Below are 60948 nucleotides of genomic sequence, written 5' to 3'. Positions count from 1 at the left end.
GCCCCTGTTGGGCGTTAATGAGGTTGCTCTAAAATGCAATGTACAGGGGGATTGAAGGCTCACCGCTAGAGATGACTTGCTGAGGGGGAAGGGTCCTTATGATACACCACACGTGAAAAACCACACACCGATCATTGACACCCAAGTGCACTACTGTACAGGAAAGTGAAGGGAACCACCACCACCGGGTCATCAGCTAGTCACTTGTACCAGTGGCAATATCCTGTGTGTACAGATTGTCCTATGTGTGGGGGTGGCAGGGACCGAGCTCAATAATTAGGCTTCTTTATACAACAATGGGAGGCAATTGGTGGTACATTAGACTTATTCACACATTTGGGGGGTTTAATTGCAGACTAAAGTCTGAACTTTGGGCCTTCTAGTGATCCATAAGCAAGAAATTGGTTCGATACTCTGATGAAATGAACTGTTGAAAGTTGGGAGTGTGGCCTTATCTGTCTCAAATAGGCTTTGTGTGGTTTATATTACACATATATATCTATAGATATATATAGCATTTTGATTATGTTGTTTTAATATATCAAAACAACATAATCAAAATGCTGATTATATGTTAGTAAATTACTCTTCACTGTATACATATATTATTATCTGGGACATTCTGTAGTACTTTTAACATTCACTGTTGTGATAATAGTTTAAATATATTTATCATTTATCATCATTTATCAAGAATTATTTAAACTTTTTATTTGGCAGAGGGACCAACATCACCGAGAGCAACAGCCTTAGTAAATTAATTTTCCACAGATGGAAAAACATGATAAACCTGGTCTAGTTGAGCTTTGCTGCCTGTATGATGTATGCCCTATAATAGAGTGTTAACATTTGTCCTGTTTATGTAGTTTGAGCTGTTCAGCCCTGTGTACAACTTGTTCTGATGTAAAGTATGTCATTACTGATATTCACAGATCAGATATATTTCATTAAATCTAGCAACAGTAGACATCATACTAGAACAAAGGATACACCTTTTATCAGCTCATCTCATACCATAAAAGATAATTCATAATTAAAAGGAATTCTTTCATCTGACATACCTTTATAATCCACATTATTACAAAAGCATAGTTTGGATGTTCTCACATTTGCTTATTTGTATTGTGTGTTTTAACATACACAATTTACAGAAAAAGTCTTCTGAATATGATCACAATATATTTAAACAACGTGAAAAAGGTAGAAATTATGTGTCAGTGAGCTACATCTTTAATTATACTTCACTGTGTAAATATATTGTAATCTGGGACATTTTGTATTACTTTTAACATTCACTGTTGTGATCAATAATGTGGTTCAATCGTTTGATGTCTGCTGTTAAGGGTTGGGGCAGAGAGGACTGGTCTGTCTGAAAATCTTTTTTGCTGTTACAATGATACATTAATCTGACTCACACGTTTCAGGCTGTAATGAATAAGATCCACGTGATGTTTTACAGTGATTTACAAAAAATAAACGGTGGGAAACATACAACACCCACTGTGTGGTTAAGTTAGGCAGCCAGTTGCCTCCACCGACAGCACTGTGTTTGAGGGCACGTAATTAACCTCTGTTTAATGAAAAGCAATGAGCTGCAGTTCAATGTTTTTACATTAGATGTTTGAATAAACATGTCCTCTTGCTGTTAAAATCGTATTGGTGGAGTTATTGTGTATTTTAAAACATTTAGAAGTGAAATCCGAAGGAAAAGTCACGGAGTATTGCCTCGCCCGGGGACAGATAGGACCGTTTTAAACGCTTTCCAAACAAAATACAAAGATGTTTTCAGGTTCGTGAGGCTTCCTTATGCAGACAAACTTCTCCTTTATGAGTGTGATTTATTTACAGCTTAAAGTATTCTCTTCGGATGTATATTTTATCCATTTTTCGGTGAAGAGAAAACACAAGTGTCGCTCTGTTCCTGCCTCGGCTGCGAGCGGCCAGCTGGGTTGAGTCTCTACGGTTCTCATGGTGTGTTTAAGTTCCTGATTTTGTTGGGAGATCCTGATCAGTCTCATCGGACAAAGCTACGCTGAGATTTAACCATGGCAGAAGTCGCACCAGCAGCACCCGTCGCTCCGGCTAAAGCCCCGAAGAAGAAGGCAAGCAAGCCGAAAAAGAAGACCGGACCCAGCGCCCGCGAGCTCGTCCTGAAAGCTGTGGCAGATTCTAAGGACCGCAAAGGACTTTCTCTGGTTGCGTTGAAGAAGACTCTGGCCGGTAAGGGCTACGATGTGGAGCACAACAGCGCCCAGATCAGACGCACCATTAAAAGTTTAGTGGAGAACGGCTCTCTGGTCCAGACTAAAGGAACAGGGGCTTCTGGATCCTTCAAGGCAGCCAAGCCCGCTGAGAAGCCCAAGAAGGCACCGAAGAAAGCCCCGGTCAAAGCCAAGAAACCGGCAGCCAAGAAGCTAACGGCCGCCAAGAAGCCCAAAGCAGCTAAAACGACACCAAAGAAGGCAAAGAAACCCGCCGCTGCAAAGAAGTCAACCCCAAAGAAGGCAGCAAAGAGCCCGAAGAAGGCTGCAAAGAAGACCGTTACACCCAAGAAGGCTGCAAAGAAGGCAGTTACACCCAAGAAGGTTGTGAAGAAGGTAGTAAAAGCTAAAAGTCCAAAGGCGAAGAAGGTCTCCGCAAAGAAAGTCCCCGCCAAGAGGGCAGCCAAGAAGTAGACTTGTTCACTTCTACTTCCCTCAACAAAGGCTCTTTTAAGAGCCACCCAATTATGTCAAGAGCACATTTCCTTTCTAACTTTTTTTTTTGAGTATTTATTTATGTATATATACATCAATTGCTATAATGATGATAGTTTTAAGTCTCATTGGTGTCTGAACTTTAAGTGTAGAGTTTAAATGTTACTCAGTATATACTGACATTCCCCAACCAGCTTTCGGCTGTAATTAGCTTCTTCCAAGCGGCTGAACTAATGGTTGAAAAAGGTTGTAAATTACTTCCAACGTTTGCAAATTTTGTTTTCACTGCATGCATCTGCAGTTCGACATAAAGCTGGGAAAGTTCTTCATCTTTACTGTAAATACATGATAGATTTTTTTTTTTACAAATCTATAATTAATATTTTGATCAATAACAGGTTTTACTGTATGTAAATGTAAACTGGCTCCATTAACAATGAATCTGGTCCAATATATAAACCTGCTGCACACGGAGGCAGTTTGTCAAATGTTATAAAGCAGCAATAACTTTTACAAAGATGTGTATTCTACGGTCTTGTGGGTATATAACCCAAGAATAGATTTGTTTTTGTTCACATAATTTCAACTTTGAGTGCCTCTGTACATACAAGAAACTTAACGTTTAGTTTATATTTCAATCACTTTTTTTTTTCTTTGTCAATTTCCAAAGTAGCACAGCGGCACAGAAATAAATGAGAAATAACCTCCTATTCAATGGACACCAGGTAATGATGGTGCTATCACTTCATAAGGTGTAAATATGTATAAATAATTGTTATTAGTATTACAGTACTAATAAATGGCATTGTGAGGCGGAAGTCACCACGGTCTACCGAAACATGACGTCAGCTTTTCTGATTGGGCGGTCAAACTGCAGCTGTGTCTGGCCAATTAGAGCACACAGAGCGATTATAAGAAACAAGCGTTTCGATTGCATCGACGTTCTGCAATTTATTTGAAATCAGCATAACATACGAAACTGCAAATATGTCTGGACGTGGAAAGACCGGAGGCAAAGTCAGAGCTAAGGCCAAAACCCGCTCATCTCGTGCTGGACTGCAGTTCCCAGTCGGCCGTGTTCACAGGCTGTTGAGAAAGGGTAACTATGCCGAGCGTGTCGGTGCCGGAGCTCCCGTTTATCTGGCCGCAGTGCTCGAATATCTGACAGCTGAGATTCTCGAGTTGGCCGGAAATGCAGCCCGCGACAACAAGAAGACCAGAATCATCCCCCGTCACCTGCAGCTGGCTGTCCGCAACGACGAGGAGCTCAACAAGCTGCTCGGTGGAGTCACCATCGCTCAGGGCGGCGTGCTGCCCAACATCCAGGCGGTGCTTCTGCCCAAGAAGACCGAGAAGCCCGCTAAGGCCAAGTAAACATAAATCACTAGTCCACCGCCTAAACGGCCCTTTTAAGGGCCACCCACTTGCATCTAACGAGCACTCTCCTTATAATTATATCAAATGACTAAAAGAAACCTGGAACTGCTGTGAGACTATTGTAATTTTAGTGGTCATGATTCTTCTTGTTTAACTTTAAAAGTTAAGTGTTAATAGGCTCCAGTATACAACTGCAAACCGCTTTCACTGCTGCTACTTTATTGGTCACCTCATCTCCTGGAGAGATTCTTGCTCAGTCTGACATAAAACATTTAAAACGTGGTATTATGAACCGAAATAATCTTCTTTAAAAGGAATTCGTATGGTGATGAATAATAAATGAAGACACCACAATCATTGCTTAGTCATAAGTAAGGCTGTCTGAGGTGTAATGTCAACTTTAAACTACACCTCACATTGATTCACTCGTGGGACCTTTCTTGAGGTTGTGGCTATGATCATTTTTCCTGTCCAGTTTTACTATGGTGGCAGAACTAAATGTTTATCAGACGATACCTTTATGTACAGTTCAGGCCTACATTTAAATTAGAGTCCGTGTTGGTGCAACTCAAGGACATCTGAACATCAGGCCATTTGGATGACTATGTTTCTTGCTATAATTTGTAAAAATTGTGTCTATAACCGGAAATTCAGTGTTATGTGGCTTACAGGAGGAAGTAGACGAGTTGAGGGCTGACTGTTCTCATTCACGTCCGCAACATGCCTTTAAATCTCTGCGCTCACTGCTGCTCAGACACCAGTCTCAGCTGAACCAACCACTTAATCAGAAGTCATGTCTGGACGCGGCAAAGGAGGCAAAGGACTCGGTAAAGGGGGCGCCAAGCGTCACCGTAAAGTTCTCCGTGATAACATCCAGGGAATCACCAAGCCCGCTATCCGCCGCCTGGCTCGCCGCGGCGGAGTCAAGCGTATATCTGGTCTGATCTACGAGGAGACCCGCGGAGTGCTCAAGGTGTTCCTGGAGAACGTCATCCGTGACGCAGTCACCTACACAGAGCACGCCAAGAGAAAGACCGTGACCGCCATGGATGTGGTGTATGCGCTCAAGAGGCAAGGCCGTACTCTCTACGGCTTCGGAGGTTAAAGCTCATACCTTCACACAACAAAACAACGGCTCTTTTAAGAGCCACCCACACCTCTCTGAGTACGATTACTGTTGCATCCCTAACCCTTTAAAATGACTAAATTTATGACAACTTATAAAATAATGTTAATTTATAACAAAGTATATATAAATGCATTGTATTTTTTAGCTACTTGATTAATTTTGAATTTAGAAGACTTTGAATAAAGAACTTTTCTTTTCTATTGTAAATTTAAAACCTACTTATGTTTTTAATTTGTGACTTGTGTAACCTGGGTACTACTAAGTGATGGCAAAATGAGGCTTTTTGAAGCATTTTTTTAACCATTGTCGTGGTAGTGAACCAAGTGCTTCACTACCCGAAGCTTCATTCAATTCCCTTGGGTGACATCTACTGGCAGTCGCGATTGTTGCACCAAATGAAGCCCTGCGAATGTTATGCAGCTCTTGTGTATATAATAACACGTGTGTGTTGTACACATGTTTGTAGTACCTCATTAAAGATTGAGTAATTTACCCATGAAATATTTTAAAAACAATGTGAAAATCTTTAGTTTGTCATTCATATTTTCTTTGTGAGGGTGCTTGTGTTACTTCAGGTGTTTTTATTCAAGAAAAGTAGTTTTTGCACAGTGGAAGGACTCAACCGTTTTTTTTTTGTTTATTTTTTTTTTGGACAATTTTCCCAGCTTTACAAAATACTCTTTCACAGGGAACAGAGGAGGCTGGTGTGACAAGGAACTGTTTGGCTCGAAATATTCCCACACTTGGGAACGCTTCCTCGATGAGAGAATAATCCAAAACTCTGAATATCAAAAAACGAAAGCTGTTCGTAACGTATAATACGTGTAGAACGGAGACATGAATAACTGCTTGTAATTTGTGTATTCATATACGAAGAACTCGAGGGCCACGCACATACGAGCTAATTAGTGGATATGTTTTGTATACTGTCGATATTTTAAATCAGAGCGTTACGGCACTTAACTAACCGACACATGGTTCATTCAGCTCCGAATAGCTCTAAACACCCAATTTGACTGTTATCAGTCTATTCAATAAACGTTATCGCCACATATGAGTCCCATTTATATGGGCAAGTAGGGACCTAATAAACCGACTGTTGTTTCAGGAGGCTGTTATCAACCATTTCTATCAGTGAGCCAGTAGGGGGAGCACTAGCGGAGCCCCTTCATGACGAGGGCGCGCACCAAAAAAAAGGAAAAAGTACAGAAGAAAAGTAAACATCAACTTGTCAAGTAAGCAAGGTAATTGTTTTATTCGCTATTTTTTACATGTAATGTAGCTGAGCAGCAGTTAAACATATTGACTGAGTAAATGATATGTAATAGAGCTGTGCAAGTTTGCACTGCTTTTGCAAGCGGTGTCCTGACATTTGTCATTTCATGTCTTTACAGTACCACTGCCTTGCTCAATACTTGTTCATTGGTTTACTGTGTAGTGCTTGTAATGTTATAATTCAAATGTATATTTTACAAATATTGGACCTGTTGACCAGACCTTTAATATAATAAATAATTTATTTAGCTTGGCCCAGGTTATTGACTATGATCTTGTTTGGTTTGAACTACTTGTGGTATTTGTCACTTTATTTAATCTTTAATGTAAATATCCACCATATGAATAATCATGTATTTACTGTTGTATTATTAGCTATACTGTGGCTTCTATGAATGATTGTAGATAATCTGTATTGGTACTTAATTCCAAAGTAATTAATGAATTGTTCTAGCACCACCTATCAGATGAAATCCATGGATACACATGATAAATTAATAATTATGCAAGCTTGTATGTTCATAAGAAATACACATTTTTGTTTTTGAATTGAAATGTTCTGTCAATATATGTTTAGCCAGCTCTTCATTATCAGTAACAGTGCCATCTTTCCTGAGTGCTAAACATTGCACATAAACAATACAGTTGTGTCGACGGCATCACTCCACGTGATGCAGCTATTAAGAAAACTATGACCAGTAAAGCTTAAGTGAAGCTGTACCTACTCAAGCCAACATCGTTCCTGTAGACAGATTTTACTTAAATTTTACTTATTTCCTAAAACAAAGAACATGACAAACATGACATCAAATGTATTAATAAGCACAGAGTTTACCTTTAAAGGGGAGTCCAGTGTTGCAATGGACGAGCAGGAGCAACATGTTTCCCTACGCCAACGCAGGCATAATCAATTGAATATAAGTTAATTGAATATTGAATATGAATTATATTGGGGCTGCACGGTGGTGTGGTGGTTAGCACTGTCGCCTCACAGCAAGAAGGTTCCAGGTTCAACTCCCGGCTTTCTGTGTGGAGTTTGCATGTTCTCCCCATGTATGCGTGGGTAATCCGGCTTCCTCCCACTGCCCAAAATCATGCATTTTAGGTTAATTGGTGTCTCTAAAATGGTCCTTAGGAGTGAGCGTGTATGGTTGTTTGTCTCATTTGTCTCTGTGTGGCCCTGTGATGGACTGGCAGCCTGTCCAGGGTGTACCCTGCCTCTCGCCCATTGACCGCTGGGATAGGCTCCAGCCCCCCCACGACCTGACCGACGGATTCAGCGGTACAGAAAATGGATGGATGGATAGATATGAATTATATTTATCATGAATATATTACTAGAGATACACGTTTGGTCAATAAAGTTGAAAAGAAAAAGAAAAAAAGCACATGCCTGATAACAGGCCTTCTCCCCCCTCACTGAAATAATCTGATAGAAATGGTTGATTTGCCCCTACTAGCCCACATAAATGGGACTGATGTGTGCTGATAACGTCTATTGAATAGACCGATAACAGTCATTGAACGTCCCAGCGCCGTCTGAACGGGTTTTGGTGGGACGGAGCACAAAAAACGACAAGTTTAACATTTACGACGCAAAATATTGACGGTAAATATTAACCAAAAATGTGCATTGATTACTAATCTGACTATGTATTTTACCAAAGTTTGTCTTTTTTGGAGTGGCAGAGACAATGTATCACTGTTTCATGATATTACTGTCTGTTCCCAGGATTTAGTCCTGTTGTCCCAAACACCCCATCTGTAGAAGATGTCATTAAGTCGGTCTGTTCTCTCTGGTGTCAGATGGAAAATGAGCTGAATGGCAAAGCTGAGCTAAAGATAAATAAGTCATTTTAAAGAAGCTTTAAATGACTTGGAGGAAAATATGTATGACATAATTATTCTATATTTCATATTTTGCTTTTCATGTGAACTGAATACATGCATCTGTTTATTGCTTCAAGCCAGAAAACTACTTTAAAATATTAATTAATTGTTTAACATGTCCTCTCGCCACCCTGTGATGGCACTGAGCAGACACAACATGGAAGAGTACAACAAAGCCATTGAATTCCTCCAAGACATGGTACAACTCTTCTGTGGACTAAAGATTGGTCAAACGGGTAGCTGGAAACCTCTGCAAACAGGATTTGTCATGGCAACCTCTACAGTTTTATCAATCCAAAAAGACATGCTTGAACATGGACACATGTTTGTGTTGACAAGCAGATTTACTCAAGAATGTCAACTGCATAAGGCAAAGGAATCTTGTCCCAACACCAGTGGAGTTTCACCAGGTACTGAGATCAGTCTCAGTTGGTAAGTTTCTTACGACAGTCAAATCAGGAAGCTATCAGGAGGATGACAGCAGTCTTTTGGCAGAGTTCCTGGACATTAAGGCGACATTTCCCAGTCCTGGCCTGAGTGGGGACCAGCTGATTAGACACAAAGGTACTCCTGATCTCACAGACAGTGAAACCTGTACTCTCTACCATCTTACAGGATACATTGTAAATAAAGTAATCAAACATTACAACATCTGTGATGGATGCCAAAGTTCAATTAAGCAAAATGATGACAGTCTGGAAGAAGAGCATGGTACCTTACTGACGCTGAAGGAATTCAAACCAGGAGTGCTCTGTCAGCCATTACAAGAGGCCTTCAGTGTGGTCCAGAAAACTGAGGAGCTTTTCCGAAAAAAGTCCAGTGCATCTTTAATGGAACTCCCAAATGCCATAGATACTTTACAGAGAGAAGCAAGGCTATTGTAAAGCAGATTCATCAGGCTGACACTGAGAATCGCAGCAAAGCGTCTTTTGAATGAAAGAGAAAAAGTGCTGTCCAAAGCTGGGCATCTAGGAAGTAAAAGCCAGACAAAAATCAGCAATGCCAAACAGCATCTTGGCCCACAACAAGTAAGCCCCCAGCAAACACCTTGCTCGTTGCCATGGAGGAGCTTGGCCTCTCCTTTGCAAACATCCCTCCACCCATGGCAGCTTCAACACCAGTACATATGGATGGTATGTTTATTTTTGTTGGTCCCTTACAATTTCAATTTATTTCATATATATATTTTTTTCAATTTCACTGATTGTATATAACTTACATAATATAATCTGGCATCTTCAGGAAATTTTAGAAAACTGTGTTGCCATGCTTGCATTAGCTTTGTTAGGCGATAAATGAATTTCTGATCACTTTTATTTGAATCTTATTTTGACAGCCTACCCATCACCCAGCCAGCTCCAGCACTGCACCATTCCACTTACCAGCTTATGCAGCACGACATCACTGACTGGACTGGCAAGTTCCACAAACCTAGTCATTGCTCAGCTCACCACTAACAATCAATCCCCCTGAAAACATGAAGATGAACATGAATGCGATGTCAGCAGTGTAAACTGGAATAGTTTAATAATATATATATTTTTTAATGTTATCATTATTTATTCTTGCTGATATAAATGTTAATAATTCTTAATTTCCTGTTCTGTCTTTAAATAGAGATCTTAATCTCAAGTTGACTGCATGATGACACACTAAATGAAGGAATGAAATAAAACTAATGCAAACTAACAGTATGGAAAAGTTTTCCAATGGTTGTTCAAACATTTTGATTCAGCTCTTATTTTGGAGGACACAGAGAGCCGTTTGTGAACATAACATCTTGTTGATCATGTGTATATAACATGCTTCAGCAGTTAATTAACCATATTAGATCTACAAATACATGGGCGTGGTCTGCCAACATGGATACAGGTGTACAGGAAGGGACGGCAAATGTCTTGAGACCCTATTAAACCCATCTTGCTCACATTAGCTAGCTGCAGTTAAATTACAAAAACTGGCTACATGAAATAATTTCGCCGTTGACTGAATTAGTTAACAGTCAGCAAATGCCTCAAGGCCCAAATTTGTGTGATTTCATAAATTTACTGGAGTAAATACTTCAGAAACACCAAAGGCGTTCAAGGTGGAACTACTGGCGTTTGGAACCATCTGCAGCTCGAGGACTTCCGAATTCCTTTCATAAGTCTATGGACGTGTAGTCACAGTAAGACCTCCCAAAATCGTATAAATATTAAATAAACTTGATTTCTAAAGTGTATTAGTGGACTATGAAACCTGAGCTCTTCTAGAAAAGTGAGAGGCTCTTAAAAGAGCCGTTGTGTTGGTGTGGACTGAGTCTAAGCTCTCTCTCCACGGATGCGGCGGGCAAGCTGGATATCTTTAGGCATGATAGTGACCCTCTTAGCGTGGATGGCGCACAGGTTGGTGTCCTCGAAAAGGCCGACCAAATAAGCCTCACTTGCCTCCTGCAGAGCCATGACGGCGGAACTCTGGAAGCGCAGGTCGGTCTTGAAGTCCTGAGCGATCTCTCTGACCAGCCGCTGGAAGGGCAGCTTGCGGATGAGCAGCTCGGTGGATTTCTGGTAGCGGCGGATCTCCCTGAGAGCCACGGTACCGGGCCTGTAACGGTGAGGCTTCTTCACGCCGCCGGTGGCTGGGGCGCTCTTACGGGCAGCCTTGGTAGCGAGCTGCTTCCTGGGAGCTTTGCCTCCAGTGGATTTACGGGCAGTCTGCTTGGTTCTGGCCATAGTTTATCTTTGTTTTTCCAACCTTCTCACAGACAGTGAATAGAAGACGCTGTCGTGCAGACGGCTCTTATAGCCCCCTCCGGAGCGGCTTCAACGCTGATTGGTCCAATCTCTGCATGTGACATAACCGCCAAAACAGAATACTTTCGAAATTCAAACTGACCTATCAGGGCGGGCTGCCAGAAACGGCCGTTACTTATGTAAGTTTGTAGGCGCAGAGATATGCCAAATATGCCATACACAAGTTGGTAGTGAATAGTAGAATACAAACACAGAATCATGGGACTTTTTGCACTAAAGTTACACAAATATTACCCAAAAAGTACACTGCTAGGCAGACACAATTTACCATTAAACTGAAGATACAGTGGATAGCTGAAATGCATCTATCTAAAGCATTTCTTATACAGCAAACTAGCATGAAGAGAACAGTAGTTGTGTCTAACCATTGTGTTCTACTAATGAAATTAATGGACTTCAACTTGAAATCAGAAAAAAAAGTACACAACTGTAGTAACTGATAAGAAGCTTTTTCAACATGGAAGAGGGTTTATGGTAGCCAAATATAAAACATCTTTCAGAAACATCCCACAGTAGCCGCTTTCGGACAGACCGTTCTAATGGCCCTGTCACACTGTTGCGTATGGCACTAGCGTATGAAAGTTATCACTCATACGCTGGTATACGCTGACATACGCCAGGGGAACGTTAGGCATAGGTTGTATACGTTTCAAGCACGCTGGCATACGTTGGCATACGTTGGCATACGTTGGCATACGCTGAGGCAGAAATAAATTTTTGAACATGCTCAAAACTTTTGTGCGTATGGTTAATACGCTAAGCATACGATAGGCATACGCTGAATACGCTAAAGGTACGATATAGGTACGTTACTGATAGGTCGAGAACGCTGGACATAAATTGCCATATGTTGGCATGAAGGTGTACGTACAGCTAGCGTATTTATAGCCTCCGCCCGTCTGCCGCCTCCATCTCCGCCAGACGGGCGGAGATGGAGGCGGCAGGCAACCGACGATTCACGGGAGCGGTCAGGAGGAGGAGTTGGGGATCTTGATCGCTCAGAAGCATGTAACTCATCAGTCGCAGGTGCATCAGGCATTTCAGCAGGTTTGGGTGAGAATGATTCTTGTGTTTTTTTGCCTTTTCCTCGGCCCAGGGCCCGGGCAAACGACGATCGCTTCTTGGGAGGCATGATCGAGATGAATGTCTCGAGAGATGTTGATAGCGCGTCGTCTACTGCAATAATGGAGCAATGTGGAAAGGCTGCTGAGTTAATGGCGTTGCCCCTGGCAACCAATAGCGTCTTCTGCCAACATGGCCGACCGGAGTCACGTGACTCCTCATTCTCAATAGGCGCGTTGAAACGTACGCTGGGCATGCGCAGTTCATATGCTACTCTTACGCTAGTCATTCTTTATTTTCAAGGACTTTTCGTGCGTATGATTAATTTTCATGCGCAACTCATACGCTTCTCTCATACGCAACAGTGTGACAGGGCCTTAAGAAAGTATTTATCAGAACTACCCTCCTCGAATTTCGTTCTGATAACTATCCTTCCCCAGCGGAACTGTTTCAGTCTGCATTCGCACATGAGTCGGGACCTGATAGGGACTGATGCGCCGCGCGCAGCCGTCTGCTTCAGTGACGTGTTAGCCGTTAGCCGTTTAGCGCTACATTCAAACACAAAACAAAACGGTCAAAGTAAGGAGAGTAGAAAAAACACCACCAAGAAGCTAATATGGAGAGCGGGGAGGCCACTGTGTTTATGGTCTGCATGATGGTGATATTAATCATGGACAATCACATCAGGCGTCTAATATCGAGGCTGGAACAGCTCACAGAGAGAGTCAGGAGACGATACTTTTTTATTTCATGAAGGAAGAAAGGAGAGCAGAGCGCTGCAGACAAAGGAGACCAGTGTAAGTTTAACTTATTAAACACCCGCCAGTTGTGTCTGTGTCTATGAGGAAACATTTCAGCCGTGATAGAATTACATGGGGCGTAGCTACCGACCACCACACACCTCCGTTAGATTCGTTCTATAGAACCATGAAAAGACCCGACCTCGGAGAAGGAGCTAAATAGTTATAGGAACTAAGGGAGAAAGCCCCGAGTTCCTATATGTCCGAACACGGGAGAAAACGGCTCCGCGGATTAAAAGGTTATTAGAACTGCCAAAGGTTCCTACAGTCCGAAAGCGGCTATTATCTCAAAGCCATGTTTAAACAACAAAAATTCCTCATTCTGCGTGAAAAACCCCCCTCTGGCTCCAATGCTATTGTATCGACACTGCCCTGTGGGCTGTTGACATTTATTTCTCTGAATTCTACACCACCACAGAATGATTAGTACATTTATAATCTGTAGAATACACACACATATATATATATATATATATATATATATATATATATATATATATATATATATATATATGTATATTTCTATAATTAACTGCCAGAAATGCTTAGCAGGCAAAATCTGACTACAGCTGTACTTTCACCCAACATCCAAACCGAAAGCTACCAGTAAACAACACTTTAGACACATCAACCTTAAATACACTAAATTAAGTCAGCATTGATTATATATCAAGTCTTTGACTGCACTGAACTGAATATGAGTGAAAAATTGCTTTCAACTTTAAAACCTTTACTTTGGACAAATTTGATTCAAATCAGGTTGTTATCTTTTAGTATTATGGAAAGCTCCAACAAATTATAAAGTTTCTGTTGTTTTTATTTATCCAGCTGTCCATAGAAATTACTCTACACACTGATATCAGTTTTAAGTAACACGAAACACCACCACAGGACTGTTATTGTGACTGAAAGGAAACTATTTGATCAAATATAATCTGAATTAAAGCAAAGATGTGAATTTCCTGTATGGTGTATTTTATATATTCTGCCACATAACAGGCTACTATATATCAGGGCAGTGCATTGTATTTAAACTTTTTCTTTCTCTTTGTTACCACTTAATGTTTGTTTAATAATGAACAGTTTAAGAGTTCACATGAATTGTTATCTTCTAAAAATCATGTTACTGTTTTATGTTTTGTTTAGGATGAAACAATTAATTCCAAAACTGTACTGAAGTATGTCTTATCTTTACAGAGTCCAAAAGTTGGAACCAACTGGACTAAAATCTGTGCATTGAGGTACCACGCAATGTAGAGTATCCTTTTAATACATTTTACACGACTTTCTCATAGGTTTTATGGTCATGACACAATGTTTCTTAATAACTGTCACAGCACATCTTGATCAAATTTCACAGAAATGTTAAAACATGTGGATCTTCCTTTTCCCAAGAATTATAGAAAACACACAATTTGTATTTTCTACATCCTGCAAATATTCCAAGGAAGAAACTAGCAAAAACATGTCACTGCAACCTGAAACAGAATATCAAACTAGTCTTTTTATAACTGTGCATGAAAGTAACAAGTAACATTCCTTTTTTGAATAAAACAAATACTGAGTCTTTATTGTTCGTTCCAGGTAAATGTTGTAGGTGTAAGATAAATGTGAAGAGGATAAATGTTATTCAGTCCAGTTGTAAAGATACAAATAACTCCACAAATGAATAAAACAGATTATATTAAACATATATTATATTTATCCAATATAAAGTTGTCTTTGGACTAAAGTCTCAAGGTTTCTTTGTTTAAACTTAAAATGAAAATAACTTTGCAAGTAGAGCCAGCAGCCCAACAACTACCTGCATGCCCAAGGAAAAACACCAGTTTATCTTACAACAAAAGCAGCCATCTCATGTAAGTAAAGGTAGTATTCAGGGGCACTTTACACAGAAACGAAAATGGGTTAAAAACGCAAAACCTTTTTGCGGATGCACTATATCGTTTAGATGGTAACGGCGTTTGGGGGGCATGAAAACGCAAAAAAAGTGAAACCGCCCTCCAGAGTGGAATTCTTGAAAACGCTCATCTGTCGTGCCACCGTGTAAAGGATGAAAACGCAAAACTGCGTTTCTCGTCACATAGAAATGACGTGACAAGCATAATAAAGTACCAGAAAACCGTGGGAAACACATCAGTAGGCTATCAACATGTCCGTCCCTGCAGACTTTCAACTCGCCTTGGGCGTCCATTGTTCCGTCACGTCAACTTAACTCGCCGGATTGGATGCCTAGTGTCACCGTGTTGCTACTACAGTGGGCGAGTATACGAAGTTGTAGATAGAACCAGTGTTGGGTAAGTTACTTTAAAAATGTAATCCGTTACAGTTACAAGTTACCTTGTTTAAAATGTAATTGTAGTGTAACTTTTTGGATTACTTAAAAAAAGTAATGTAACTAATTACTTTTGGATTACTTTTACCTATTTATGGTATAGGATAATCTGTATATTATCTGTATGATTCCATCTGTATTTATCACATTTATTTATACCATGCTATTTTTCTTTTCATTGTACTGCCATAACTACATTATACATTCTCTGCACATACATGCATTTCCCTAGCCTGGGCGAAAGCCGACTGTTGACTCCGTCAAACAGTCTGGAAAAATCCAAGAGGAATCCGTTTCCATGTAGGGTGGGACCTTACTCAGCAACTTAAATTCATTGGAGTTCCCTTAACCAATCAGTCATATTTAGAAAGGACGTAGGTTATGCGCCGAGGTTCATGCTTACTCTCGCGAGGCTCTAGCTCGCGAATCACGCTTCCCACATCCGCTTTCATTATACCGGTACCATTTGAGAAATCAAACTTTTCTCAAAGCCAGTTGGAAGGAGAGCTACGACATCCTTGCCACTTACAAAATTGACGAGGCATTCCTCTTGCTCTTGTTTTAATTGTGTAATGCTCTCCAGAGTTGAGACAACTTCATGGATAGCTTCTGGCGTTCTTCCGTCGCCATGTTTATTTCCGCTGCGGTTGAACTACAATTATATGGACTACAATGGACTCCGCGCGTGAGTTCTGCGTCACCACTCGCAACTGTTTGCTGATTGGCAAAACACTGAGCGAACCGAGGTAGGGAGATTTGGCCAGACTATGTGCGGAGCCAAAATCTTAAAGTACGTAGGATGGCGTCGCCAGGTTAGCATTTCCCTAGGTAATTGATCTATTCTGCACATATCCATTAACCATCTTTCCTTACACTAGCTGTAAATAACTGCATTTTATCTCTAAATACTGCATGCTATACAATCTGCACGCGTTACACTTGATAAGATGCCAAACTGCATTTTATTAATACATGTGCAATGACAATGAAGTGCTCTACTTTAGTAATAAATAAGCAAAGTAAGACTTTTACATCACATTTTATTTTTCTTTGCACACCCTTGCTTGTGTGTGTGCGCCAGTACTTCCGGTGAAAACTTCCGGTGATTTGACAGCTAGCGCGTCAGGTTAGGGCCAGTGGCCGTAAACAAAGGTTAACTTATAGCCGAGAAGAAAGATAATAATATAACATAGCTAAAAAGACTAGCTTTCTTCAGTAGCCTAATGCTTACCGATTTAGCAAGCCTAGCAGCCTCGTTGCTAATGCTAGCCGCCGTAATGTTACCAACCATACCCGACGTCAAGGAGTTGGCTGAGCAGGGGCAAGATTATAGGGCTGGCAGAGTTAACTTCATAATGGGTGAGTGCAGGTTTCATTCTTTCACAGGATTGATTCACTTCATTGGTTTATCCGATTGCTGGCCGCCGAGCCATTATGTGTTTGTGTTTGTGTAGGTTACTGATCATGGTTGTTAGCAGTCGATAGTCAGGTTGTGTGATGTGTGTGTGAGTGTGTATTTTTTCTTTGGGTACATGCCATTGACTGTATGAGTGGTCTGTGCTCGTTTTTTTATTTTTATTTAATTAGATTGGAGATACTAATTAAAGGATAAGACCGGTTTTTTGACATTGGGCCCTTGATTTCACATTATAACATGATGTTCTACTCACCCCTGCTTGTTGTTGAACATTTGGAGCTGTTCCGAAGATATTCGCGAGGCGTCTGGCTGCTCTCTTGAGATATTCGGCCATGAAACGGTTTCCTATGGGCAAGCTTATACAGGCACAAACTATGCTGTTTATAATTTATTAATTACTCTACACTAGCACTGATAACGTGGAGGTGCGTCGCTTACTTAAAAAAATCCGGGTTACTAATTTTGAATTTTAACCGAATGAATAAATAGGCAGCAGGTCTGTGGGCTGTCTGTGGCAGTAGCACGACGATGAAGAGAGTAACACCCACTTTCTGACAAAAAAATCAAAATTACAATAACCCGGATTTTTTTAAGTAAGCGACGCACCTCCACGTTATCAGTGCTAGTGTAGAGTAATTAATAAATTATAAACAGCATAGTTTGTGCCTGTATAAGCTTGCCCATAGGAAACCGTTTCATGGCCGAATATCTCAAGAGAGCAGCCTGACGCCTCTCGAATATCTTCGGAACAGCTCCAAATGACCAACAACAAGCAGGGGTGAGTAGAACATCATGTTATAATGTGAAATCAAGGGCCCAATGTCAAAAAACCGGTCTTATCCTTTAAAGGCAGGGTAGGGGATCTTTTTCTGGAACATTTTTTTACATATTGCTTGAAATACTCTTCACACCCCCATTGCAACCAATTAATTAAAAGTTTTGACACAAATATGAAAAGTTTTAGTGGCCTCTAGAACGTACAATCTAGGAAAAACACTATCCAATCATTGTGAACGGACCGTTCACAATGATTGGATTCTGATGCCGTCTATCAAAGTGCAACCTGCTCCTCCCTCCCCCTCCCCCTCCTTCCCCCTCCTTCCCCCTGTGCGCGTACCCTGCTCCGTGAACGAAGCTTGGCAGGAAGCTAAACTAGAGCCAGCTTGGCTAGCACCTAGCATTATTAAACGTATAGTTAGCATAAACTAAATACTAAATACGGCAACGATCAATGCTTGCTGTCAGAACAGCGCTCGTGCACCTTCGTGCTCGTGCGCGTTCATGTACTCTAGAGGCGTGCCTTCGGGGGGAAAGTGAAGAAAAGGGTTGGGACTTTTTACCTGTGTATTTTCAAAATGCAGCTTCGCTGGACTCAAAATCCAGGATCTCCTACCCTACCTTTAATACTGAGGGGGGGCTGGTCCCGGGGAAAATTGCCAGGGCCGATTTTTTTCCCCAGTCCGACCCTGCCGCTCTGTACTTCTGTCACTGCAACCTCGCACAAATTGTAATCATGTTAAGTAACCCCCATTCTCACTGAATGTAACTGTAATCTGAGTAAATCGTTTTTGCTTGTACTGTAACGGATTACAGTTACTTTTATTTTGTATCCTTTTACCGTAACGCCGTTACATGTAATCCGTTACTCCCCAACCCTGGATAGAACATACGGTAGAATGGCTCCGGGGGAAAGTAAATAACTTGTGATTTTAACCAACCGAAGTTTCGGAGTTTTGGAGGGAAATTAATGTGTATAAATTGTCAGCAATGGAACATTATTTCATATTGCACCATGGGTGTGGATCTGCGAGCGAGGAGAGCTGCTATTGTGCTGCTGCTGCGACACAGGAGATCTCCTTCTCGCTGCATCACCTGTCCCTGCACCTTTTCTCTGATTTAAAAATGAAACATGAACAAGACATCTTGTGAAAACATGGCCATGGGTGTGATTTGGTTCTTTTGTTGAAATGAATGCCTATCACAATTATTGATAACGTTTAATCCACTACTCCACCTCTGCCCATGAAAGAATTTGATGCACTGGATTGAACCTCTATTCCTTGATGGTCATTACTTTACTGCAAAAGTGGAGATGCTCACACAATTGCCTGATGTTTTAGGTGTGTTTATTCGCCTACAATCGTTTTAGCACAGCCATTCTGGCCACTGCTGCTGTTCATTTTGCCCGCAATAGCAATGACATGAGCAATACCCGAAACGTTCAGGGGTGAATAAACAAAGGGAAAAAAAACTACATGGTCTACTGTCATTGGGTAACGCACTCCGTCTGCCGTGGCAAATTTGCATAAACTTCGAGCGAGCCCAACTTTTTGACGTGCCGCCGGTCCCCCGCTCGCCGTGCCGGAATCCCAGCATGCTTTGCGAGCACGGCGACAACGATCGGCCAGATTTCATTGAAAATGAACTGAATGCGTTGGATACGGCTTGCGTTGACGGAACAATGGACGCCTACCGTTGGGCGCGGTAATTGACGTTCAAGAGTCATTTCATCAGATAACAGCAATGATGAGCTACTTCGAGCGCTTGGAGTGAACAGGTAGAAGAGAAGTAGAAAGACTTGGTCTTGGCAGTCTTGCCACCTAGCCATCTGGTGTGTTTACTGCATCGATAAATATGAAACGTCACACACTTTTGCGTTTCCGTATGCACGCAGATTTTCACCCTAAAACGCTCGTCTAAATGCAGATTTAAAAGTGAAAACGAAACGCCTCTTTTGCGTTTTGGTTTCAGATCGTTTCCGTGTAAAGGTAACCTCAGTTGAGCTCATAATTTATCCAGCAGATAGCTGTATTACAAAGCAGCTGAACAGAGCTGGGCATATAACATGCTCTACAACAGTGGTTCTGATTAAGATTTCCTCCTCCCACTTTTGATATGGATTGCAGGTTGTATGAAAAATAAAAATCATTAACTGCAGTCAGATGGACAAAGTAGTGAGTTAATATCTGCATGCTGTTTTTGAGCTGCATCATGCTCTTACAGTTTAACTTCATCCTAAATAAGTGCATTTGCCCTGATCCTGTCCCGTACTGATGTGGAGTTCAGCTCAAACTAAGAGCAAATCAAAGAGTATTCACTTTACTGATTCAGGGATGTAAAGACTCATTTTCTAAACTGTGTTAGATCCATTTTCAGGAGAGCAGAACCAACTTGTTCGAAAATCAGTACAAAATATAAAAATATACATAGCCCATTCTGATTAAGTAACCGAATCCATGTTTTCCACTATAACATGCTGCGCAGTCAGCAGTTTCACTGTAACTTAATGTGTGTTAAGTGTCATAACCTTCAGCTCAGCAGGTTTCATTAAGAACATGTTACCAACCATGATAGATTAAATGACGAAAGAATGACATTGAGTCATGATTAAATTTGGAGATCTTAACATTTGATTGTCTAAATTCAGCGATTGACTAAAAAAAATGATGATTTTCTGTCAGTTATTTGACATCAGACATTTATTAAACATCAATCAAACACTTTTAACATGGTTTTAAAGTGAGACATCAGCATAGATTACATTTAGATATAGGTTCAGTAAGATTGTTCTATCCAGGAGATTATCAGGAACAGAATTGGTGAAAATATGGAGCATTTTACATGTGACTTTACCTCGAAATCTGATCATAAACTGCTCTGCAGCAGGTGATGTGTTCAGCAACAGGTTCCATGACGATCTAGCAGGTTAAAAGTGAGACACCTTCAGTATACTATAAACTGACTTAAGGCTCTACAAACCTCATTATGTTATTAATGTTGCTTCATAGTACACCCCTCCTGTTACTTCCTGATGTGAGTTGCACATGTGTTAACACTTTTGTCTCTGTTCAAATGAAATGACTGAATGTGAATTAATCTACTGTTATGTTAACAAGCAATCAGGTGGTGCAGAATTCTATGTTTTTACAGGGATTTACAAAGACTGAAAAACTAAGTAAATGTTGGAAATAGCTCTAAATAAGAAATCCCAACAGTAATTAGCAAGAGAACCAAATTCTGATATTAATAACTTTACAACTTAATAAAAGACTCTAAAGCACCTCCACAGAGTTTTTGTGTTTTGTTTTTTTTCTCTTTGCACCACCTACAGTTATGCAGTTTAACACCTGTTTAAAAATCATGGACAGCCATGCAAATTAATTTGTTAACAGGGTGAAAGCGAAAACACAAACAAATGTGAAGTGACAAGGTATGGTAATGTTTTAGGACTTAATAATAATGAGACTGCTTATTTGATGATGAACAAATACACAAAAATGATAGGAATTTAAGTGTTCTTGCTTTTCTTGTAACTGTTTTACATTTCTGGAGTATCTGAATGTGGCATTTGTATGAAGTTACTTTACAACAGTGAAGTCAGTGTTTGGAGGATATGAAAATGTAGCAACTCTGGATTTGCATAGAAATAATATAATGCACAAAGAAATCTGCATGAATTTTTAACTCTTTTTTTTCAGGCATTTTATTATTGGACTCAACAATTACTTCAACTTCGTCTGATTCACAACCTCCTAAGAGCAGAGGGAGAGGCAGGGAAGTGGAGTTATAAGTAGTGATGATCTGGAACCATGAGATCAAGAAGAGGCTGCGGGAGCTGCAGTAAAAAACACAAAGCTGAAATGCATGTTTGTTTGTTACCTGTCCTTCATAAAAACATTCTTAAACATTTTGATGCTCAAACAGGTTAATCATAGGACAAATAGCTTATTTAGTTGGCCAGAACGCAGTCCTTGTCAGCTCCAGACAAGAACCAACTCCTGGAAAAAGTGATGAGCAGATGATCAGGTCTGCTTTTTGATCAAGGCATATCATCAGAAGAAAACTTGTAACAATTGTCGGGAGATAGACATCTGTATGCTACATACATATTCCTTATACTCTTAATTTGTATTCTTACTGTTAATATCCCTTGTATATATTATATTGTCCTTATGGCTTTCTCTCTCACGTCCTATATGCCATCTATACTGTATTTGATGCTCTAACAATGTAAATTTTCTCGCTGTGGGACTAATAACCTTGTTAGATACGGTTCTTTTAGTAGGAAGCTCAAGAACGGACCGGAGTAATTCAAGTGAAAATGAAGTGTTTATTTGTAGTCACACGTCAAAGCATATCAGCGCTGGGCTCAGTGGAACAGAGCTCCCGCAGGAAGTCTGTCAGACTGCGCCATGATTTCCGGGTATCATGTCTATTTATAGTCTCATAGGTTGGACTCACATTCGACCGAGTATGATTGGACATGAGTAGGTTCAACATGCTTCATCATATTCTCTGGATCAGCCCAAAACAATGTGTGTGTGTGTGAATCTGCCCTTGCTTTCCCAGGCTTTCCTAATTGTTTTGTCTTTCTACTCCTGGATCACTTTAGGTCATATGGAAAAGTACTGAGACTTATTTCATTCATAATGTCTAAGAACAAAGCCAATTTTAACAACCTTATCAATACAGAGAGATTTGAGTGACAAAGGCCAGAGAAGACAAAACTGGAGAAATGATGAGACCTACGGCAACTTCAAGTACTTTATTATTGTTCAAGTTATCAGAGCTATGATTACAACAAGCAAACAAGTGATACCAGATCTGGTATTCTGAGGACTTTTGATATCATTTAAAAGGTCTGAAGTGACGTTCAGAAAAAATATTTCTGCCTGTCGATGCGTCCCAGAGACGATCAGTGGCCTCATTTCAGGATCTGTACAATATAAGCATACCAATAAGAACACCAATATAAGCATCCACATATTCCTCATCAATGTCTTTCCACATGTTGCCATGGACGTTTTTTTTCCTTCAAGGTTTGTCATAGCAATGAAGACTCTTTTTAGTGTCAATGGCATAAATAGCTGTCCCTCATTTTCACGAAAAATATTATCCAGAACTATCCAGAAAAAAATGGAGATTTGCACTCTGCAAGTCACCAACTCTATACTGAATTGACATCACATGTATGGAGCAGCTTCACCAACTTGTTTTGTTTTTGTGCAGGTATACTGGATAACAAGGCAAAATGAGAAACCCCTAAAGCTCACATGATTAGGAGGAGCTGGCTGACAGTGCTAATTATTGATTTATAATCAGATTTTTGTAACTGGGTCGAAATCGACCCTAACAACACAAAGGTCATAATTTCAACCTGAGCATTTTATGATTTAGTGAAACTTTTATTTTATTTTGTTGAAATAGAGGTTCCTAACAAAGTCAAAAAGCCTTGAGGCAATTGAAAATGTTTTTATGCATTCAAAACCAAAAACGGGTCGGTGTTGACCCTAAAACAAGACAAAGGTTAAAACATATGCACAAAAAGACGTAAAACAATACACAACTAGCAAATCTTTTATTTGTGCTTTCAAATCCCGCACTTTTGTGGCGCCTAAAGGCGTTTTTGCAGGGAAATCTCTGTCGTAGCTCCCGTGTCCACTTTTAAAATGCTGCTCCAGATTCCCTTTCTTTGCCAATACCGCCGTTTCATTGCAAATCAAACACACTGGCTTTGAATGAGAATAAACAAAAAATAATCTTCTTCCATTCTGGGTGAAAATGGTAGGTCTTGGCTTGTTTCCCTGCAGCCATGTTTACCTTTGGCATTAGTTTACCTGCTCTAGGTGAATAAACTGCGATGCTAAAATGCTGTTAAATTATCATGAACCCACAAATGCAAGGAGCTGGAGCCCATCTGTGAGAAAAACCAGTCCACCGGTTTACAGCAGTGTCCTGTGACAACACTGGGAAGTTCACCCACAGAAAATTCCACACACATTTTTAATGTCCCACTCTCCCAAACCTGCTTATATCCCAATTTAGAAATGAAATAGAAGTTGATAATTATATTCATTTAATATGAATATGAGTTGCACTTGTGTACACTTCAATATCAGTCATCTCAATTTATAGAGGATTAAAATGCTCTTTTAAGAAAAGTGAGAGGCTCTTAAAAGAGCCGTTGTGTTGGTGTGGACTGAGTCTAAGCTCTCTCTCCACGGATGCGGCGGGCAAGCTGGATATCTTTAGGCATGATAGTGACCCTCTTGGCGTGGATAGCGCACAGGTTTGTGTCCTCGAAAAGGCCGACCAAGTACGCCTCACTTGCCTCCTGCAGAGCCATGACGGCGGAACTCTGGAAGCGCAGGTCGGTCTTGAAGTCCTGAGCGATCTCTCTGACCAGCCGCTGGAAGGGCAGCTTGCGGATGAGCAGCTCGGTGGATTTCTGGTAGCGACGGATCTCCCTGAGAGCCACGGTACCGGGCCTGTAACGGTGAGGCTTCTTGACGCCGCCGGTGGCTGGGGCGCTCTTACGGGCAGCCTTGGTAGCGAGCTGCTTCCTGGGAGCTTTGCCTCCAGTGGATTTACGGGCAGTCTGCTTGGTTCTGGCCATAGTTTTTGTTTTTCCAACCTTCTCACAGAGAGTGAACTGAAGACGCTGACGTGCAGACGGCTCTTATAGCCCCCTCCGGAGCGGCTTCAACGCTGATTGGACCAATCTGTGCACGTGACAACCGCCAAAACAAATAAGTTTGAAATTCAAACTGACCTATCAGGGCAGACTGCCAGAAACGGCTCAAAATTATAGTATTAACATAAAAAAAATATATATATACAAACAGTAATACATTACACTTAAATAAAAGATACTGAGAAAAGTCCAGCGCTCTTAATTTGAGTAGCTGAACTGACTCTTTTCAAGCATTCAAAGTGTTGATTAATTTCGTCTTAGAGGACAAATTCCTCTGAAAATTCACGTTAAACTTCACTTTTCAAATTCTATTGTGAAATGTAGTGAGATAATGAGAATCACACTCTTAGAGGTGTGGGTGGCTCTTAAAAGAGCCGTTATTTTGTTGTGTGAAGATATGCGCTTTAACCCCCGAAGCCGTAGAGAGTACGGCCTTGCCTCTTGAGCGCATACACCACATCCATGGCGGTCACGGTCTTTCTCTTGGCGTGCTCGGTGTAGGTGACTGCGTCACGGATGACGTTCTCCAGGAACACTTTGAGCACTCCGCGGGTCTCCTCATAGATCAGACCGGAAATGCGCTTGACGCCGCCGCGGCGAGCCAGGCGGCGGATAGCGGGCTTGGTAATTCCCTGGATGTTATCACGGAGAACTTTACGGTGCCGCTTGGCGCCCCCTTTACCGAGTCCTTTGCCTCCTTTACCGCGTCCAGACATGACTTCTGATTGGATTGTTAGTTCAGCTGAGACTGATGTCTAAGCAGCAGCGAGCACAGAGATTTAAAGGCATGTTGCGGACGTGAATGAGAACAGTCAGCCCTCAACTCGTCTACTTCCCAGGCATGCAAACTTGCCACCTTTCGGCGAAATTCGCCGTTTTGAAATCAAAATGGGTCATTCTTCTGAATCGCGTAGATCCGAGGAGAAAAAAAAATGGGGGGGGGGGGGGGGGGGGGGTGAGCATGTCAACTAGCGAGTGGAACTGTGAACCTCAAAACTACACTAGACCTATCACCGCCGCTCTCTTCTCGTGACAACAAATGACTGACAAGAGTGGCGTGTGAGAGAAGCACTATCACCAATCAGAAGTGAGGAGGGCGAACCCCTATTTCCCCCCCCCCCCCCCCCCGGACCCCAATTCCCCCCCCCCCCAATTCCCCCGGACCCCACACGGTGGAAATTGCGACAAGGACAGGTAGGGATTAATGTTCACAGTTAACTTCTGAAGCTAAAATGCTACAATTTGACTGATGTCCTGAAATAGTCTTCATAACGAATTGTGTCGTTAGATCAATTAATGTGCTTTTAATAGTGTCTTTAATACAAGTGTCAGCTAAATGTCTTGATAACAGACTTGAAATAGTCTACAATTCCTCGATATTTCACCGCCTCACAGAACGCTGTTTGTGTTAGTGCTACTCGAGGTAACTGTAGAGTGGCTAACTAGCGCCTCCAACACAAGTTCAGGGCTTTGCTAATACTTTTAGCCAATGTCAATGGAGACCTTAATTGTCGCCGGACTTGGCTTTTTAACGAGGTATGCCCCTTCATAATACCCTCCGATAATCACGGAAAGGGAACATTTTGCCCATTTGAGGAGGTCGTTTCATTCGTCGTGAGTTTATCAATGCAGAGTCCGGAGAGCTCTGCCACAGGTCGTATTTGAGAGTGCGACCCCCATCCCCTCGCTGTTCGCCCAAACCCCCGTTGATGATGACAGCCTACAGGTGCACTCGTGTTCATCCAGTATGATGCACCATCAATCGAAGTTAAAAGGGGCACAATGTAGGATTACGTAGTGCTCGTGGCATGCATGTCTCAAAATTTACAGTGTCATGAAAAAATGCCGTTTAACTAAGCTTGCCGCGAGAATGTTTTTCATGTTAGAGTGCCAGCTGTCGATACAAATTTGTCTCTGGCGGTACGTCAAGTGAATTGCTGATATAAGTTTTTCCCGTGGAGCTCGTTTGGCTCGGCATGCCAAACGTTCACTTTCATGGTTTAATGACAGCGGACCGCGAAAGTGGTCGGGAGAGTTATCGTTCACTTACTAATGACATACCGGTAGGCTATTACTAAGCATAGGCTGTCTTGGGGCAGTAATTAATTAAACTTTTAATCCTACATACTTGTAGTATCCATTTAAGGACCATGGGACTAACTTTTTCGTTAAATTTAATGTAATTAAATGTATGATACTACAGTTAAATGCTTTTGAAGACCTGTGATGTTATATATCAAACACATAATAGTACAGTAAATGCAATTGATAGGCCTACTGTACCTATAAATTGTATATTGTATATTTTATAATATATATTTTGTATAATTTACAACTTAATGCGTCTCATGTTTCCGCTTTTCCGCGCGTGCCGTGTGTCCGTGTACCCTTGTCACCTTTTTCACCCCTGACCAGTTTGCATGCCTGACTTCCTCCTGTAAGCCACCGGCCACATAACACTGAATTTTACGGTTCTATATATTTATTATGTCGTACATTCTTTGTAAACACGTTATTAACAAAGTAAAGACGCCGCTGTAACCATTTAATAGTTATTCACTTTAACTCTTTTGGTAAACCTTGTGTTATTCTTGGGTAAAACTTAATATACATTAAGATTCAGATGGGAGGCTCTTTTGAACATGTATAGTTTATACATGTTCAATTGTATAGAAAAAAAATTGAGTTATGTGTAATCAGCGGTCACTTTTAATATGATTTGTAAGTGCTACCAAACATTGTAATGTGCCGTTTTACTTATTTGCTCTGGTTATTGAGAATGAGGAGTTGTCGTCATAGTACAGAGCCCCGCCCCTATCCGCAATGTTGTACCTGTGCACATGCTGCTCCAATGTGAGGTTGAAAACCTAATGCCTTTAGATAAGATTGTCACTGTTTGCTGTGCCTTAACGAACATGTGCAAAAGTGTTGTTTGAGTTCATTCCTCATTGTTCATTACTTTTTAATTTGTTTGAAATAAATGTTTGAGTGCCTTGTTCATTACCTTTTAATTTGTTTGAAATAAATGCTTGAAACAACTTGATATGGCTTAACAATGTTTATTAACAGAACAGGAAAAAAGAATAAGGGCGCAAGGTGCAGAATGCAATATACCTCTAGGAAAAGTTACGAGTGCAAAAGAACATGTGTGCATTCAGAGTAAAAAGTATAAAAATTTCCAGCATGTAAACATTGACAACAAGCAATAATAAAATAATACTGTTACTAGTGCAAAAGAACAAAGAAACACTATTCAGCACAAGAAGAGCAAAACCATGGCGTGTCAGCGGAGGGTCTGTCCACAAGCCCCACACAACTGAAGTGATACCACTGGACTGGTAAGTGGAGGCTCACAGAGTCTCCGTGAATGCAGGACCTGTAAAATAAATAAAGTTAAATAAACTAAACAGTAAAAAGCATTTATTTCAAGTTACAGTCTACACTTTAGACACATTGATAATGGCTGTAATCTAACCAGGACATGTACACCTTGCATTCAAAATGTTAATGGCTTAAATCTAACCAGGAATGTACGCCTTGCAATCACACATAAGTACCCTAGCCAACCCAGAACTGGTTTGTTCACTTTGCATCCCCCAACACCCAACACAATAACCTGCTACAGTATGTGTCGTTGGGCTAAAATCAAATGACAACTAAATACCTAAACATAAGCTTTAGCATACATCAAAACATTGGAAACGTTTCTGTACATTGAACATCTCGTTAATCTAGTGTTTACAAAACAAGTCGAAACAAGTCGCAGTTAATTACGTTGTCATTTTGGTCAAGAAGTGTCTCAATGCAATGTAATTACAACACACTAAAATGCATGACAAGAACCTTACCTTTGCCAGTACAACGCTGTTATCATCACCAGAGCCACCTGGAGGCTTGAAGATGGCCAAGTCCTGCACCCAGCCACAGCAGAAAGTCTCGTACGATTCCAAAGATTTGTGACTTTTTAAACTCCTGCATAGTGTAGTAACTTACACCAAAGACAAGATAATTGACTATGTCCATATATGTGCACGGAGGTAACTGGTCCAGGTCTCTGTGCCATTCTGCTGCAGGGAGCTCGCAAGGATCAATATTTTGGATGCTGGACAGTTTCTCCAAATACTGCTACTTTGCGCTTGTAATAAGCTTGTCCTTGCAAGGTCCCTTTTCTTTTGCCTTATCTCTCTCCATTGCTTTGCTTTCTTTCTTTCTTTTGTATTCGTCTCTGCCCTGCCGAAATGACAAATAAGGGAGGATATCCGTTAAGTTAATGGCGTTGCCCCTGGCAACCAATAGATTCTTCTGCCAACATGGCCGACCGGAGTCACGTGACTCCTCATTCTCAATAGTAATCTATTACTCTTCACAGCGTACATATGCGTACAGAATACAATTACTGTCTAATTGTATTCCTTTTATGTCCACTGGAGCACTTTAGCTAAAATAATTAATTCACAATGATATATACACACACACACAATTTAACTTAATATTATAAATACATAATTCTTGTGGATAATTGATGTTTCAATTACATAATTAAAAGGAGAGTGCTCGTTAGATGTGAGTGGGTGGCTCTTAAAAGAGCCGTTTGGATGGCCATTACTGTTTTAGACGTTTACTTGGCCTTGGCGGGCTTCTCGGTCTTCTTGGGCAGAAGCACCGCCTGAATGTTGGGCAGCACGCCGCCCTGAGCGATGGTGACTCCACCGAGCAGCTTGTTGAGCTCCTCGTCGTTGCGGACAGCCAGCTGCAGGTGACGGGGGATGATCCTGGACTTCTTGTTGTCGCGAGCTGCATTTCCAGCCAACTCGAGGATCTCAGCTGTCAGATACTCGAGCACGGCGGCCAGATAAACGGGAGCTCCGGCACCGACACGCTGGGCATAATTGCCCTTTCTCAGCAGCCTGTGAACACGGCCGACCGGGAACTGCAGTCCAGCACGAGACGAGCGGGTCTTGGCCTTAGCTCTAGCCTTGCCGCCGGTCTTTCCACGTCCAGACATATTGTTGAAAATTAAGTTTCAAGGCTTAAGAGACCGAATACTCAGTCACCTACCGATGAATCTTTTTATTGCGCTTCATGCTGGTCGCTAATTGGTTACGTAGAGCTTCAGCACAATCGTCCAATAAGAAAAGAATATGTAAATTTGCGACAGAATCTGCGTAACTTCCGGTTTTCGGTGTCTTAGGTTTTCGAAAGAAGACAATACTTTTTCAAGTCATAAACAGCATATCTAAAAACATTTACAGTTTTATTAAATACAGCCATAGCAGGGGTAATTTAGATCTAAAAAAATGCACTTCCATTTTAATTTCTGTTTTTATTATTTTATTAATGATCAAAAGAGGAACTGTTCCTATACATCTTGGTGTATTTTTACTTCAAATATTTGTTTACTGTCCAAATAAAATAATAAAACCACAACAATCTTATTATGTATCCCCCTTAATGGAGATTTTTCTATGTATATTTTCTGTAAGTTGCTTACACTTTAAAGTACTATGTACTATAGTATAGTACTATACTATGTAACTTCTCAAAAAGCCCACTGTGGAGCTCCCCCTACAGGCTTGGAGGTAATGTATGGTTACACAGTCGTAAATACAACACCCTTTCGCTTTCACGTTTCACGTTTGTTGACGAACCGGCGAGGAGTCAGAAGGTGCAAGCTATGTTTTTGCGGTAGGTGTGCCAGAAAGCAAGTCGAAGTACTTCCGCTCAGCTCCCGGGCCGGTCCAGCAAAGTTACATAGCGCAGTTATTCCAAGTCAGACCCCCGAAGGGCATAGGAGGCAGGCCAATCGTAACATTAAAACTCATTCTAGCCGCACAATTTTTTTCAAGCTGTTATTTTAAGGTAGAAATGTTACATAGTATTGCTTTAAATTGATTCCAAAATTAATTAATACACTGAATGAAAAGACGACTGTGGGTGAAAGCGTCCAGTCAAACTCAATGATAATCATACAGCAAAAGATTTTAAAGTATTTTGGAATTTGAGAGTAAAACAATATTTGTGTTGTTTTCTGACCAGAAATCAATCTTAATGTGACTGATTGATATATACTTTTAAGCCATATTGTAAACAGATTTTTGCACTATGAATATTAGAAATATTAAGTACAAAAACTTTTTTTTCTTTTTGAAAAAATTCCTCCCACTATATGCCAATAATAACTTTATGTGGCATCTTTAAATAATGAATTGATCATCAGCAAGTCTGGCCACCTCTAAAAGAGCAGAAGTTTTAATTCAATTCAATTAATTTTTATTTATATAGCGCCAAATAGAACAAATGTCATCTCAAGGCACTTAGATAGTAAGTCCAATTCAAGCCAATTGGAATTCAATTAATTAATTCATTTTTACTTTCTCTTAGAATGAGAGTGCAGGAGAAAGAGCAAGGCCTAGTTGGGGTACTAACAGTAGGGCTGTCGCGGTGAGGGAATTCCCACCGCGGTGACTCATAGCCACTCAACAGCGCGGTATGCGGTGATATCGCATTTTTGTTCATTAGGCTACTTTCCACGACACGCAATGTTGGATGAAAATCGAGCGCATAATCCGGCTTTTTTCCCCAGCGATTCTGACATTTCACTTTGCTTTGCCTGTCATTTACTCGCTCACAGACCAACATAGCGGAGATCAAGCAGCGCATACCCCAGTTCTGCAACATTGTTGCCAGTGCCACATGGCAAATATCAACATTGTTGCAGACCTGCGCACGTTTCGTTTAGTAATGACGGAGAAAAACGAAGCAGATCAGCACAGCAGTTGAGCTCACGTGTCCGGGATACAGTTTTTTTTTAAACAGACTGCCGCCGACCAACCAACCCAAGCTGAACTTTAACTGTTTCCGCGAAGTTGTTAGAGCTTATTTCTGGCCCGGCACATTTTTTAAACGTTTTTTTTTTATTATTATTATTATTTAAATAGTTTCACCTACACAGTTTTGTTTAAATGATCAGGTATTTCCCAACAGCAAATGTGCACACCAAGCTGTGGTTCTGTGGAAGCTAGTTTATTGTTGATATTAGACGGTCGCATTTACAACGTTAAACATGGATCATAAGGGAAGATTCAAAGCCATAAAGTGTCCGGACTAGGCAGAGGAGTAAAGCCGAGATAAAGGTAGGCCACTGCATTTTATTTTAACTTCTATTGCTACGACACTGAGTAGGCATATTCTTGTAATATCAGCTGCTGAGGTAGAATGAGACCACAACGAGTAGCATGCAGACGTGTGTGCGTGTGCGGTGCCTATATGCAAAGATGACGACAGAAACGCGGCACCTCGCTGTGTTAATGTGTTTCTCCTGCCTTGCGGGGAATATACAATGTATCATTATTACTGTGCTGGCTTTAAAAAAGTATCAGTTCTGTCAGTCGCTTTGTATTTACTGTGCAGTCTTAAAAACTCTTTTAGTTTCTCGAGTTGTTCTGCGCGTGCAAGCGGGCGTGCGGTGGGCGGTGGTGGCGGTGGCCTGGACACGCACCGCGGAGGTCCTCTCAGCACCGCGGTGATTGCATTTTGCGGTTATCGCGACAGCCCTAACTAACAGCAAATCATAGGTAAACAGTAAATTAACCAAATTACCCTCGAAAGATTATTCACAAGTGGAAAACATTCAGGACAGCTGTCAATCTTCCCAGGAGTGGATGTCACAGCAAGTTCACCCCAAGGTCAAAAACCCAAGAGCTACATCTCAGACTCTACAGGCCTCAGTTAGCATGTTAAATGTTAAAGTTCTTGACAGCACAATTAGAAAAAGACTGAACAAGTATGGCTTGTTTGGAAGGGTTGCAGGAGAAAGCCTCTTCTCTCTAAAAAGAACATGGCAGCACAGCTTAGGTTTGCAAAGCTGCATCTGAACAAACCACAAGACTTCTGGAACAATGTCCTTTGGACAGACCAGACCAAAGTGGAGATGTTTGCTCATAATGCACAGCAGCACGTTTGGAGGAAACCAAACACAGCATATCAGCACAAACACCTCATACCAGCTGTCAAGCACGGTGGTGGAGGGCTGATGATCTGGGCTGGTTCTGCAGCCACAGGACCTGGGCACCTTGCAGTCATTGAGTCCACCATCAACTCCTCTGGATACCAAAGTGTTCTAGAGTCAGATGTGAGGCCGTCTGTCCGACAGCTAAAGCTGGGCTGAAACTGGCTCATCAACAGGACAATGATCCCAAACACAGCAGCAGATCTACAACAGAATGTCTTAAGAAGAAAATAATCAAGGTGTTGCAATGGTCCAGCCAGAGTCCAGACCTCAGCCTGACTGAGATGCTGTGGTGGGACCTTCAGAGAGCTGTGCAGAAACCAATGCTGCAAAACCTCAATGAGCTGAAGCAGCGCTGGAAAGAAGAGTGGGCCAAGATTCCTCCACAACCATGAGAGAGACTGATAACATCAAACAGGAAACCATTACTTCAACTTACTGCTGTTAAAGGTGTTTCTACAAGCTTCTGGATTAGGGGGTTCACTTAGTTTTTAACACACACTGCTTCTGTGTTTTGTTCAGTGAATAATGACAGTCAAATATGTCATGTGTTGGTTATACCTCATTTTAAGGACCAGAACAGTTTCATCACGTTTTTTTCTACATAAAACCTTTGAAATAAAGATGGTGTATTTTCTATTTTACATTACCGCAAAGGACACATTTCTACCATGATCTGACACATAGGCTACATGTCAAACTCTGCTGCCATTCGCATCAGACCATCCCTCCCAAAAATGGAAAGGAAAGGTGTAAAACAGGAGCTTTCTAGACAGGTGGGAAGCAGAATATCTGTTCACAAAAAATATATATATTATTATTGTTAGCCTGTGAAAAAAAGGTTACCATTGAAATTTAACTCAAAAGGCTACAAATAGAGAAAAAGGTATAAGATTTTATTTTCTATTTTATTCAAGAAATGAATGGCACAGATGCGTCTTTTATTTGACATTTCACTTTACATTTGTTTGTAGTATCAAGCTTTGCTTGTTCCAGATTAAATGTTTAAGCAAAACTCAAGTATGTTTCCATATATAAAGGTTCATCATTATATCTGTAGAGAAGGAAAAACTTCCACAATTGTATACATTTTAACAATAAATATCAAGGCTGGCCCACGACTTAGTCCAAGTTCTTAATTTTGGCCCTCTGTGCATTTGAGTTGGACATCCCTGATCTAACATATTCTAATCTACATTTTGTGGACTTTTCACAGATTTTCACCAACATGTGCTGTTGCCTTTAAAGAAAAGAAAAAGTCAAACTATACCAGAATTTTGCAGAATAGCTCAGTTCATGTGGATGAGTTTCTCATAGTGATTACAGAGGAGTGCCTGGATGACACTTTTACAGCAACTACTTGATAAACAACATGAAATACTGTTTTATTTCCTGAAGGATACACCTAATTTTACATATTCAAACTTAAGAACATAAACATGTTGCTACAGCAAAGTGATAAAGGAGCAAATACTTGGCAGCGGAGTGATGGGGACCAGGGGTTAGAGGTCAGCGCTGCATCCCAGCATCCTCACTGATTGGCAAACAGATGTCGGCCATCTTGGATTGTAGCGGGGGGGACAGATTGATGCGGTGAGCTCTTTAAAAAAAAAAAAAAAAATTAATTCTATGTATTTTCTGCTGTTACCATACATAATCTCATTTCGATTAATTACAGTCCGTGTGGTTGTTACCGTGGAACCACGTTCTGAAGGGAAGTCAGTGAAAACGGACTTGGAAGCCAGCAGTCGATCTCGGTGCTTTTTGTTTTTGTTTTGGGGAACTACTCGACGGAGGCACAGCAGGCCCATACCCGAACCCCAACGGACGTCCCCGCTTGTGTGTTCCGTTCCTGGCTATCTGGTCCACTGGACCGGACAGAACCCAACGTTATCCGCGTGCTAATTGACGTTAAACGGGGTACAAACCTCCTAGGCCGCGTTGATGGGAGTGTTAGCTCTTATGCTAACTGCTCATCATATTCTATTTAAGTAGCTTTTAGCTTATAAGCTAGTCGGCTAGTTGTATCTCCTGACAGTTTACAGCTAATAGATTAAAACAGTTTGAAAGTATTGGGTGGTTGAAACCCACAAATGGACAAATCACAGAACCAGTCTTTGTGTTAATACTTATAGAAAACTACCTGGTTAATATAATATTAGAATTACTCTACACTTAGCGCTAGCATTAGCTTGCATGGCTACAATTAGCCTTGTGGCACACTGCTGCACCTTCGGCGCTGCTTTCAAACAAAACCGGACTTTTGAAGCACTCGGCTCGTATTCACAAATTACAATGAAAGTTTAAAATGTTTTCTGTAAGCAACCTCACACGTTTTTGCACTTCTATTGCAAACCTTTAAGATAAGCCGTTGATGAGTTTGCTTCATGGTGTGTTCTGCTACTCTGTGTTTCTGACCTCATGTAGTAAACAAAAGCAAGTATGAACATAAATGTTGCTAAAGCAACGAGAATCAGCATGGTTGTGTGCCCTATCATGCTTCGAAAGGTTGCGTTGCTGTAATCTCAGTGTGCATATGTGATGTTATGATGTGCAAACTTAAGTCAAGATCTTATGTCACATTTTGATGGGCATAAACTTACCTTTGTATTTGGTTTGGACATGATAATTAAAACAAGAAGAAGCACCGGTACAGCTAAAGCATCATTCTGCAAAAATTGGACGGTGGTCCTGGTGTGACCTTGTGCCATGTTCAAACTTGTTTTCAGTGCAGTGATCCTTAGCTGAATTTCCAATTTAAGATTGATTTTGCAGGTTAATCTGTGCTTAGTTTAGTCTCTAACTGTAGTTTACTCCCTGAAATGTGTTGAAATATATACTAACAAAGACTTTTATTCAGTGGGGTTACATGGCACTGAAAGGATCGGATAATTGGCTAAATTACAATAAGAATGAGTTATTAAGTTCATGTAGACACCTTAATCTGACAAGAAATTGGATCGGATCGGGTTACTTGCAGTCGGGTTAAGACCCCGGGATAACTCGGTTGAAAGTCACACTAAACCTGCTTGTAGACGCTGAAGCACGTGGTGAATTAGACTTTGCGTTCTGCACATGCTCGAGATTTTTTTTCCCGGGGTCATGAACCGGAAGTCGGAAGAGACGATATTGCAGTTGTAGTCGCTGTCGGAAAGAAACAAACAACGCGATGGAGAATGCTCCGTTGTGCATCTCGTTTGTGCAACAAGCAGCTCATCACAGACCAAATGTAGAGGGACGTAGCTTCATATTGCTCTTCATTCGCCATTTTCTCGAATGCCTGAGTTTGATTCGATTCATTCACCGCCATATATCCAAGCATAATTACCCTTGCTCAACTCATTCTTATTGTAATTTAGCCAATTATTCAATCCTTGATAGTAAGAATGATGACGTGTAAAAAAGGAGTGCAGTGGAAACGGGTGCAGATAATATCTTTGGCATCTTTACTTCCTCTCATTTACCTGCAAATACATTCTGGCTCAATCAAATCTTCAATTAGATAACATGTAGCTCTAATTCTAGGTGTATTTGCAAAAATATTTGTTATTTCTAAAGTTTTAGGTAGTTGGAGTTATTATAGTACACAGATGACAGATGTTCCTCAGAGTATTGAATTATGTCAAACGGTAACTTTTTATTGACAACAAATAAAACTAATAGTTTTAAGTTTCGATTTATGTTGAGGTTTGGTCATTTGGTCATTACGCCTACATGAGTTTAGGTTTGGTAAAGATTAAGGCCATCGTATGCATCACGACTGAGGTCCAGGTGTGACGGGACCATGTTGATTCAGCTCACCCTGATGGTTTCCTTTATCTTGTTTATCAGGTGACACGCGGTATGTTTGGTGCTAACCGGAAGAAGTTTATGGAGGGAGGGATAGAGAGCGACTATGCGGATGACGCCAGCCTGTACTACAGCCAACAGTCCATGTTCCCTCCTCACCGAGCTGATAAAGAGGTAAGCTGTCGATGCATTATGTGAACAGAGTTCCTAAAGATCATCTTAACATCTGTTCATCTGTCTATTGTAATAGTTTTATATTTCTTTCGCAATTTAAAAAAAAAAAAAAGTTAAATGAAGCAAAAGATGCTAAACAAAGAGTTTTCTAGCTTTTTATTTAGTGATGCAGTCATGTGACATTCAGATGTAACATCACAACATCAAGATGGGTTGTCTTATGAGGTTATTTATGAGCTAAAAACCAGAGCTGCCCAGGAAAATATGAATTCCTGTCTGATTATTTTTCTATCTGATATTTATTCACTGCAGCATCAACCAAACTGGATGCACTGAAGTGTTGCTTTGATTCTAAATTAAAGTTAAGAACTGTAGGCAGCTTTTCATTGTGACCGAGTTAGAACTACATTTGGCAAAATTGGCTTATTAGAGAAAATGCATCTTTTGGAATTGGCACTAAAGATTTCAAAATATCAACGAGCTAAAACAATTCATCTAATGTCATCAGCTGATGTATATGTTTATGTGACGTGCAGCTGAACTTATGAGTGTTTCCTGTGTGTTCAGATGCTGGCGTCTTCCTCTGCCTCCTCAACGGGTCAGCTGTCACAGCTGGGAGCCAGCTTATATGGCCCACAGAGTAAGATCAACACACACACACACACACACACGCACAAATATCTCTGATCAAAAGTTCAGGCTGTGTTGACTGTCATGTTAACACACTTTTCTCACTGATGAGCTCTGTAAAGATGAGTCTGTCTCCAGTTAGGGGTGCGATAAATCTAATGTGAAGAGTTAAGATTGATAGTTCGGGTGGGATAAAACGAGCACAACATCAGCCTCGTTATCTGCACAGTTTCTATTCTTTTTCTAACTCTGTCATACAGAGTAAACGTCAGAGGTTCAGGTGAGATGAATGTTAACAGACAAGGCTTCAGTTTTAGATGTTTGGAAGATAGACTCCTTTATCTTGTTGGTGACACTGGCCTCGTGTGGCCTCCTCTCACATTTCCCTGCCACAAGGTTAGTCGAGGAGAAAACACAAGTGGCCTAGTCAAAGCAGTTAAACTGATCCTCTGTTGACACGTACAGCAGCATCTGCAGAGGAGCTCCCAAATGTTTCTGTTACAAACCGGAAGCATATTGTCAAATAAACCGATGCTTTCAGGTTGATGTAGTTACACTTAGCCTTCATGTTACACCGTGCAGGAGTCACTTCTCTGTTTACTGGATGTGATATTGTTTCCATTTTTACTGTCCCTGTAAAATGAACTCTTAGAACATTCTTAGGCATTCATTGAAAGCAGACGAGCTTCAGGCTGCACTTGCAGATGGATACACATAACAACAGTCCTGGTTTGTGTTGGTTTAAATGTGTACACTCAGCCACACAAACATGACATGTGAATACTTCTATTTGGTTTTTAACATCTTTTCTCTCTGCGGCCGCCTGCAGGTGCTCTGGGGTTTCCCATGCGGACAATGAACAGCAGTGCTGCACCTCAGTTAAGTCGAAGCGGGCTGAACCAGTCTGCCAGCCAGCTATCCAGTCATGCCAGCACTCCCAACTCTGGCACCATGCACACACCCCCCTCACCGAGCAGGTAAACCACACTGTGTGCACTCACAGCTTCCTGCTGTGTGTTTCCGAGTTGTTAAAACATCAAACTGATGTTGAAACCTGTACTGAGAGTCAGCGTTCTTTCTCCACCTTCCTTTCGTGTGTTGGTTTATTTCTTTCTCCAGCCTCTTCGTGCAAGCACGTTCCAAAAGACTGAGACTCATAGAAACTACAAACTAACACAACTTTGCTTTTATATGGAATCTTCTGTGATCAGTGGAGCTGAAACCCTTTAGTCTAATTTTTGCAAACTTTTTTGAGGGCAGAGCAACTCAATTTTACAAGTGGGCGCAGAGTGATTTCAGAATTTTTTTCTCATGAATTTTTAACTTATGAAGCTTAAAGCGATACTCCGGAGTAGATTCAACCTGGGGTCATTTGAACCGTGACATCCAGCCAAGTAGCCCACCCGCAGTTTTTTCGATATTGGCTGAACATCAGCTGAGTTACTGAGTTATCCCGAATAGCTTCGTACAAGCGCTAATGGAACCTGGCAGTATCTCCAAAATTACCACACTAAAATCACATGCCATGACACCAAACTTCTACAGTAGTACAAATATGGTCTGTACTCACAAAACGATGCATTTGGAAGTTTGTACATAGTCCAGGAGTTTATTATTATCAACACAAGCCTGATAGCTTTTCTGCTGCTAAAGCTGCGTCGACGTCACTTCCTTGATCTGGGAGCTTCAAAGTAAGATGAGGGTTGATCTACTACTGTAGACAACAAAGCAAGGCTGCTCAATTTCTCCATTGATAAAATAATTTCACAACTCTACAACATAAAAAATCATAAAAAAAACATGTAGAATATAGCATATACTTTGTTGTCTACAGTAGTAGATCAACCCTCATCTTACTTTGAAGCTCCCAGATCAAGGAAGTGACGTCGACGCAGCTTTAGCAGCAGAGAAGCTATTAGGCTTGTGTTGATAATAATAAACTCCTGGACTATTTTCAAACTTCCAAATGCATCGTTTTGTGAGTACAGACCATATTTGTACTACTGTAGAAGTTTGGTGTCATGGCATGTGATTTTTAGTGTGGTAATTTTGGAGATACTGCCAGGGTCCATTAACCCTTGTACGAAGCTATTCGGGATAACTCAGTAACTCGGCTGATGTTCAGCCAATATCGAAAAAACTGCGGGTGGGCTACTTGGCTGGATATCACGGTTCAAATGACCCCAGGTTGAATCTACTCCGGAGTATCGCTTTAAGTGTTTTGTGTTAGCGAGCCTTTTGCATCAGCCTGTTTCGAATTAGTCAGCTGCCTGTGACTCTGACTTTGCTTTATTTAGATCCTCCTGTTATAGTACAGTCTCAAATTTATGACAATAACATGTGGAATGAGCAGCTGATAATGGGTTAGAGAAGGAAAAGATGTACTCCTCCCAACAGGAAACATTTATACAGTTTATATACGTGTAAAGATACTTCATGCTGACAAACAACAGTGTGATGTTGACAGATTCACTGATGGATCTGCATCTTTCTGATAAAGCTCTTAAAATTATGTTTTTTTCCACTGCTGGTCTTCCTGGATCATATTTGATTTCTTTATTTAAGTCTATAGGTCAGCACGCCCACTTCTGTTTTCTCAGTCTGAACAAAGTCGTCACAAACGACCTCAGAGTCTCTGTCGCAGCTGCTCACCTTCCACTTTCTCTACATCATCATGTACATCGTCTCTGCCGCTGTGTATCCGTGCAGGGGTATCCTGCCCATGAGCAGCCGGAGCGTGCTGAACCACAACCAGCAGGTGGGCGGTCCGACGGGGCAGACGAGCGGGATGGGAGTGGGGGGAGAGAGGGCCGGCGGTGGAGGAGGGAGGAGTGGCAGCATGGGGAGTCCGAGCCGGTCGTCTCCCAGCATCATCGGCATGCCCAAACAGCAGCAGGCACGGCAGCCGTTCACCATCAACAGGTAAAACACACACTTTACACACAGGAAGACAAAGTAAATGTTTACTCATGTTTCCTGTCACTCTGTGTCCGCGATCAACATTTAACAGCATGTTTAAGCTACTTTAGAGAAGATATCGATTCCCACTCTAAATATTCACTCTACAGACCCAAGTAATCATTGTTTCATTTCTGATAAACACGCTTTATGATTGTTTTTTTTTCATAAACTAAATAAATAATTTGTTCTAAATGTTAGAAAATTGTTTGTTTTTTTTTCTTTTTAGTACCGCGGTGTAAAACCAGGCTGATGTTCACGAACACTGCAATTAAACTCAGCGTTTCAGTAATAAAAGAAAAGAGCTGAATTTCTTTCAAAAGATCCTCAGATTTTATTTGCGGCTCTTTAACACAGTGACAGTACTCGTAACTTTTTTATGTGTGAGGTTTTCAGCTGTTAGGAGTCTGTTTAGTCTGTGAGCTACGAATGGAAGAGTTATAAGAAGCTGTGAAACATGTTTATTGGCCAAAATAACAGGCAATAACAATGACTCTTGTCCATAATGGACTGAGAGGTAGTACTCCTAATTTATTAATGTTTTGATAAATTAGAATGCAAATGACATCGACGGGAGGTGTTTCATATGTGTACTGGAGAAGGTGTTACATTTCATTTAGTGTATTTACAGGTTTTCTGTTAAATCTGTGAACTCAACAGCAACAAAAGAGAATAAATCAAATACACCATAAATCCATCGTAGCCTTTACAGTGTTACATGTTAGCACTCGTCCTCTTGTGCTGACATGAAGTGCAATATAACACCAGTGTGAGTGTGTGTGGGTCAGACATGACTGGTTCCTGCTTTGAGTTTCAGGAGGTGAAGTTCTGCTGAGTCTTTAGTGTTCTGCTCTGCTTTGTGTTTTAAAAGTGAAAGTGATGGAGCCCAGTTACCATAACGATCATTTAGCTTGAAGGTTGTTCTGCATTGCTGCGGCAGAGAAACAACAGAATCAATGAAGCTCAGGAGGATAAAACTTCAGTACTTTTTGCAACTTTGGGCAGTTTAGTACAGTTTAGTACATTGATTCTTAGTGTTATGTCTGTGATGCAATTACTGACATGGAGAATAAAAAGAGATTATTCTAACACAAGAAACAGGAGAAAGTGATTGAACACAGAGGACTTACCAGTGGAGATGTTTACATGGATAAAATTGTTTCACTCAACTACGCTTGACTAGTGTAGTGACACCCAGTGTTTCCCACACATAGACTAATTCGTGGCGGTGCACCACAGATTCAACACCGGCCGCCACATATTGCGTTTCGTTATTATTTTTTATTTTTTTAACGCTATTTAAAAAAATACTCGTATTCGTTCAGCTGCATTTCCTTGCTGCTCTCCCTCAGTCTCTCTGTCCCTAGCGTCTCTCTCGCATAGCCTACACACACACACACAGCCCCTCCCCTCCGTGCTTCCCTGGAAGCTTGCTAGCTTCAGCGTCGCGTTAGATTAGCTCTATAGCTCTGGCTCAACCGAAAGAAGACGGCTGGCGAAATTCACGAAAGGTTGGTATCAGGTGCACCTTTATAAAATCACACATTAAAAAGTCCTATAAAATATTTTATATTTTGAATACAATGTTGTCCCGTCCCGTCCCGACCCATAGCAAACACGCGATTACGCCTTCTTTATAAAGTTAACTAGTCGAAAGTTTGTCGTAAAAAAAAAAAAAAAAATAATGTAGTTGGGTTGTCGAGGTCTAAACACTAGCAGCTGTGAATCAAATAAAGTAGTTTTTTTAAACTCTTACACTGAATGTTTGCTGCTTCAATCCAGATGAGTATTGAAAAATATTTGCCGCGATTGAAAAAGAGACGTGCGTGTTGAGGATGAGGAGCAGCCTGAACCGGAGGTATCAGTCTGAAACAGCTGAACAGTCCGACCAGTGTAATTAGCTATGTTATTCATTTGTTTACAATGAAGATGTGAAAATCTGCAGATAAGCCACACCTGTGTCACCCACCGTGACACAGGTGTCACACATCCTTACGTCCCCCATAATTTTCCTTGATGGACAAATTATCCAGGTTCTTAACTCCCAATGTGACATATAGCCTATGTCACATTACAGATCTCTGACAGTGGGCGGTGGTATTCTGGAAAAAAAATTCTGAAATGGGTTCTATGTGGTCTATTTAGTCTGTGTTATAACCCCTTTAATTTTCATTTAAGTAGAAATGGGTCTGGGCTCTTATGGGTTAATACAATAAAGTTCTGTGTGACCAATTATTAACGAAGGAATTATTTTGAAGAATTTTTATTTTTTACCCCCCCCCCCCCCCCCGTGGCCCACCACCACACATTGCCTTCACATCTGTGGGAAACACTGGACACCACTGAAAATCAGCCCATTAGGATGTCATGTGAACTCACTTAAAGCATTTCCAGAATGTCTCTCTGCTCTAATAAAATCCCAATCCTATAACCACAGCCTAATCTGACAAAATCACCATTAAAGTAGCTTAAAGATAAAGTGCGAGCTGTGAATTCAGCTGCACTTGCATACCATAGCGTGATCTCCCACAGATGAAGTTAGAAGCAGCAGGATGTCTTAAACATTTTCTCACACAGCATGCATGTTAAATGACCCAGTGGAGCTGTAACCATAGCTCGACTCAGCTGTGCATGTCACCGTGAGTTACTTCTTTCAAACCATTTTTATAACGTGCAGTGGGAAAATGGCTCCCTCCTACATGAACCATGAGACAGCTGGTGACCATTGGGTTTACAATGAAACGCATATAATAATCACATATTCTGATCCCTTGTAGCTGTTGTGGAGAAAAAGGAGTCAGACTCACCTTTGTAGCCTCTTATGGAGAATTTATTGAACAGACCATCACCGAGACATGTACATTTCAGCATGCACGGAAATTCCCAATGACCTTAGTTTGTGAGATCTTCTTATACCTCTTGATACCATTCTGTGTGCATGTGGTCCAAACCTAATCTCTATCTGGCGCCTGCTGTCTGAGAATGCTACTACATCTAAACAATATGTGGTTCGAGCAGTGTTGATGCCCTGCTACTCCCTGCATGGCTCATAAGAGTAGTTCAGGTGTGTTTGTTAAAGTTTGCTGACAGTTTTTCTGTGTTTACATCACAGGACTCCTTTACAGTTGTTATTATTTGTGCTGGTTGAAAATGTACAAGAGAAAAAGGTGACTTCAGCAACCAGATGGAAAGGAAAAGCATCTCAGTCTTACTGATAACAGTTCTGTCCATCTAAGACTTTTAAATGAATCTTAAACAGCTGAGTGTAAATAACAGTAGCTGTGGTCGCCGTCTATTTCCTGCCTGAAACATCTGCCGTAACATGTAAAGAAATGTGATCGGTGACTCTGAGCGTCTGTGTGCTGACATGTCTTTCACATCGCTTCTACTTTTCAGGCTTGCACTGCTGAAGCTGTTTTGTGTGTTTGTGTGTCAGTATGTCAGGGTTCGGGGTGAACAGGAATCCAGGCTTCAACATGAACAACTCCTTATCCAACAACATCTTTAACGGCACAGGTAAAATTAAACTAACGCTCACCCATGGTAGAATTGTGTCAGAAATGTAACCGAAACACACATCCTGCAGGGAGTTTTTAGAACCGGTCGCAGTTTATATACGTTCTCTTCTCACATGTTTTCACTCGTTTGCGCTTTCAGACGGCAGTGAGAATGTGACGGGGTTGGACCTGTCGGACTTCCCGGCGTTAGCTGACCGGAGTCGGAGGGACGGAGGCTCGAATCCCACCCCACTGCTCAACCCGCTGGCCGGTCGGGCGCCCTACGGTAGCACTCCAACACAACAACCCTCATCATCCATCCATCCATTTTCTATACCCACTTAATCCCACTCAGGCCACCAGTCACAACCCTCATTACAAACACCTAATTACAGGAAGAGAAACACTGATTATTATTTATTTTTAGTGTTTTATTTAATTAAAACTGTCGAAACCTACTGAGCCTGAACACGTCTGCGACCTCTTTTTATTTTCATTTTGTTGTAGTTGGTATCAGGAAATAAGAACTGCGTTTGCTCTGAGAAGAAAGCAGCTTATTTGTCACGTTTAATTGCTCACATTTCTCCCACTTTATACGGCAGTACTGGGAAAAAGTGTTGGCAGTGATTTTGTTTTACTAATCACTACTGCTTCAGTTTTAATGTTGGTGATGCACGATGCTTTTATATTGTTCCAACAAGCACTCAGAAGCATCTTTCTAAATTCTACAAAACTGTTATATTACTGTTAACTTTGTGACAAAATCCCAGTTTTTAACAAACTTTGGTCCCGACATGATGACATCAAGTCATCACATGACCGCGTTCAGTGAAATTAAACAGTAAACTGAGTGTTGAACTCAGTCTTTCTCCATCAGCAATGGTTACTTCTAAAGAAACCTGCACAGCCATCATAGCTTTGCATAAAAACTACCTTTGATGCGAGGAAACTGCTGCTAAACGTGCTGCATCTGAAAAACCTGTGGACCAGATCATTAAAAACTTAAAAAATAAAGGTTCTGTTGCAGTGAAAAAGGCTTCAGGGTGTGAAAGAATTTCAACCAAGCACCGGGATTGTCTTCTCCTGAGGAGTCGAGTAAATGCAATCAGGTTGCCAGCAGTGCAAAGATTGCACAATAGTGGCGTTAGGTCGAGAATAGCAGCAAAGGAGCCACTTCTGTCAGACAGCAAAGTGAGTGAAACGCTAAATGCGAAATGTTTTGGTCAGGACTGTATCGTACTGCAGCTTTATGAATGAACCGTAACAACATCAATCCTCTTTCATCAAATAGATGACAGCACACAGCAGAATCTGTGTTGTTCTCCACCTCAGATCTTCAGTTTCCTGAATTTTACAGTATTAAAACTTATGTTTCACAGCAAAGTAAATGCATCACAAAACAACTGTGATAACTTCAGTTCAGACCTTCGATGTGATTAAAAAGTTTTAATATAAAGATCATTTCCTGAGATTGATGCCAGATCTTCTCTTCAGTCTCAGGTTTCTGAAAAAAGCTGATTCAGTGTACACCTGAATCACTTTTGATCCTTCTGATGTGTTTTGGTGTTTTATCTTCATGTTGTTATTGGTCCTTTTTCCCAGTTGGCATGGTAACCAAGCCGTCCAATGAGCAGTCGCAGGATTTCTCCATCCATAACGAAGACTTCCCAGCTCTCCCCGGGCCAAACTACCAGACGAAAGACCCCACCAGCACCAACGAAGACAGCAAAACAGTAAGATTAGTTCCTTTTTCTTACTCTTTTTAGCCCTCCATTTTTTGATTCAGTCTTTCACGTTGAGCTGTTTTTGTCCATCAGAATCTGAATTCATCAGGAAAGTCCACCTCCACCTCAGATGGTCCAAAGTTCCCCGGTGATAAGAGCTCCGCCCCCAGCAACAACAACCAGCAGAAGAAAGGGATTCAGGTGCTTCCTGATGGTGAGCGAAACACTGTTCACATTGTTGTTTTTTGCCTTTATGCATCCACATTCTGACCCAGTTTTTGTATAAAATAGGTTTGAAACATTGAAGGTTTTGATATAACAACTGTCTTCTACTGAGTATTTGGTTGGTGCAGCGAAATCGGCAGAAGTTTCTCTTTCTCTTACTTACTTCCAAAGTGGAAAACAGTTCTCCAGCTTTCTGAAGGTCTTTCAAAGTTTTTCTTTGGACATCTTCTGGTTCTTCCCTCATCTTCAGTCCAGTCCTTGTACCTGAGCATCTTCAGAGGAATGTGTTTTTTCTTTGTTAAGCAACTTAACTCTGACCTATGAACCATTCAGGCAGGAAAAAGGCTCCTAACTCAAGGGATGAACCAGTGTTGTGTCCACACAGAACAGACAACTGAGCAAAGAAGCCATTTTAAACTGGATCTTTAGGCACTTTGTTCCCAGCAGTCTGTCACAGAGACACATCATTTGTTCCCATTTCTTTAGCTGCATCTGTGAAAAACAGCAAAGATAACACAGTCTGACAGACAGAAAACAGGATTTCTGCAGCAACAAGGTGATTCCCAAAGAGCTGTTAGCTGAAAACTTGGCATATCTCAGCATGGTGTGAAAGAAAGAAGAGCTTTGGGATGTCCTTCAAGAAGCCTGGAGAACTATTCCTGAAGACTCCTTAAAGAGAGGACAGAAAGCTCGTCTGAGAGGGTTCAGGCTGTGTTGGAGAATAAAGGAGCTCAGAGCAGATATTCACTTTAAAGCTTCTCAGAACTGAGCAAACTCTTTACTCTTCTCTGTATATACAGCATTTACATGTATGTCGCACAACAAATGCAAATTAGCGTACTTGTTACCCAGTTTCCTGGTATTATTTGAGGAATTGAGGGGAGGCTTAGGACTTTTGCACAGTACTATAAAAGAAACTCCTGATGTCTTTACTCGAGAGATAAAGCAACAAAAATCTGTCAAACAGCCAAGAATTATAGTCGTTATTGATTAAGCCATAAAGAGAATTAATAAAATTAATTGAATTCCAATTGGCTTGAATTGGACTAACTATCTAAGTGCCTTGAGATGACATTTGTTGTATTTGGCGCTATATAAATAAAAATGAATTGAATTGAATAAAAAGCAACTCGGTGCTTCGTCAGTCTGAGGACTGATAGATAAAAGACTCTCTTATGTTCTCTGCTTCTGTTCCCAGGAAGTGGTTTGATTGTGCTGGTCAAGAAAAAAAACGACCACAGCTAATTTCACCATCAGTGCTTTTAATTCTCGCACCACCACAGCTGACTCAACTGAAATGATCAATGGCGTCCTTTCTGTTCCTTTTACTCGCCACTCTTCTGCTAGTCTTTATCTGTCTGAGGCGTGAGCAAGGACAGCCTTAAACAGCCTCATGTGTTTCTGTGTGTTTCAGGGCGCGTGACCAACATCCCCGTCGGCATGGTAACAGACCAGTTTGGAATGATTGGCTTGTTGACATTTATCCGAGCGGCGGAGACGGACCCTGGCATGGTTCACCTGGCGTTAGGATCTGACCTCACGACGCTCGGCCTCAACCTCAACTCGCCAGAGTATGACGAGCTCACACACACACACACACACACATATCATGTAGAGTCAGGCGGTGGGAACACCGACCCTACCTATACGAAGATGTTACCTGCATCTCAAACATATACCTGTTAGAACACAGACAAATACTGGCTCTGTTGATGTGATCTGTGGAAGCAAATAATGTTGCAGGTGGCAGGAACAACAGTCCACATTCTCACTGCATTATTTTCATTTCTTCTACTATTTTATTCACAGTTTTCATTATAAAATAATGATCTAATATTTTATTCTATAATTCACTCAATTGTCTCTACTTTGAAATATGTCTGAAAACAGTTGAAAGTGCATATAAAATTTCCTGGAGCTCAAAGTGACTCCTCAACATTTAGAAGCTGCAATCTGAGAATAAATCTCATTTTTGCTTCAATAAATGATACAAACAATCAGGCAGAATAAAGGGAATGCTCAGAACATCATTGGAGATGTAATTATACTCACCAAGTGGCAAAAACACTCCTGACTCAATGATTTGTGAAAAAAACACAAAATCATGTCTGAAATGAGAGATTTTACAAAAAGTAGGCAGAAGAGGGCTAAATGGATCAGTGCAGGTCATAATGACCGCTGGAGTCTATGTTTTTATATGGATTTGCTATATTTGCTTATTGTCCTTCTTGTTTGTTAGATTTTATGGTAAAAATGTGAAAAACCAGCCAACATTAGCCGCATTCGGACAGAGTAGTTCTAAGAACGGTCCTCCTCGAATTTCGTTCTAATAACTGCCCTTCCCCAGTGGAACTGTTTCAGTCTGCTTTCGCACCTGAGTCGGGACCCTAATAGGGACTGATGCGACGAAACCGTCTGCGACAGTGACGTGTTACTTTAGCGCCACATTCAACAACAAAACAAAACAAAACATGCGAAAATTAAGGAGAGCAGAAAAAAACACCACAAAGAAGCTAACATGGAGAGCGGGGAGGCCACCGTGTTCATGGTCTGCATGATGGTGATATTAATCATGGACGATCACATCGGGGGTCTAACATCGAGGCTGGAAGAGCTCACAGAGAGAGTCAGGATCGAGCGCAGGCGATACTTCTTGGTTTCATGAAGGAAGGAGAGCAGAGCGCTGCAGACAAAGGAGACCAGTGTAAGTTTAACTTATTAAACACGCGCAGGTTGTGTCCGTGTCGTATGAGTAAACATTTCAGCCTGACAACATGACAAGGGGCGTAGCTGCCAAACACCTCCGTCAGATGTGTTCCTATAGAACCCAGAAAAGACCCAGCCTCGGAAAAGGAGCTAAAATGGTTATAGGAACTGAGGGTCATGATCCCGAGTTCCTGTACGTGCAAATGCGGGAAAAAACGGCCCCGTTCCTGAAAAGGTTATAAGAACTGCCAAAGGTTCCTACAGTGCGAATGCGGCTATAGAGGCTATTTAGCATCATTTATAGTCTGTGTAACTGCAGCGTTTTTTCCTCCCATTGAATGTCGTGCAAAAGTGATGACGTTGGCTAAAAACCTGCACTGCACGCTGACAGTTCTCATCACAGAAGTTTGATCAACTGTCAGAACAAACCTGTCTGTATGCAGCACAGGCAGCTGACAGATCTGTCTTTTACCCGTCTTATACTTCAGTTCCCACGACTAGCAGCATCCATGTTTAACATTTTGCCACTAGGGGCGCTTGAGCAGTGATGTAGGTGCTTTCTATCTATAGCTGTCAGTGTTTAGTATCAGTTTCAGTCAGAAACAGCTGCTACAACCAGGTAAAAGCCTCTCCTCAGGCCTTTTTTTCTGCATGGGACATCACAGTTTTAGTTCCAGGTACTTTGTTTCCCGCTGCAGATAGTTCCCATTCAGTGTGCGCAGGGCTTAGCCGATTGTCAGTGGCTACATGGGAGCGATGCTGCTGCAGATGGTGATGATTTCTCTGACCAGTCAGTGGTCTGCGGGGCCCTCACATCACCTGTTACTGTTGGCTCAGCTCAGTCGGAGTCTCAATTATTAAAGCACCCTGAAAACAAGTGGGAAATCTGTAATTGGGGGGGGGGGGGGGGGGGGGGGTGTAGGGAGAAGTCAAAGTTTTTACAGTCGAGGAACAAAACATGACTGAAAGAGTTACTCACTGTAAATGATTACATAACAGGAAAAGTGACTTTTTCCTTTGGACTGCTGTGTTTTTACTTTTGAGTCTTTTAGATGAAGCTGCACTTTAAATCCCATTTTCTGCGAGTGCAAAAACCAAAGCAAATGAAACAAACTTTGCTTCCTGTTTTCTAAGATGAGAAATTAAAGTGAAATGAAGAAAAAACTGATCTGCAAACAGAGTGAAGCCTGGCAGTGGTTTCTGTTGTTGAATCATTTCAGTCTTCTCACATCTGGTTCAAACTTTTCAAATCAGAATGAGAGTGTGAACGGAAACGTGGTTCTTTCTGTCTCTTTGTCAGGAATCTCTATCCTAAGTTTGCGTCTCCCTGGGCGTCGGCTCCATGTCGGCCGCAGGACATCGGTGAGTTTGATACTAAATGTGTGATCATTTTGAATTTGAATTACTGACTCCTGAAGTAAACACCTGCAATGTTCTCAACTGTTGCACAAACATAGGTATTAAAACACTGTTTTGTCACTTGTTCTCATCCTGCACACAAAGCACTGATTTTAAAAAAAAAAAAAAAAAAAAAAAAAAAAAAAAAAATCTACAGTTCTGTTCTGATCTTTGTGATTTATTGTAAATCCAGAATCTGAGGCAGAAACAGATTGTTCAGTTCTGAGCAGCTTTAAAGTGAATATCTGCTCTGAGCTCCTTTATTCTCCAACACAGCCTGAACCCTCTCAGACGAGCTTTCTGTCATTTATTTAAGGAGTCTTCAGGAATAGTTCTCCAGGCTTCTTGAAGGACGTCCCAAAGCTCTTGTGTTATGTATGGACACAACACTGGTTCATCCCTTGAGTTAGGACAATTTTTCCTGCCTGAATGGTTCATAGGTCAGAGTTAAGTGGCCTAACAAAGAAAAAACACATTCCTCTGAAGATGCTCAGGTACAAGGACTGGACTGAAGATGAGGGAAAAAGCAGAAAATGTCCAAAGAAAAACTCTGAAAGAGCTTCAGGAAGCTGGAGAACTGTTGATCAGGACCACCTTAAAGGTTACAGGAAAGTCTGGAAGAAATGAGAACTGGGTCAGGACAGTATCGTGTTATCAGAAACCCTCTTGCACAGGACTGAAGCTGAGTAACTGCTTTACAAACTATCCTTATTTGCTCAAACCCACTCATTGTGACAGTTCAGAGACCAGAAAATCCTTCTGCTGCTACAACGGCTTCACTTTCAAGTGTTCCACCTATTAGTAGCATGTGTGCTAAAGTCTAAAATTAAGAAAAATAACTGTGGAGAATGTCTTGGAGGCAACACAGAGAAGGTTTGAACTGAGAGCTAAAGGAGTTTTAATGAAAGGCTGTAGAAGAACCCTGTGAGTAGCAGCTGCAGCCAGGACCCTCGTGATGAGAACACTCAGGGAACATGAAACCCAACCTCAGTCTAAGGCACTGTTGGAGAACAGAACCCTCAACATACAGGCTGCTGGTAACTACACATCAGAACTGTATGACTGGACGATACTGTGAAGACCACGATGATCAGAGATCAAGCCTTCTGTTAGCCTTCAAACTGATGCTGGAGCCAATGTTTCCTGAGTGAGCTCCAGCACATTCATAAGAGGGCCTGGATTCAGTGAACATCTGTCCTGTTATTGCACAGTAAAGTTCTTCCAAAAGGCCTCAGCCTGCCTGGTTGCAACATGTTCGCAGCTACTTTCTCCCTCAAACTGATTTGGAGCTTTTTTTCGTCTGTCACTCTGTTGTGGAGCTCTTCTTCCCCCATGTGGTCAAAGCATATCACTGCAGTTATAAGCGAGCACTTTGGTTTTATGACAACTTTTTTCTACTGTAGAGAAATCACTCAGATTTAGCCTTCTCAGCTACGTTTTCCTTCTCCTCTGCAGACTTCCATGTTCCTTCAGAGTATTTAACCAACATCCACATAAGGGACAAGGTATGAACCTGAAATAACCCCCTATTAATCCTTTATCAAATTAATTCAGCAACACATTGTGTCGTGCTAAGCAGTTCTCAAAACATCCCCGTTTGTGTCGATCATGTTGATCTCACTTCAGTTTTTTTATGTGTACAGTTAGCAGCCATCAAGTTATCTCGATATGGTGAAGATCTGCTGTTTTATCTTTACTACATGAATGGAGGAGACCTACTACAACTGCTGGCAGCAGTAGAACTGTAAGGATGATGTATTCAACCTCCTCATACAAACCTCTAACTACACAAGTTAATAAGTGAAGTGCTGACATTGCTTTAGACCAGGGCTACCCAAATCCTGTCCTCGAGGGCCGGCGTCCTGCAGGTTTTGGATGTTTCCCTGCTCCATCACACCTGATTCAGATCGATGCTTCATCAGCTGGTTTAACAACCTTTTGAAGAGCTCCATTTCATCTGAATCAGCTGTGTTGAAGCAGGGAAACATCTGAAACCTGCAGGACGTCGGCCCTCGAGGACCGGATTTGGGTAGCCCTGCTTTAGACCTTTTCTAAGTTAACGTGTGTGTGTCTCCAGGTTTAACAGGGACTGGAGGTACCATAAAGAGGAGCGGGTTTGGATCACCCGGGCTCCTGGAATGGAGCCCACGCTGAAGACCAACGCCTACGAAAGAGGGACCTACTACTTCTTCGATTGTCTCAACTGGAGGAAGGTGGCCAAGGTGAAAACATACACACACACACGCTTATGGTGTCTACACTTGTAGAGGGAATGCGTTGCACATATTTGATCAAATGTCTGATTAGTTTGATGAAAATGGGACTGACAGAGCAGGAAGATGAAGGTAATACACAGATCTGGAACCAGCAGCAGAGGCGTGAGCTGCAAACGGAGACTGTCTTAGTGAAGTTTGTTGAGTGTCATGAAGAGTTCCAGGTTAAATCGCCTTTAACAAGCTCCATCCTTTCACTGATTGGGTTCCTGATGATCTCCCAGACAGAAAAATCTGAGTGAAACATTCCTCTGTGCTCATGTCTGACCGTAGAACCACACACATCGCTGCGTTTCACTGATGTTCAATAAGTGTCACATTGTCCAATAACTGAGAGAAAATCAATCGTTTAACTGGAATCTTAAAAGTTGGTCATTGAATCAAAGTCACCAACATATCGCAGCTTGCAAACACGTAGCACTGATTTCTGAGAACATGCACAAAGAAACGCAGGACACGCGAGGCAGCCATGGTAAACGGGCCTGGCCTCAGACAAACTGCAGGCGGTGCAGCTTGTTACCGTGGAAACCATCGATGCAGTCGGTGATGCAGAATGGGCCATATATGTGTTTGTAGTCGGTTCTACTCTGCTGATATTGGATCTAACACAGATTAGAAAATGAGTCTTCAGAGAATGTTGGATCAATAAACTGAATTTCTCTTTGATTGAGCTGGTTTCCTCATTATTCTGGGACAGTGGAGCTCGACATGAACAGCAGGCAGATATGAACTCACTGCTTTGTCCAACTAACAGGTTTCTGACTGCAGTTAATGTGTCAGCTGATCGTTTTACTTTATATTTAAGAGATATTCACTTTGTGCCCACTTCAGGTTTCACCTGACAGTCGCACTGTCAGTCTGCCGGCTTCTACATCCCATCTGAAACTCCAGAAAAATATCTGGGTACGAAGTGAATCCAGGCACTCTGATAGCTCCTTTAGCTCAGAAAAAGTTTGTACAACCTGAACTTACAAAATAATTCCTGTTGATGAAAATCACTAAAGTTGACCAGCTAACTTTATTTTAGAAAAACTGCTTTTAATGGATGTTTTCTGCTGAATTTCTGGATTTTGTCTCATAGAATACATGAAGTTGATTTCTGCATTTTCAAACATACATTTCCACAAAGTATCCTTCATGAATTCTGTAAATTTGACCATCTTCAACATGTCTTAATGATCAGGACAGTAAAATTTGACCTCCTTCATGTTACATTCCTCCCTAAAGTTTGAATTTACTTCAAGTCAAACTCCATGTAGCAAGTTGAGGGTTTCATGAAACTCATGTGGAGGATTTCTCTCTTTTAATTTATCCCCACAGCAACTAATTATTTAAAGAAAGTTTGAAAAACAGCTTTGATAAATATCATCTTTGAAGCAAAGATTGAGATTTTTCAGTTTAACTGACTAAATAACGACAAACGTATGTGAAGAGCAGCTTTTTATTGGGACATTGGTCGATTGGCTGCTTGTTTCTTCATTGTTTCTTCATTGTTTCTCCTGTTGGAAGCTTTATGGTGAACACAGCTTCAGTCTTTTTGCTTATCAGCAGTTAAAACACAGAATATGATGAGCTCAGTGTGGAGTCGTGAATAAATAATCACTCCTCCCTGCCTCCTCGTTTTCAGGAGTTTCATCTGGAGTATGACAAACTAGAAGAGCGACCTCATGTTCCCTCCACCTTCAACTACAATCCTGCCCAGCAGGCCTTCTGATTGGCTCCCCCTCCTGCTGCCTGCCTGCCATTGGCCCTCCTGGCTCACCAGTCATCAACCCTCTAGGTTTTCCCACTTCAGCACACTTAAATGAATCTGGCCCGTAAGGACTCGGTACAGGAGAGGATGACCTTGCTCCTGTCCACAGCTCTGATAGACTTTCTCATTTTAACTTTTTTCAGATTTATGTTTGTTCCTTACCTCATTTTTCTTTTTTATTTTATTCCCACTTCTCCTCCATGAGTTATTTTGGTTGGTCTGTTACAAGCACAGACAGCACAGGACAATACACAGAGACCAGCACTGTAAATAACTGTCCATCTGATCGAGTGATTCTTGTTTCTACTCAGTCTTAAGAATTGAATATTTTTGTCTAGGGAAGCTTTTAAGAAGAACCAGATTTTAACACAGGATCAGATCCCCGGTCAGGATGGATAGTTATTTCCCATCTGCGTCGCACTTCTCTGACAAAAAAACTGAAAATATTTATAATTTTTACCAGAATTTTCCAGCATTACAGCATCAGACACACATCATCAGTCAGTGGACAGTCAGGAGAAAAATGCAATGTACATTGTAGCACTATTTCATAATAAAAAAGAAAAAAAGATATATATTTTATTTGGTTTGTTGATGAAAGTGATGAAACCTGAAGCAGGAAAAGTCGCTTTTATTGGAACGTGTTTGGCAGCAACACTCACTTATTTACATCTTGTTGGATAACACGGTTTTGGCCTCATATTTATGTGTTTTTTACTGTCAACAAATCACATTTTCAGACCTAAACCAAACATCTTTTAATACTTTGACTTTCACTGAAGGCAAAAAATACCCCAAATACATGAAGGTTAATCTTTTTTTAAGAAAAGGCTTAGTGATGCCCTGAAAGAGCAGCTAATCAACAAGGAATCGGGAGGAAAAAGTGCAGCAGATCAATCAAAATTTGGTGCTCAATGAAATCAAAACGACCAACTTGTCAACAGTGGCCTGATATGGCCAATCAGATAAGCTTCTTTGGAGGTCAGGAAACGAATGTCACTCTGTGAGTGTCTTAATATTAAATCCACCTGAAAGAAAGAAAGAAGATAAAGATGCTATAGAAACAACATAAAAACACTACTTTTTTGCGTGTTTCGAGTCTCCCGTTCTCAGATGAATTTTTTTGGTTTGCGTTTGTTGACAATAAAAAACACAGAGCAACACCACATGAATATGTATATTTAAATTACATTAAAGGTCACATCAGGAGCACTTATTGAGGCTACCAGCACAGCTTCATCAGACTTTCTTTCAGTTTTCATCCACTGCCTTTTGTCTCTGCTTTTTTATTATTTTTATTCCAATGTTACAGCTTCTTCCAGCTAAACTTCTTGTTTTTTCAAATTTTAAACACAATTCCCCCTTTTTTTTCTTCTTTTTATTTTAGTTGCTTCTTCGGATTTTTTTTTTCTTTTCTTTTTTTTTTTTTAATCGCCAGATTTTCTTCCTGGCAACAGTCAAACCAGTCACACTTTTTATTGTTCTTGCTGAGAATCAAATATTCATTATGCCAACCAGACGCCTGTTAGCATAGCTTAGCATTAACAGGGGGAAGTGTTAGCCTGGCTCTGTCCAGAGGTCATTAAGTTGATCCCTCTGCAGCTGGAAAGATCCCTCATTTATAAACTTACATCTCCTTTAAGTCTTAATAGCATTTCATTTTCACGCTGCAAATTTTTACACTTTCAAACAGCTTAAAAAGCTAAAATGCCTTATTTAGATGGATTTGCAATATACAGAGCCAGGGTGGCTGTTTTCCCCCTGTCTTCAAGCTAAGCTCAGAAATAAAAGTATAGATGATTTAACACTCTGCAAGAAAACTAAATATAAGGTTTGTTCCCACTTCACAAAAACTCAAAATCAACCAAAAAGCCTTTATTTAAAGGCTGTAATTTACTTTTCATTATTTTTAAAATCCTGTCAGGAGGCACCAGTGTCGCTCATGTGTTTATATGGTGATTATGAACACGAGTTTAAGGCAGAAAACAGTAAAAATTAAACAAGATTAAATTAGTCCCCAGAGAGGAAACTTTCCCTCCTCCACCAGTTTAAAATCTGCAATATTAGATATCCTGTTACCATGAGAACCACCACAGAGACGCTTCACATGGGACCACGCCCGACAATGCCCGCCAGGGCGGCAGCTTCGATCACCGTGGCAACAGGGCCCAGCTTGATCACACTGCAGCAGCAAGCCAAGGACACGCCCACAGACCCATGTGACCCGTCTGAGAAGACTTGATTGGAGGAGGAGGAGGAGGAGGAGGAGGACTGAGGCACTTGGCCGTTGGCTGTTTTATTAAATATGGCAGCTAGTGTTTTAATAGGAAAAAGAATCAAATAAATATTCTGGTAATGAAACACAACAACGAGTCTTGAGTGCTTATTTCTGTGTATTTTCAAAATGTTTTGTTTTTTCAGTACTGACGACCTCTGAACCTCTGAAATTACGTTTTCATCTTGAGTTGAACTTTTATAAGGTAATTTATGTGAAACTGAAAGTATTAAAGCTCATTAGATTATTTACAGCTCGGCTTCATGTGTTGGAATAAATTCCCAAAGTTTGAACAGATGTAATTGTTTAAAATAGATTTGATATATATTTTTAAATGTTTAGGTGTTTTTAGGCTCCCACCTAAAGGTTCCCACCTGATGACCCTAATGACATGTTGGTCAGCACTGCTCACTGATCTATATAGGGATTATTGGGAATTATTCACTGGTCTGGTCCATTTTTTTCTTTGGCACAAGTTTCTTGTGTTCACCTTGAATTCAAATCTAGCCTAGCTAGTGACTGCTGTGAATAGGGCAGCTGACAACAAGGGAAAGACCATGTGACAGACTGGAAAGACAGCTGACAGGAGGCAAAGACCCCAAAGGTGCTGCCATGGGCTAGCAATCCATGGTAGCAGTAACGATGCCTAGCAGCTTTGTTACAACCAGCTACAAGTAGATTAAGGAGAATACCCTTAGGGTCAGCTAGAGCAGGGGCGGAAGATGACTCACAGGTAGACTACATGGCAACTGGCACTGGAACGAACACGAGACGTGACTTGGTGAAGGATAGGGGCACGGACCTATTCTCTAGGGCTAGAACTGGCCAGAATAGTTTTCAGAGGAAAGAGAGCGTAGCTGGACAAAATGAAAGTGGTAGGCTAGAGGGAAATAAGCTCCAGGTTTGTCCTAGTGGCTGGCAGAAAGTAACATCAGTTAGAGGCCTTAAAATGCATCAGGGAAGAAAGAGATGTGTGGTAAAGGAAGGGCAGTGTGGCCGTATCGATCAGTACTTTTTAAGAAGTCAATCGAGTAAGTCGGATGAAGTCCAGCGGTGCGAGATAGAAAGAGAGTTGAAAGAGTACATTTAGTTTAGTCTAGACGGCAAAAAGAGATGGAGAAATTGGTTAAGGAAAGAAGAAATCTAAGAAAGCATTTGAAAAGAGCTACAGAAGAAGAAAGGGAGGGAATTAATGTTTTGCAGGAAGAATTGAGAAGCAGGCTAGCAATTCTCAGAAGGGCTGAATATCTTAGGAAAAGAGAAAGAAGAAAGAATACGTAAGGACTGCGTTTTACAGGGACCCGTTCAAGTTTGTTAAAGGATTGTTTAACCAGGAAAAGGGAGGGCAGCTTAAGGCAAAGTCAGAGGGGGAAGAGTATCTAAAGCCCTATTCGGACGGGACTAGTTTAATGGGGGGACCTGGGGTAAAGTAATAATAACCAGGAAATCTAGTCCCGTCCGAACGCGCCATGTCAGTAAAGAAAGCGGAGTATGTCGGTAAACTTTGCCGAGAATTCTACCTCCTGTGAAATGGTCCGGAGTATCTACCATAGGTAATACTAATCCCGTGCGAATGCGACCTTCGATAATAAGTACGGAATATGTCGTCACATCCTTTTAAAGAGAGAAACAATTAGGTGTGTCTGTTTGCAAACATGGAGGTTCTGGATGAAGCGCTGCTTGCAAGAACGCATGGTCGGCGCCATGTCTGTTTACAGATGGGGTTTACGGAAGTGAAATGAAGACGTGCATGGCATCCAGGATGTGACGGTTGTGCGTAACCAACAACTCCTCCCATGTTAGATGAATATTACAGGGATTTCTTGTCCCATCCGAATTGGTCATTTCTTCTCCCTGGCGTCGTCTGGTTAACCAACATTACCATACGTCCCCCCATTGAACTAGTCCTGTCCGAATAGGGCTTAAGAAATACATATTCAGATCTTGAGCAGCGTAGAGTAGTAGGCCTTGCACTTGACATGCCACCATTAGAAGAGATAGCTCATAAGATGGATGTTAGACCACCTAGGTGGAAAGAGGTTGAGGAGGTACTCAGGCGTGCAAAGGCTTCGTCGGCCCCGGGGCCAAATGGAGTCCCCTACCGGGTTTATAAAAGTGCACCTGATATCCTAAAGTTTTTGTGGAGGCAATTAAGAATAGTTTGGGAGAAACAGGTTATTCCTAGAGCATGGCGTAGGGCAGGAGGCGTTCTTATTCCAAAGGAGAAAGAGTCCTCGGACCTGAGTCAGTTCCGGATGATCTCTCCTAAATGTAGAGGGGAAGATTTTCTTTAGTTTAGTTGCACAGAGATTAGCTAGTTATTTAAAAAAGAATAGCTTTATAGATACTACTGTGCAGAAGGCAGGAATACCAGGTTTCGCAGGGTGTTTAGAGCACACTATTAGCACTACTAGCGCATGATTTGGCATCAGCTTCAGACAGCCAAGATTGAGAAAAAAGACTTGCATGTTATATTTCTGGATCTAGCACATGCATTTGGTTCAGTGCCACATAGCCTTATTTGGAAAGCGTTTGAGTATTTTAGAGTGCCTGTAGTAGTTGTTAACTTAGTAAGAGCATATTTTCAGGATATTAGACTGCCTAAGTATAGCAGGTTTCACAACAGGTTGGCAGACGCTAGAAATAGGCATTATGGCAGGGTGTACGATTTCTCCATTAGCATTTACAATGGCGTTGGAGATCATTATTAGAGCTTCCAAGTGGGTTGTAGGTGGAGAGAGACGTCAGGATGGCATGCGCCTTACACCAATAAGGGCCTACATGGATGATATGACGTTGGTGACTACAACAGTGCCATGTATGAAGAGAATACTTTAGAGACTTAATAAAAATCTAAAGTGGGCTGGTATGAAAATCAAACCTACTAAGTCTAGAAGTATCTCAATAAGTAAAGGGAAATTAAGTGATAGAAAGTTTGTAATAGATGAAGAAAACATTCCAATATTTAGGGAAAAGGCAGTAAAGAGTTTAGGCAGGTGGTACCAGGCAGACATGAATGATGGAGAGCGGGCAGTGCAGTTTCGGAAAGATGTTGCTGAGGGACTGGATAGAATAGATAAATCAGAACTTACAGGAAAGTTGAAGCTGTGGTGTCTGCAGTTTGGATTGTTTCCCAGGTTGATCTGGCCACTGTCTGTGTATGAGATACCATTATCTGTTGCAGAAAAAATGGAAAGATTAGTTAGCTTTCACATTAGGAAGTGGCTAGGTGTTCCTTAAGTGTTCCTTATGTACTGTGGCACTGTATGGGAAAGGCATGCTCCAGCTCCCAGTATCTAGTCTAGTAGAGGAGTTTAAATTTGCTAAAGTTAGGATAGAGCTCCTGTTACCTGGGAGTAGAGATGTGGTAGTTAGTAAGGTGGTTCCAAACCCAACCAAGGGGAGGAAGTGGATTCCAAGAATGGCAGCTCAGGAGGCAGAAGCAACTCTTAGACATACAGAGATTGTGGGTAATGTTCAAATAGGTCGGGGAGGCTTGGGGAGAAGGAGTCCCAAGGAGAAGAGAAAGCTAGTTTTTGAGCAGGTTCGTAGACAGGAGGAAATGTTAAGGGGTGCAAAGGCAGTCGCTCAGGCTAAGCAGGGACAGTGGTTGAACTGGGAAGGTGTAGAGAAGAAAAAGCTTAGTTGGAAAGAGATGTGGAGTATGGAGGAAAGGAGTATTAGATTTTTGATAGTGGCAACATATGATGTATTGCCAACTCCCCAGAACCTAAAACTCTGGGTAAATGGAGACCCGTTATGTTCATTATGTTCAGGTACTGCAACTCCAAGGCATATTTTGTCAGGTTGTAAGGTTAGTCTGTTACATGGCGACATGACCAAGTATTAAAGGGATAGTTCGCCTCTTTTGACATGAAGCTGTATGACATCCCATATTAGCAATATCATTTATTACATTTGACTTACCCCCTGCTGCGTCCTGTGAGCAGAGTTCCGGCCTCGTTTAGGTGTTGATGAAGGTAGTCCGGCTAGTTGGCTGCGGCTTAAAAAATAAAGCGTTTTGCTTCTCAAAACAACATGCGTTCAAAAGAGTAATACATTTGCATCACAAAATCGTTCATCCAGAAAAAGTCAGACTTCACAATCCCTTGGCACAGTTTTCTCTCTACCTTCGTATCACTACGGGTTATGTAGTCCGTGCACACCGAGCAGTCCCCTGCTTCCGAGCAGTAAACACCGTAACAGGTGCGGCTATTGGCAGGTGGACACTACTTGGCTTCAAGTTTTCTATATATGTCATGTCAGGATGTATTTTCTTCATCATAACATAACGTATTAAATGACTTAAGTGTTTCGTTTTATTCACTTTCAAGTTAGCACAAAATGCTGCAGTCAGGTCCACTGCCCCCTGTGTCCCAAACGCCTTTTTAAACCAACCAAACCAGGCAGAGTTCAGCAGCATTTGGAGGTCCACATAAAAAACGCCATTACATTTGAAGGTAATGCCATTGCATTTTAGATTAAAGATATACGTGCACACACACACAAATGTGTATCCTTATGTATGTTGATGTGACTTGTTTGTCATTGTCTAACATAAACATTTTCTTGACTTGCTCTTCGATAAGAAGATCTGCCGCTGCAATTTGACTTGCAGGAATGGGGAACATTATCATTGTCCCATCTGTGACACAACTGTCATTAGAAGGACATACATGGAAGCGCATGTAAAGTCTTGTTCCATACAACAAACATCCACCTCAGCTGCTGCCCAGTCCAATCCGAGTCAGGATTCATCCTTCCTCTCCCTGCAACCAAGTCCATCTGCATCCCCATCTCCAGACCTTCTCGTGCTACAATCAATTCAAACATCTTTTATCGTCCACTCCTCAGCAGACACACAATTGTCATTGTCATCTCCTTTGATTTCCTCTTCTGTCGAAACTGAAAAAGGTTGAATGTCCCCTCTGTTCACTAACTGGCCATCTGAAAAACTTGGCCAAACATATGCAGAGGAAGCACCCCCAAAAAAATCAAAATGATGTAACTCAAACCAACCATTTAAAGAGTGTCTGTGTGGATGCCAAAAATGGCATTTACGCAGTCCAAAAAGGAGGGCATGGCTTTTCAGTCCCTATACACGAACAGGACAAAACCTGGGGCCGAGTACACAAGGTGCAGTGTGAGTTGGAGGATTGCAAACAGTACTCCAAAATGGCATCTAGAAGGGGATTAAACTTTCACACACTGCGAACACATCCGTTCTTTACAATACTGCACAGATATAGCAACAGAAGAATGCCTCAGAGAAGATATGTTAACAGAAATGG

At 41.3% G+C, this 60948-nt stretch overlaps 8 protein-coding genes across 12 annotated transcripts; 4 read left to right on the top strand and 4 right to left on the bottom strand.

Moving 5' to 3' along the window:
* The first annotated feature begins 2012 nt into the window (after positions 1-2012).
* LOC142385620 (histone H1-like) lies at positions 2013-3518 on the top strand. The gene has a single exon (XM_075472305.1). The coding sequence runs from the start codon at positions 2046-2048 to the stop codon at positions 2673-2675; it is 630 nt and encodes a 209-aa protein (XP_075328420.1). The 5' UTR covers positions 2013-2045; the 3' UTR covers positions 2676-3518.
* Positions 3519-3600: 82 nt separating this feature from the next.
* Positions 3601-4594, top strand: LOC142385625 (histone H2A-like). The gene has a single exon (XM_075472310.1). It carries the CDS (start codon positions 3684-3686, stop codon positions 4068-4070), a length of 387 nt encoding a protein of 128 aa, XP_075328425.1. The 5' UTR covers positions 3601-3683; the 3' UTR covers positions 4071-4594.
* A 176-nt stretch (positions 4595-4770) lies between these two features.
* On the top strand, positions 4771-5881 carry LOC142385628 (histone H4). Its single transcript, XM_075472313.1, has one exon. It carries the CDS (start codon positions 4867-4869, stop codon positions 5176-5178), a length of 312 nt encoding a protein of 103 aa, XP_075328428.1. The 5' UTR covers positions 4771-4866; the 3' UTR covers positions 5179-5881.
* A 4786-nt stretch (positions 5882-10667) lies between these two features.
* LOC142385623 (histone H3) lies at positions 10668-11113 on the bottom strand. The gene has a single exon (XM_075472309.1). The coding sequence runs from the start codon at positions 11076-11078 to the stop codon at positions 10668-10670; it is 411 nt and encodes a 136-aa protein (XP_075328424.1). The 5' UTR covers positions 11079-11113.
* A 12473-nt stretch (positions 11114-23586) lies between these two features.
* Positions 23587-24171, bottom strand: LOC142385622 (histone H3). Its single transcript, XM_075472307.1, has one exon. It carries the CDS (start codon positions 24167-24169, stop codon positions 23759-23761), a length of 411 nt encoding a protein of 136 aa, XP_075328422.1. The 5' UTR covers positions 24170-24171; the 3' UTR covers positions 23587-23758.
* Positions 24172-24642: 471 nt separating this feature from the next.
* LOC142385629 (histone H4) lies at positions 24643-24994 on the bottom strand. The gene has a single exon (XM_075472314.1). The coding sequence runs from the start codon at positions 24961-24963 to the stop codon at positions 24652-24654; it is 312 nt and encodes a 103-aa protein (XP_075328429.1). The 5' UTR covers positions 24964-24994; the 3' UTR covers positions 24643-24651.
* A 3871-nt stretch (positions 24995-28865) lies between these two features.
* LOC142385627 (histone H2A-like) lies at positions 28866-29252 on the bottom strand. Its single transcript, XM_075472312.1, has one exon. It carries the CDS (start codon positions 29250-29252, stop codon positions 28866-28868), a length of 387 nt encoding a protein of 128 aa, XP_075328427.1.
* Positions 29253-33797: 4545 nt separating this feature from the next.
* On the top strand, positions 33798-55718 carry LOC142385619 (CCR4-NOT transcription complex subunit 2-like). Of its 5 annotated transcripts, none has more exons than XM_075472303.1 (16): positions 33798-33848; positions 36087-36218; positions 36786-36858; positions 37678-37825; positions 39558-39770; positions 43243-43322; positions 43464-43589; positions 44906-45036; positions 45121-45241; positions 46667-46823; positions 49259-49320; positions 50812-50861; positions 51000-51100; positions 51434-51578; positions 52461-52580; positions 53257-55718. In XM_075472303.1, exons 2-16 carry the CDS (start codon positions 36099-36101, stop codon positions 53341-53343), a joined length of 1734 nt encoding a protein of 577 aa, XP_075328418.1. In that variant the 5' UTR covers positions 33798-33848; positions 36087-36098; the 3' UTR covers positions 53344-55718. The 5 variants fall into 5 exon arrangements, with proteins under 5 accessions (XP_075328418.1, XP_075328415.1, XP_075328416.1 ...); XM_075472300.1 differs by lacking the exon at positions 33798-33848 and adding an exon at positions 33857-34094; XM_075472301.1 differs by lacking the exon at positions 33798-33848 and adding an exon at positions 33858-34094 and having other exon boundaries at positions 52461-52532.
* The last annotated feature ends 5230 nt before the right edge of the window (positions 55719-60948 follow it).

Source organism: Odontesthes bonariensis, chromosome 8 (assembly GCF_027942865.1).
Source record: "Odontesthes bonariensis isolate fOdoBon6 chromosome 8, fOdoBon6.hap1, whole genome shotgun sequence".
NCBI lineage: Eukaryota > Metazoa > Chordata > Actinopteri > Atheriniformes > Atherinopsidae > Odontesthes > Odontesthes bonariensis.
The sequence above is the reverse complement of the archived record's forward strand: the minus strand, read 5'-3'. Positions and strand labels throughout refer to the sequence as shown.

Bases quoted from the DNA above. Each gene is read 5' to 3' on its own strand.
- LOC142385620 (XM_075472305.1), top strand. From the start codon at position 2,046: ATGGCAGAAGTCGCACCAGCAGCACCCGTCGCTCCGGCTAAAGCCCCG.
- LOC142385625 (XM_075472310.1), top strand. From the start codon at position 3,684: ATGTCTGGACGTGGAAAGACCGGAGGCAAAGTCAGAGCTAAGGCCAAA.
- LOC142385628 (XM_075472313.1), top strand. From the start codon at position 4,867: ATGTCTGGACGCGGCAAAGGAGGCAAAGGACTCGGTAAAGGGGGCGCC.
- LOC142385623 (XM_075472309.1), bottom strand. From the start codon at position 11,078: ATGGCCAGAACCAAGCAGACTGCCCGTAAATCCACTGGAGGCAAAGCT.
- LOC142385622 (XM_075472307.1), bottom strand. From the start codon at position 24,169: ATGGCCAGAACCAAGCAGACTGCCCGTAAATCCACTGGAGGCAAAGCT.
- LOC142385629 (XM_075472314.1), bottom strand. From the start codon at position 24,963: ATGTCTGGACGCGGTAAAGGAGGCAAAGGACTCGGTAAAGGGGGCGCC.
- LOC142385627 (XM_075472312.1), bottom strand. From the start codon at position 29,252: ATGTCTGGACGTGGAAAGACCGGCGGCAAGGCTAGAGCTAAGGCCAAG.
- LOC142385619 (XM_075472300.1), top strand. From the start codon at position 33,885: ATGTATTTTCTGCTGTTACCATACATAATCTCATTTCGATTAATTACA. The intron at 46,824-49,258 runs GTATGACGAGCT...TCTCTTTGTCAG, and splicing joins CTCAACCTCAACTCGCCAGA to GAATCTCTATCCTAAGTTTG. The intron at 52,581-53,256 runs GTTTGTACAACC...CCTCGTTTTCAG, and splicing joins GCTCCTTTAGCTCAGAAAAA to GAGTTTCATCTGGAGTATGA.